This window comes from Ptychodera flava, chromosome 7 (assembly GCF_041260155.1).
Source record: "Ptychodera flava strain L36383 chromosome 7, AS_Pfla_20210202, whole genome shotgun sequence".
Lineage (NCBI taxonomy): Eukaryota > Metazoa > Hemichordata > Enteropneusta > Ptychoderidae > Ptychodera > Ptychodera flava.
Window position 1 is genome coordinate 45,294,069 of NC_091934.1, and position 65,044 is coordinate 45,359,112.

At 38.4% G+C, this 65,044-nt stretch overlaps 1 protein-coding gene across 1 annotated transcript; it reads left to right on the forward strand.

Moving 5' to 3' along the window:
* Positions 1-19,046: 19,046 nt before the first annotated feature.
* Positions 19,047-59,768, forward strand: LOC139137673 (vigilin-like). The gene is made up of 22 exons (XM_070705884.1): positions 19,047-19,073; positions 19,164-19,244; positions 37,640-37,928; positions 41,106-41,217; positions 41,903-42,225; positions 43,583-43,816; positions 44,420-44,626; positions 45,615-45,722; positions 46,265-46,448; positions 47,005-47,249; positions 47,830-48,030; positions 48,281-48,412; positions 48,869-49,087; positions 49,996-50,217; positions 50,604-50,822; positions 52,590-52,734; positions 53,473-53,615; positions 54,186-54,290; positions 54,813-54,947; positions 55,665-55,886; positions 56,619-56,837; positions 57,451-59,768. Exons 3-22 carry the CDS (start codon positions 37,674-37,676, stop codon positions 57,682-57,684), a joined length of 3,864 nt encoding a protein of 1,287 aa, XP_070561985.1. The 5' UTR covers positions 19,047-19,073; positions 19,164-19,244; positions 37,640-37,673; the 3' UTR covers positions 57,685-59,768.
* Positions 59,769-65,044: the final 5,276 nt, after the last annotated feature.

A 65,044-nucleotide genomic window follows, 5' to 3' on the forward strand; every position in this document is an offset into this window, starting at 1 on the left:
TATTTTTCAAAAGCTCCAATGGCAGGAGGGGGCACCCCCCTCCTGACCTCCCCCCCCCCCCCCCGCAACCGCTTATGCGGTCTCTTGTGGTGCTTTTGCACCACATCTTCCCCCTCTTGAAAAAAAAATCCTACAGAATAACTGCATGTCACCAGAGCACTGGATACAGACCTGTACATCAGCCCCTGCCACAGCAATTGGAACCTCCTTCCGACAAAGACCTATACCACAGGGTTTAATCAGGGTCTGTACATGGCCTGTCGCAGCAGCAATCCATTTTACTGTATAGATATTTAACTTTCCCAATTTTTTTGGGGGGAGGGGGTCACTCAAATTTTCTGTAGCAGAGAGGGGGGTTACTCAAACACGTCATGGTTGGCAGGGGGGTTACTCGAAATTTTGGAGTTTCGAAAGCAATTCCTCCGACCCCCCCCCCCAGGCCGTAAATAATGACGGCTCCCTTATAGGCGTCAGTGTACAGAGCTGTATGCGAGATAGGTTACTTCGATGGACTTTTGACAAAACAATGATCTTTCAAATCTCTCCTTTCGAGAACCTTGGTGTCAAGTGCAGCTCGGGCAAGATCACTCCTCAATATGAGTGATCTATGTCACAAGCAGTCCCCTATCACATCCTCAGATGAAATAGAACTTCACCCTAGAATGCCGAGGGAGGGCGGTATTCACAACAGGCGCAAGCCAGCAGCATCTGTAGAGCAAGAACAACATGAAGAGATATACCACATTTTACAAATCTGTATAACCCATACACCGAGTACGAGTCTGGCCTGTAACTTCAATTTCGGCTCCATTAGGGAGCCGTCATTATTATTTACAACCTAGGAAAAAATTTAAAGCTACAAGGAGGGTTGCTCACAATGTAAAGAGAAAGAAGACGGGTACTCACTTTTTGGTGCAAAATGAATTGAAACACCTCTCAGATTGCACCATTTCACACATCAATTTCTCACCTGGCTACTTGGAAATCTACGTATAATTCGATGTCACCATCTCAACTTTCATCAATATGCATAACGTTGTATTTATCATTCTGCCAATCAGACACAGATTCAGCCCTCATTACCATGGAAAATGCTGCACAGAATATCAAACACTTGATGACACAAAATAAATTACAGCTGAATGACTCTAAAACAGAAGTCCTACTCATACCCTCCAGATTTTCCCGACTGCCCTGTCCAATGGATAATATTCGTATCGGAACAAGCGATATCAAAATCTTTGAATCAGCTCGCAATATTGGTGTCATATTTGATTGTACTCTCAACTTCAAAAAACGCATTGCCACAACTTGCCGATCATTTTTTTTTCATCTACGTAAAATATCTCAGACCCGTCAGTACTTATCTATGGAATCATGCCAGAAAATCATCCATGCAAGTATCAGCAAAGCTCGACAATGGAAATGCACTTCTGTATGGCCTTCCAGCAAGCTACATCAGACCATTGCAGCAGGCCAAGAACACTGCGGCTAGAATAGTCAGTCGACGAAAGAGGATAGACCACATAACACCCATTCTGAAGGAACTTATGGGTTACCCATTCAATACAGAATTCAGTACAAAATATTTCTCACAACATAAAAAGCTCTTTATGATCTTGCTCCGAACTACCTAAGTGAGCTCATTCAAATCAAAGAATCACCACGCATACTCCGTTCATCCGATAAATTGTTCCTCCATGTCCCTAAGGGAGCGTTCAGTTTTTACGGCCGGGGGGGGGGGGGCCGGCAAAATCTTGTCGCCGGTGTTCAAAAAAATATAGACCCCCCCTGCATTTTTTGTGAAAAATGATGACCCCCCCCCCTTTGTCAGACGAAAAAAATTGATGACCCCCCCCCCCCGAAAAATACCAAAACCCATATGTCAAATTTACCCGCATGGTTTGGATTTGAACTCCGGTACGCGGCGCACTTTATTCGTGTAGCAGAGATGCCAGTGCACAAACTTCTCAGCCACATCCATTGAAACGTCTGTTAATTGGGACGACTGCAAGGCAATTTTTAACTTCATTTCCATAGACAACTCATGTCCATGGACATTGTATAAAGTAAACTTTATTGGAGTGGTTCGCCAAAGGCAGCCCTCCGGTTAAGAGGGTCATGGACCATTACGTAAAGTCAACTTTATTCTAGTGGGCCACCAAAGGTGGCACACCGGTAAAGAGGGTCGATCATGGCTATTGCATAAAGTAGACTTTACTGAACAGGGCCGCTGAAGGCGCGCGGCCATTACCATTGTTCAGTGCGTGATCCCAGGGGTACCTCAAAAATGTTTCTAATACAAGCCGCGGCTTCATTGGGAATTTTATGGTAAGATTGCCGTGGGTATTACATAAATTTATTGTAGCGGGCCGCCGCAGGCGGCCCGCCGGTAAAGAGGTCGATCATGGCCATTGCATGAAGTAAACCTAATTGGAGTGGGCTGCCAAAGGCGTCTGCCCGTTAAGAGGGTCATGGGTAATACATAATGTATATTTATTGTAGTGGGCCGCCGAAGGCGGCCCGCCGGTAAAGAGGGTTGATTATGGCCATGGCATAAAGTGAACTTTATTGTTGGTATTATGTTTTTGAAAATGTGGTGACCCCCCCTTTCCTACCAGTGAAAAAGCAATGACCCCCCCTTTGCGGATTCCAAAATTACGATGACCCCCCCCCCCCCCCGGATTTTGCCGCCCCCCCCGGCCGTAAAAACTGAACGGTACCTAACTGCAGACATCACACCCATGGAGAATGAGCTTTCTCACCAGCTGCTCCACTCCTTACTCCTGGAATAAATCACCATTTGAAATACAGACACTTCCTGTACGGTTCACATGCTGAAGAAACGTCTGAAACCCCATTTTTTCTCAAGAGCTTGCTGACATTGTCACATTTGTCTCACTTCATTGATATTTTACTCTTCGATAGATTGTTTTGTTTATTAACTTTTATTGTTTACTTTTTGATATTTTTATGCAACTTTCATTTTAAATTTAATTTCAACATGCTTTTTATTACGACTTTCTTGTGCTTACATTCCCCTTTTACAGATGCTTTTTAGTGCACAGCGCCGACAACTTTATTGGATACTGGCACTTTATAACTTTTCTTGATTGGTTGATTGATGATTGGTGGTTTGATTGATTGATTGATTAATTGATTGATTGACTATTTACGCCTGGAAGATGACGTCTATGGGCCGTTACAGTGAAATAAAAAAATCGCACGATTATTTTCACATTCATCTGAAGCTCGACCTCAGTATGTTTCACATGAATCAATCCATCGAACATCCATCCCAACCCGATTTTTCTCTTTCATAACAACTCTAGACTGGGACAGTTTTCAAATCCTCAACTCACTCTCTGATAACTTTGTCACCATCCAGTCGACCCGATTTTGTTAAAACGGAATCATTTTTCTGCTTCTAGCGACATTTATCAATATTCCTGTAACTAACGTTCTCAGTAAAAAAAAGTCTCTTTCACTTTAAATCCAGATTTTTCGTTCAGCTCGGTTTCCTACACATACATACATACATACATACATACATACATACATACATACATACATACATACATACATACATACATACATACATACATACACATACATATAGACAGACATCGCCACGACATTGGTCCACTTGTGTGAGCAAGTGAGCTAAAAATGTATTTCAATAAAACCCACGTTTCTCAGTGGCGATGGCGATTGTATGTACAACCTTACAGTGGATTTCACCTAGGCACCGCAACTCAGCGTATGAGACAGACACATTTCAAGTACGACACAAACGATAAGCTTGGGTATCACGACACATTTCAAAGCCACCGACACCTTGATTAATACTGCTGTAGACCAGCATGGACAGCTGCTCTGTCTAGACTTAGAGATACACTTGATCTACAATGTAACTGGTTTTACAGTTTCAGCTTAGAGTTTTCTCAATATAAACTAAATAAGGCCTCACATTTTGCTGCAATGCACCTCAAAATTACAGAAATTGCACAAAACACACACACCGTTGCATACTTCAAAACGTTTATTTTTTGAACATGAATAAAGTGACCATAATTCAACGGGCTACGTTTGCTTCTGCTCTCAACTCTGTGGAATGAAATGTTAATACGCAACTTTACAGTAACCTTGAAAGGAATGAAACACACTTGGCCTGAATGCGTCTACTTCGAACTGTTGGTCAACAGTTTTTCGCTAGCAAAATGGCGGTCTCCGAGTCGTCATGTCGGTTAAAGCTAGGAAAAGGGTGATATTTCAGTGAATTTTAAGCGGATTTCTGGTCGTGGTGAGTCCCTAATAACCAAGTTGTCGATGGGTGTTGGCATTTTGTAATTTGGATGGAAACTTTCGAAATATCGCCAAACAGAGTTGCGACAAGGGTGCTGTCGGGCGTAACGTGGACACTACTCTACGCAGTTTCCCATAGCTGTGGTGGCGGGGTTAAAATCGTAAAAGTCAAAACCAACCCGTAAAAGGCAGGAATCCCGTCTAAAAACACTACAGCTATGGACCCACAGCTAACTCCATATGTAACTCGTTCGAAAGTAAAGTTAAGCCATTTCTTATCAACAGCAATCCAGATAAATATCTCCTCAATGGTCGTGTCAGACAACATGGACAAGTGATTGTAAATGCAGACATAGGCCATTTTTCGTGCGTCTTATAATGGTAAAATTCCAGAAAACATCGAGACTATACGCAAAGTTTGGCCAGAGATAATCCAGGTAGCCGCAAGCAGACCGGAGAAAAAAACGACCGAAGCACATTAACAGTGTACAGAAATTACTTGAATCGCAAGGAATACTTTTTCAAGCAAGCAGACGTCAAAATCACCCGGTACACCAACATGTGCTGGCACAGATGTCATTACCGCTGCGAATGTAAACAAGGGTTGGTACAGAACGACGCAACTCCATTCAGTAGAGAGCGTGGTGAACGGTACTCCGAACTTTGCAATGTTTCACAACAGACCCGGCCGTACTATCAACCTAGCATGTACTATGAACAGAATGTATTGCCTTATCACAGTCTATGTTCGCACAAATGCATGGATTCCCTATGCGTACATGGCGAATTATGGGCGATACTATAGTATGGCTCTGAATCAACCTTTACACTCTTATCCATTTTTTCATCCGGCATGCAATGACATTCACACTCGCCTCCTTTGCCGACTGAACAACCATCGCGCCCGCCATACCATTTCAATAGTAATGGCGAGTAATTGTCCCATATGTTCATTCCGTAAGGCAATGCAATATTTTGCTGTTCTTGTTTTTCTTTTAACTTTTGAGGTGACTACAACAAATCAGAAATTTGAGAAAGAAAAATTTGCTTCGAAATATATTTCAACTGCTTTCTCGTTTTGCGACCTTACATCAGAGTTACCTTGTTCAATTATCCGTTGATTTCGTATTCTAAACTTATCCCGTGAAGTAGTGCACAGTAGATTTTCTCATGCGAAATACAGACAAAGTCGTCATCTGTAAGCGGCTTTGGTTTTTTCGTCAACTAAAGATATCTGTTGACTTTATTTCACCGATTCCAAAGCGGGAGTCGAAGTACATGTTACTCCATTTACTCATGGTCACCACTATATTCACTTTATTCGTGTTCATAAAATAAATATTAAAAAGTATGATAAGAGGTATGTATGTTGTTTATTCGTTTAGCAATGTGAGGTGTTTGTGCAGCAAAATATGTGGTATTTCGACTTGTCTTAGCAGCAACATATGCGATATTTCAATTCATTTTAGCTTGCAGCCGAAACCGTAAAAACAGTTACATTGTAGGTCAGATGTATCTCTCAGTCTAGACAGAGCGGCTGTCCCATGCTGGTTTAATGTAATTAATCAAGGTGTCGGTGGCTTTGAAATGTGTCGTGATACCCAAGCTTACCGTTTGTTTTGTATGTGAAATGTGTCCGTCTCATACGCTGAGTTGCGGTGCCTAGTTGAAATCCACTGTATTTCTAAGAGATGTGTACAAAATCAAGTCATCTTGAAAGTTGAAAAGATTATGATGTCTTACATGGATGAGATCTAAAATGTAGTTAGAAAACCAAGGTGGCTGTCTTAGACGTTTTACACAACATATCAATATTTGTTTATGTACATTACGAACTGTATTGGACACATTTAACATTGTTTAACCAGATTCTCAACGTGGCATTGACATATCTGTACTAGAACAATGAAACCAGGGAACAGAATTCTGGTCACTGTGTAAAATTATCTACATCGAAGGTTCTTGGTTCTCGACAATCACATAGATATTTGAACCCGGGGTAACAGTTTTGACATAACGATCTTTGGCACAGAAACAAATGAAATGTTACTCATGCAATTAACATAAACATCATGTAGAAGAGTGCCCGACACTGGTCGGGTCGAATATTGATAATCTGAGTGAAGTTTAGAGAATTCATACACTCGTACATATAGTTGCATTTTCTCCTAGGTATAAGAATGTTAATATCAAAGTCACCCAACACAATCATTTCCCAGCTTTCAAGATAAGCAGACTCAATGACAGACTCAAGCTCTTTATCAGCTAATAGCGTAGGACTTGGTGGTATGCATATCCCGATTGCTATAACTGTTTTCGTCTTAAGGACTTTGATGTTATTTGCAGTAACATCTCACCCGTAGATACATCCTAATTTTGCTTGACCGAAACTTTGTTTTGAGTGTTGTCTGAGTCAACTTTCGAAGTGCACAGCTCAACAGCTGATGTCTTCGCTACAGCCTTACGCCGCTACAGGTTGATTCCGAGCAAGAATTTACGGAATTTGTTTGTATGACGAAGGAAATTTATCGTTGTGAATGACTTTATGCTTGTGCCTGTATGTCGCTTTCCCAAAGATTATACTGTACTCATTTATTCAGTTGAACTTCCGTTGAGGCGAAGATTTCAGGTTTATCGCCAACCGGGATCGCCAGGTACGACGTCCACATTGAGCCTTACGAGGCGACTCGACTGGATCGGCGGTATCCCCATTCGATTCTCGGGAACAGCTATAGTTTTAGCGACTCGAAATTTCGCTGGACATGCCTTCTATGTTTCCATGTGTGGATTTATCGGGTACACTTTTTTGAAAAAGTGTCATGAGAGCATGGCATCGATCACGACAAATCGGTCTATGTTCACGTCGCGACCCGCATGTATGAACGGTACCATGCAAGAAAAAAGTTCCTGTTGATGACGTACAACAGGGGTAAGGGACTGGTCAGTTTCTTCGGCCTGGGGGGGCGGTGGATTATTTTTTGCCGACGTCAAAAAGTGGCTGACCCCCCCTATTTCAAATTTTGAAAACAGGGTGACCCCCCTATTCCAAATTTTGAAAACAGGGTGACCCCCCCGCACGCGACAACTGTAATATGTAATAATATAATACTGTAATATATATATATATATATATATATATATATATATATATATATATATATATAATATTTTACATACATTTATATTTTAAGTCATTCTGTGTTTTAATGAAATTGTTGGCATGTCAGTTGTAAGATGGGAATTTCAAAGTGTCAATCTTAAAGTTTGAATACAGTACATTTTGAATGAGCTGTGAATGTATTTCACACTTTCTATGCTTTAACTAGATGTCCTGAACTGTTGTACAGAAATGGATGTCAATCATTAATATCAAACAGGAAAAAGCAGTAAATCAAAACTTTGATGGGTGTTAAGACTTGCCAGCCATCCAATAAATCTACTGAGGAACCATAGAGAGGCATTTTAGCCAAATCTGATGTGTGCAGAGTCTGAGATGACCTTTCCTTGTAACATTGATATTTGTGCATGTTGCTTTCTCATACTGAATTCTCATAGAGAGAACAGAAAAGTATCAGGAATTTGTCATGCTTTTCATATGAAATGCAGATTTCATAATATTACACTTTCACTTAGCAAACATCAAGATATCTCTGGCATATATCTCTGATTTATTATAGTATGGCGCCTGAAGGGCCCTGAGAAAAATATGAAACATCCTGATATCTCTGATATATATGTCTTGTATATTAAAGTAATGCACAGGAAGGGTGTGCTGAAAAATGTCTGATATATTAAAGTAATGCGCTTGAAGAGCACGCTGAACAATATTGAACATACATATATCTCTGATATATGTATGCCTGATATGTTAAAGTTGGCGTGCTGAAAAATATGTCTAATTATTAAAGTCACGCGCCCGAAGGGCGCGCCGAAAAATGCAACTGGATGAAATTTTGGGCTGACACGATGCATTTTAGGCAATGATGAGCCTGTGTCGAAATTCAAAAACACACTGACCCCCCCTATTGGGCATTTCAAAACATGGTGACCCCCCCTATCACCAAAGTCAAACACAGGGTGACCCCCCCCCCCATGAATTCACCGCCCCCCCAGGCCGAAGAAACTGACCAGTCCCTAATTCGGATTTCTTATCCCTCATGTTCTACGTCACACAGGTGGGAATTCGGGCCAGTTCATGTGATAAAATGATATACATGTATTTTTGGGTGACATACTATATCAGCCAAATCTTTCAGCCTTAGTTGCGCAAAATATGGTGACTCTTCCGATGCTTGACCCTTCAAAACATGCCTGCGTGATAAATTTGCAACCCTCCCTCCCAAAACGCCATCCCTTAGCTGATACTGTTTTTAGTTATTCCTGGGGAGAATACTGCTGTGATTGGGGGAGGGTCGTTAGACACAAGGATAGGGGAGGGTCACATTTTACAGTATTACACAGATGATTGTGGTTCGATACACAGCCAAGGCTATCAGGATTCCTGCCAAACATGATTGGCCGATATTTCTCATGCGAACAGCTCCCTTCGCCGTGCATCGAACCAGACTTAAACGAAGCAATTATCCAGTGAACGTGTGCAAATTACACAGATCCCGATATGCTGTATGAAACACAGCACAATTTCCATATATGGAATGTCTCAGCTAACTTAATTAAAACTTGTTCATTATTGTAGGGAAAACGGCAATAATTACAACTGCATAGAACAATGTCTAATTTACCCTGTACTTTATACCAAACAACCCCTTCGATATAGAATGTCAAAGTTCATTGAACTTTAAACAAATACTTTATTCAGCACAATATTAATTTACATACAATCATAATTGCTTTAAAACTATTTGTACCGTTGTCAATAATCCAATTTATAGCTTTGTAAATTGTATTGTTATCATAGTGTAATGCATTTCTTCGAGGTCAAATAGTGTTGACAAGTTCTTCAGCAACCATAAAAACATTGCATGTCCAACAGTGTTTTTCGCTTTTTGCTATTTTGCTAAAAGCCTTCATGAGTTCAGCGTTTCAAGGAATGCCTTACATCTTGGTACAGATATTCGGACTCTCAAACTTCTACAATTCTCTTCCGATCTACAACATATGGGGCTCATTTTGAATTTCTTAGTGTAATAAAAATTTTCACCGACTTTAATAGTTTTTCGAAAATCAAAAATGTTACTTTTTCCATTGAGTTAATACATGGATGGCGGCCATTTTGAATTTCAAACATCGGTAAATTTTAGGTTAATTGTTTCTCAAGTGCTAAAATTTGAAAGGTAACCCATGATTTGTATTCTTTATTTGGATACTGAAAGGTTGAAAGTTTCACTGAGAGAAATTGGCGCAAAAGTTCAAGTATTTCACTTTCGAGGCGCATCTACCTTAACGATGCAATGAAAGCAATGTAAAATTGGAGACTCGTATATCCCAACTCCATATCCGAAGCTGCATTTAGACACCGCACCTAGTACCTGTCGCTTGGTGCACTGGTCGTATTTCAACATTTATTCAGAGGCATTTTTTATGATCTTTGCTCTTGGTTTCTTATTCTGGAGATAAATCTTCACTTTATCTGATCAAAAAACGTACATCAATAAACAAAAGATATTGTGACTAGAAACCGATGTCAATGTAGACTACTAGTCTTTGAAAGTTTGAAGGGACGTGCGTAAAAATTTAGTTCAATTACAACTACGGGGACCACTTTGAAGTCGGGGACCACTTTGAGGTCTTCAAAGATGTGGCCTGATTAGTCCGTGGGCTGGAGGGCCCACCGTGCACCCCCCCCCCCCCACATCCCTACTTCTTGGGTATTTTTGTTCTTTAGGACCTGCTGAACAAGAAAAAAGATGTTAACATTGGATATTTTGGGATGCACTACCTATCTGGGCTGGTTTTTGATTTGCATGTACCGCAAAAAAATGGCGAAAAATGAGTAGGGGTAGGGGGTACTATATCCTCCCCTACATTGAGTAAACTAGCATGAATAGCACAAACCATACATTTTTGGAAAGCTGAGATTCTGCTCTTCATGAGAAACACCAACTTTAGCAAAATTCATTTGTGTACATAGAATAGGACGACTTTAAAATGAATTTTTTTGACAAATTTGAAATTTTTTACCCAAAATACCATGTAACAATTGTGATTTACTTGTTATTAAGCAAAATTTTGACAGCTTTTTGTGTTTGAATTATTAATTCCCACATATTAAACAAGAAAAAAAGTGTTAACATTAGATATTTAACTATACACTACTTCTCTTGAGTCAATTTTGAATTGCGTGTATCTGTATGGGGTGTGCAAAAGCTAGGGGTAGGGGTACAACATTCTTTCCTTGATGAAGTAAACTGGCTTGAAATGCCATATACCTTATAGTTTTAGAGAGCTTAGATACTGGTCTTTCAAAAATGCATAAAGTTTCAGTGAAAAAATATGACGTCATAGAATTGGATAACTTTAAATCGATTTTTTCTGGTAATTCAGTATTTTTAACCGGAAGAAAATACGATAACTATTGTTTCCTCCTTATGAAGCAAATCAAACACATTTATGGATGTTATTTACTAATTGCAATGTGCTGAAGAAGAAAATAAATGTCAAAATTGGGTATTTACCATGCATTATTGTCTTTAGTCACTAAAATAGCAAGTTTTGCTACATTGGTATATCGTGAATGGGCATTTTATTGTTATGCAATGAACTAATGCACAGCCTTAAAAAGAAGACTCGAAAACGTGCACACATAGTCATATTGCCATTTTCTCCTTCAAGTAAATAGATTATTGACGACTGTCTATTGTTATAATTTAATTTATAAAAATTTTTCTATAAAATAATTTTGTTTAAGGCGTATTTGGAAAATTGTCTATGCCTCCTTGTCTTACTTTATATACAGCAAGCATTACTAACAATCTATTAGGCCGAGGCTATAGAGGGACGTCTACGTGCACCTCCCCCCCCTCACCCCAAAGGATAACAAACCTGTAATTTTCAGAAGCCTTGGGATCCCTAGAATAAGAAATGGGATTTTAACAGACAAAATATAGGGATTCAATAGCTGTTACGGTCATGTTTTGAAGTGTACCACAAAATCACGATTTTGTGACCCACGTGGATTTTTGTCAAACCTGTCTTCTTGTACATGATCTGCTGAGCTTACTGTTTTACATGACCTAGGTTATGGGGTATCATTAGAAAGGTGATTTATTCTTCTTGAAAATGGTATATAGCAATATGCAATATCTTCTATAGTTTTTATGATATAAGGCCATAATTTACCCCATACCCAAAGTTTTATGTCCACAAATTACTGTACGGATAGTTTTCAATCGGATTCGAACCCACAACATACGGCATCAGTCGCCTAGCTGAGAGGCCAGAGACAGAACCAGTCGCTAAATCTCCACTCCCAAAAAAGAGTGGTTCAATAGCCGGCTAAGTTGTTACATTTTTCTGACTGAGACCGCTCAACACGTTGTAGAGTTCGTGAAGCACCTCACGCACGCATGCTCACTATCATACATCGCACATACACACTACATCGAAGCGAAGAAACGAATTTCATCGCTGAACTGGGCGAACGATAACCTCGGGACAATTCTGTCCACCAGCAGTGTTACCAACCCAGGATAGAAATACGGATAGTTTTCAATCGGATTCGAACCCACAACATACGGCATCAGTCGCCTAGCTGAGAGGCCAGAGACAGAACCAGTCGGCTAAATCTCCACTCCCAAAAAGAGTGGTTCAATAGCCGGCTAAGTTGTTTACATTTTTCTGACTGAGACCGCTCAACACGTTGTAGAGTTCGTGAAGCACTCACGCACGCATGCTCACTATCATACATCGCACATACACACTACATCGAGCGAAGAAACGAATTTCATCGCTGAACTGGGCGAACGATAACCTCGGGGACAATTCTGTCCACCAGCAGTGTTACAACCCAGGATGAGAAATACGGATAGTTTTTCAATCGGATTCGAACCACAAAATACGGCATCAGTCGCCTAGCTGAGAGGCCAGAGACAGAACCAGTCGGCTAAATCTCCACTCCCAAAAAAGAGTGGTTCAATAGCCGGCTAAGTTGTTACATTTTTCTGACTGAGACCGCTCAACACGTTGCAGAGTTCGTGAAGCACTCAAAACTAATCTAAATTCCACCAATTATTTTACCTATACATAATACAAAGGGCAATACTGTGTATTAACTTTGTGTTATTTGCTACAGGTACATGTTAGAAACTTGGAATAAACTTTTAACAGAAAAAATATTGGGATCCTGTACTATAACAGTCATATTTTGAAGGGTACCGAAAAATCACAGTATAACTGACTCGCATTCGTTTTTGTTAAACCTGTCTTCTTGTAAGTCTTCTGTTGAGCTTATTTTGAACATAACGAGGCTAATGGGGTACCATTAGAAAGTTAATTTACTCTTCTTTAAAGTGATATGTTGCAATATGCAATATCTTCTATATTTTTCATGAAATAAGATCAAAACTTACCCCATACTCAAACGTTTTATGTCGCAAATTACCAGCAAAACTAATCTCAAATTCTATCAATTATTTTCCTAGACACATTACAAAAGGCAATTCTTTGTATAAAATATATTTTACTTGGTACAGGGACATGTCAAAAATATGAGTTAGACTTTAAAGAGACAAAATATTGGTATTGAATGACTGTTACTGGCACGGTTTGAAGGGTACCGTGAAGTCAGAGTATTACCGACTCGCATATTTTTTGTTAAATGTGTCGTCTTGTAAGTTTTCTGCTGAGCTTACTTTTTACCATAGTCTAGATTATGGGCTGCCATTAGAAAGACAATTCATTTGGCTTTAAAATGACATATTGTAATATGCTATATCTTCTATAGTTTTCATGAAATAGGACCAAACCTTACCCCATACCCCAAAGTTTTATGTCACAAATTACTGTCAAAACTAATCTTAAATTCTACCAATTATTTACCTAGACATTATACAAAGGGCAATGATTTGTATCAAATTTGTTTTATTTGATACAGGTAAATGTTATTAACTTGAAATAAACTTTTAACAGAAAAATATCCAGATGCTCTAGCTGTAACAGTCATATTTTGAATGGTACTGCAAAATCACAGTACTGCCAACTCGCATACATTTTTGTTAAACCTGTCTTCTTGTAAGTCTTCTACTGAGCTTACTTTTTAACATAATGTAGCAAGTTGGGCATCATTAGAAAGGTAATTTACTCTTCTTTAAAATAATATATTGCAATATGCAATATCTTTTATAGTTTTCATGAAATAGGACCACAACTTACCCCATACCCCAAAGTTTTATATTCCAAATTACCGTCAAAACTAATCTCAAATTCTGACAACTATTGACCGGGACATAATATAAAGGGCAATGATTTGTATTAAATTTAGTATATTTGCTTTAGGTTTATGTTAGAAACTTGAAACGAACTTTTAACAGAAAAAATATTGTGATGGTGTAGCTGTAACAGTCATATTTTGAAGGGTACCACAAACTCACAGTATTGCCAACTCGTATACGTTTGGTTAAACCTGTCTTATTATAAGTCATCTGCTGAGCCTATTTTTTAATATAACCCAGCTATTGAGGTATCGTTAGAAAGGTAAATTTTTCTTCTTTGATATGACATATTGAAATATATAATATCTTCTTAAGTATTCAGGAAATAAGACCAAAACTTACCCAACACCCCTAAGTTTATATTGCAAATTATTATCACTACTAATCTCAAATTCTACCAAACTTTTACCTAGACATACTACAAAAGGCAATGATTTGTATGAAATCTGTTTTATTTGCTACAGAGACATGTTACAAATATTAGATAGACTTTTAACAGACAAAATATTGGGAATGAATGGTTGTTGCTGTCATGTTTTGAAGGGTACTGTAAAGTCTCAGTCTTGCCCACTCGTATGTGTTTTTGTTAAATGTGTCATCTTGTAAGTCATCTGCTGAGCTTACTTTTTACTCTAACCTATCTTATAGGCTATCATTGGAAAGAAAATTTATTTTGCCTTAAAGTGACATATTGTAATATGAAATATCTTTAATAGTTTTCATGAAATAGGACCAGACTTACCCCATATCCCAAATTCGCAAACTGCAAAGTTTTCGAACAGATGTAGTTTGCACATAAAACTAAGGGCTGGGTAAGTTTTTTGCCATTTCATTACAACTTCAGATGATAATGCACTTTATCATATGCTAAAATAAAGAGTGATAAAAGCTTTGTAATGATACCCTATAATCTGCGTTACGGATAAAATAAAGGTTGGCAGATAAATTTCATGGAAACTTGTTTAATAAAATTTCACGGGTTTCAGCAACACATATCCTGCTATCCTTCAAACTATGATGCTAACAGCTATTAAATCACAATAATTATCCTGTTAATGGTATCTTTCATAGTTGGAAATGTCTCTGTAACAAATAAAATAGGTTTCATACAAAGTTTGTCTTTTTTATAGAATTTATCGAAATTAAATGCTAGTTTTGACAGTAATATACAACATAAAACTTTGGGGTATGGGGTAAGGTTTGGTCCTATTTCATGAAAACTATAGAAGATATAGCATATTACAATATGTCATTTTAAAGCCAAATAAATTGTCTTTCCAATGGCAGCCCATAATCTAGACTATGGTAAAAAGTAAGCTCAGCAGAAAACTTACAAGACGACACATTTAACAAAAACATATGCGAGTCGGTAATACTCTGACTTCACGGTACCCTTCAAACCATGCCAGTAACAGTCATTCAATACCAATATTTTGTCTCTTTAAAGTCTAACTCATATTTTTGACATGTCCCTGTACCAAATAAAATATATTTTATACAAAGAATTGCCTTTTGTAATGTGTCTAGGAAATAATTGGTAGAATTTGAGATTAGTTTTGATGGTAATTTGCGACATAAAACGTTGGAGTATGGGGTTTTGATCTTATTTTATGAAAACTATAGAAGATATTGCATATTGCAACATATCATTTTAAAGAAGAGTAAATTAACTTTCTAATGGTACCCCATTGGCCTCGTTATGTTCAAAATAAGCTCAACAGAAGACTTAGAAGAAGACAGGTTTAACAAAAACGAATGCGAGTCAGTAATACTGTGATTTTTCAGTACCCTTCAAAATATGACTGTTACAGCTACAGGATTCCAATATTTTTTCTGTTAAAAGTTTATTCCAAGTTTCTAACATGTACCTGTAGCAAATAACACAAAGTTAATACACAGTATTGCCCTTTGTATTATGTATAGGTAAATAATTGGTGGAATTTAGATTAGTTTTGACAGTAATTTGTGACATAAAACTTTGGGGTATGGGGTAAATTATGGCCCTATTTCATGAAAACTATAGAAGATATTGCATATTGCTATATACTATTTTCAAGAAGAATAAATCACCTTTCTAATGATACCCCATAACCTAGGTCATGTTAAACAGTAAGCTCAGCAGATCACGTACAAGAAGACAGGTTTGACAAAATCACGTGGGTCACAAAATCGTGATTTTGTGGTACCCTTCAAAACATGACCGTAACAGCTATTGAGTCCCTATATTTTGTCTGTTAAAATCCCATTTCTTCTTCTAGGATCCAAGGCTTCTGAAAATTACAGGTTTGTTATCCTGTGGGGTGAGGGGGGAGGTGCATGTAGACGCCCCTCTAGCCTCGGCCTAATAGATTGTTAGTAATGCTTGCTGTATATAAAGTAAGACAAGGAGGCAAAGACAATTTTCCAAATACGCCTTAACAAAATTATTTTATGACAAATTTTAAAAATTAAATTATAACAATAGACAGTCGTCAATAATCTATTTACTTGAAGGAGAAAATGGCAATATGACTATGTGTGCACGTTTTCGAGTCTTGTTTTTAAGGCTGTGCATTAGTTCATTGCATAACAATAAAATGCCCATTCACGATATACCAATGTAGCAAAACTTGCTATTTTAGTGACTAAAGACAATAATGCATGGTAAATACCCATTTTGACATTTAATTTCTTCTTCAGCACATTGCAATTAGTAAATAACATCCATAAATGTGTTTGATTGCTTCATAAAGAGGAAAGAATAGTTATCGTATTTTCTTCCGGTTAAAAATACTGAATTACCAGAAAAAATCGATTTAAAGTTATCCAATTCTATGACGTCATATTTTTTCACTGAAACTTTATGCATTTTAGAAAGACCAGTATCTAAGCTTTCTAAAACTATAAGGTATATGGCATTTCAAGCCAGTTTACTTCATCAAGGAAAGAATGTTGTACCCCTACCCCTAGCTTTTGCACACCCATACAGATACACGCATTCAAAATTGACTCAAGAGAAGTAGTGTATAGTTAAATATCTAATGTTAACACTTTTTTTCTTGTTTAATATGTGGGAATTAATAATTCAAACACAAAAAGCTGTCAAAATTTTGCTTAATAACAAGTAAATCACAATTGTTACATGGTATTTTGGGTAAAAAATTTCAAATTTGTCAAAAAAATTCATTTTAAAGTCGTCCTATTCTATGTACACAAATAAATTTTGCTAAAGTTGGTGTTTCTCATGAAGAGCAGAATCTCAGCTTTCCAAAAATGTATGGTTTGTGCTATTTCATGCTAGTTTACTCAATGTAGGGGAGGATATAGTACCCCCTACCCCTACCCATTTTTCGCCATTTTTTGCGGTACATGCAAATCAAAAACCAGCCCAGATAGGTAGTGCATCCCAAAATATCCAATGTTAACATCTTTTTTCTTGTTCAGCAGGTCCTAAAGAACAAAAAAATACCCAAGAAGTAGGGATGTGGGGGGGGGGTGCACGGTGGGCCCCTCAGCCCACGGACTAGATCGTAAGGGTGCAAAATGCTGGTAGCGAGCGTGGCATATACACTCCGGGGACATAAGCTTTCATTTCTTGTCCTTATTAATACTTGAATACCAAAGACTGTGCGTGAATCATAGTGGAGAGAAGAGAAAACACAACTCATCAGCATGCACATGTAGATTCTCGTATTGTATTGTCATAATTGTTTTGATGAATAAGTTGCTCAGTGGCACAGCACATCCTGTGTATATGAGTAATAAGGCAAAGGTGTAACTTCGTAATCGGCACGTACTGTATGTATCTGTGGGCTCCAGTGGTATAGTGAGATAGAATTCACAATTATTACAGCCATAGACCCTAGGCTAGAGAAAATAATGTATGTTACAGTGGGCGAGTTTGACATTTATCTTACTAGGCAACGCTAGTCGTAAAAAAGAAATCGACAGGACAGAGACAACACTTAAAAACTCAGTGCATGACTTATGAAACTTGACTCTTCATTTGGTTGCTGATGAGCTGGTTGCGAAACTAGAACCTTATACTCGAGTCGTAACTACTAGGCCTAATCACAGTCCCTCTATCCACGGACTGTGGCCTAATACTACAAAAACTCTTCTAATATACTGCCCACAGGCTTGGTGCATGGGGTGTCCCATTCGGTATTTCATGTTAGGGACTGGTCAGTTTCTTCGGCATGGGGGTGAATTATTTTTTGCCGACGTCAAAAAGTGGCTGACCCGCCATTAATACTTTAGAAAACAGGATGACACGCTGGACAAAGGTAAAACAAAAGGTGGAATATAAATTACATTATATATATATATATATATATATATATATATATATATATATATATATATATATATATATATATATATATATATATATATATACATATGGTGACCCCATCGCCGAAGTCAAAAACAGAGTTTTTTCCCCCCCCCCGGTTGAAGAAACTGACCAGTCCCTTCCTGCACAGTGCGCACTGAACACTCACAGCGCTTGTGTATCGATCGCCGTCTGTTTTGAAGCCCGGCATGATTGCCTCATATCCCACGTCTCGGGAGACTTTGAGTTTGATAGATTTCGATGTCTGGTATACACACAGGGTGTACACAGAACACACGATTTTTTTATGTAAGTCAGAAACAACAGGTGTATAAACGATAATACTGTTGGAAATTTATGTAAAATATCAAGCAGCACTAAAAGTTGAAATGAATGAAACTATTCAAGTAAATAGCTATGTGCACAGCCCCCGCCCGGTGCCCAGCGAAGCACAATTAGAAGTTATAGAACTTGCTGAAAATCCGAAAGGAAGCGTACTGAATAAGCATAAAACTTTGGGCGATTCTTTTCTGGACATAATACTTCACTCCGTGCATAAACTTGACCGTGGCCGTGTGCACTCACATTTAGAACGCAGTGTTCTTGTGACCCACAACGTCCGGGACAATACGTTGTAAATTGAGTGCGTGACACGTTTGCGTTTCAGCTGATACGGCCTCTTTATGACCCTTGAACCTAGAGTTGAGGAAGCCCTGAAAATCACTACGCATACCAAAGGAACCCAGAATAAATAAAGACCTATGACGATTTCGAGTGACTCACGATATGATTTTCCTTTTTATTTATAATTATGTTTTATTATTTATAGTAACTTGATACTAACGTAAGATTTTTCGTGCCCTACTAACCTTTGAAAATTCTGGACTATTTTTACCACTACCTGTAACAAAGTAGCGAGCTATTGGACCAAATATGGCAATATCATTTGTCTGTAACGATAATACCCAATCACTAAGGGCCTTTCAAATGAAAAAGTCAGTGTCGCGGAAGAATATATAAAGTGGAGAGGAAATTAAGTAGACTTCCATTATATCTCTTTGTCCGTGGTACGTGGCGAGCTACGTGTTATTTCCACCAGATTTTTACAATTTTATGTCTCTGACAGGTCGTCTAATTCCCTTTTTCGATTTTTTCAGACTGATTATCAGCCACTCTGGAGCTCTGAAGAACCTAGCTTCATTTCTGGGACTGACTTTACGGCTAACAGCACCATTCGTGTGAGTACTCTAGTTCTGATTAGAACCCCTCCCCAAGAAAGGGCACCTTCCAGACTTCTGTTCAAATTTGTTTTAAAATGCGGAGACAGCCAATTAGATACGCGTTGTGGATATGTTTATATACAAAACATTAACATCAAAGTTGAGAAGTCGTGTCGCTATTTGACTTGGTGGCGAGGATCTTCGTCATTCTGCGACCAGCTGTTAGATGTTACTTTATTGAAACGATCAAGATACGTCCAAAGTTCCAATTCTAATGACGAAAGCAGTAACTGAGATTATTTGCAATCTCCAGTAAAGTTGGCATACATCTACTTTTCGGTGCAGATTTATTGTAAATATCAGTTTTAAGTCAACCAAGCCATTTTGATAGGAATAACGAAAAGTTCCAATGTCACCGATGGGGCACATTGTTTCAGGCGTCCTCATTATATACCGGTTGGTCACAGTGGGAACGGCACACGTGTCACCTCTGGCTAACTGATTATGCATCAACGTCTGTTTCTGAATGTCGCGTAGGGTAATTCGTAAGAATCTACACGGTCTAAGTCTAGCAACTGAAATCCATGCTGTGGAGTTATTGGCTTCCTTACTGATGGTTCAACTAGAAAACAGAGCTAAAGAACGTACCGAACGTAACTTCCGTTCACCTAAGACCTTTTGAAAACTCACGGAATTACCCATAACACCTGAACGGATTGTTATGTAAACTACTTTTGCTCCAAACTACGTGGCCGATACCTTCTGAAATAACTGACAGCTGTCTTGTTGTAGTGATAATTTCACCCCCTGGGCCCTGAAAATTGCTGAAAAGTCCTCACATATGTTTTGATAGTTTTTTGGATTAATTGAAATCTAATAATTCTACTAATAAACTACTAGATAAAACGATCAAATTTTGGTGTTCAAACAGTCAATAGTATTTTAGAATTATTCCTTGTTGAAAAATTGAGGCTAGACAGCAAACATTACAGAAAATACAATATACCCCCTGTTAGGGGTTTTTGAAAACATGTACCAAGTCCCTAACCCTACATTTTCCATTCACTATATAGTTTTGAAGTGTTACACTTGCAGTGTGTGGAGCTATTGCCACCTACAATGTAGACTGTGAAGTCTTCTGTAGATAGGACATTGCCAGAAGAGCTTTTTGGCTGTTGTTTGTTTTTGATTTGTGATTTTAAAGTGAATATATTCCAGGATTTTAAATCGTGATTACAGTTGTTTGGTCGCTTGCTTTTTTTTTTTTGAAAGCAAACATGGAATTGAGTATTCAGGGGACATTTTGTCTAAATGCTATCTTGCATAGTAATATTAGTATGGCTAGGTGATAAGGACATCTGTTGTGCAAGAAGGAACAACCCCCCCAAACCCCCCCCCCCCCCGGGGTAGTTGTACGTCAAGTACTTTCACATAGTGTTCGGTTTGACCGCTCTCCACTGTCCAAAATTGACCAAGGGAATATTGACGTGGGTGCATCGTGTTATTGTGAGACTAAGACACTCTAAAGAAGCAAATTGAACGGTTATTCATATACAGCTGTAAACAACAGCATTTTATGTGGTGTATACATCAACACACACCATAAATAATTACCTATGTATTTCAGGTTGTGTTCAAATGACATGTGTTCAAAACACAGAGGTGTAAAATTATGGTAAAATGAAAAAGTACTCAGGTAGAACAAGATCTTATGATTGCATGGTTTACAATTACAGTCACTGCACTGACAAGGAAGGTTGTATAAATGGGTACCATACAATATCAGAAAATACATTGTACTTTTAATATAACTTGAAAAAAATATTTGAAGTGGAAATCATGCATCCACAACCTGTTCTATACTTGTTGCTCTATACATAAAAAACTTCAAAATACTCTTGAAAGTAAAAACCATTCTTGTATTAAGGTTTTTGAGTGCTGGTTGACTTGATGTATAGTTCTGTAAACATTTCGGTGCTCTGAAACATACTATCCATTGTAATCTTTTATAAACCTGACCTGTTTGGAGAGTCCCTCGCCAAAGTAGGTGCTGGTTTTCCCAAACTCAGAGGTAAAATAGTTTATACTGTAGCCAGGTTAGTTATTATTCTGTGGCCTGGTTTGTGGTAGACTGAAGATTCAGTCGCGTGCGGGCGCTCCGGCGCACTGCGACCTACGACCCTTTACACGACTGAAGCACACTGTACTTGGCCGCGGCAAACTCAAAGAAAAAAAGTACCACCCACAACTGTCTTCACAGACTTTTCAAATATGTAAATCGTGGTAGTGTAATTTGAATATTGCTCACGTGGGCTGTTTACGGGCATAATGAACACGCGGTAGTCAAGACAACAATATCAATCAACTGCATCGGCAGCGCCGACATTGCATAATCGCTCTCTCGGCAGATGAAAACAACGACACGTGTGTGTAAGCTTTATAGGCTAGCCGCTTGTCGGAGAAAAAAACTTACATGTAGATACAATTGTCTGTATGGCTCCATTGACGCCTATAAAGGCGGGACAAAAGCCAGGCGACAGTTTTGAATATGCTAATCACGATCACGCACTGAGTGAGCGATGTGGGCGGTCTTGTTACCCTACATACTGTCAATTACCTCCTTTCTGTAATACGATTGGTTCCAACAAAATTTTGTTGGAGAACAGGATTTCAACAGTGTGCCTTCAGTCGTGGTAAAGGGTCGTAGGTCGCAGTGCGCCGGAGCGCCCGCACGCGACTGAATCTTTCAGTCTAGGTTTGTGGACATTCTAGATGTAATTAAAAAGTTATTATTCAAGACAAGGGTCATATTTTATGATTATTTCAAAGCATAGGGTTATCATTCAATGCCCTGCAGAACTGCTGTCAGGGGGCAATCAATAAAAAGAACAGTTCGTAACGGTGTTGCCTGGTTGGCTAAATTTCAACATTGTTCTATCAAACCATCTAGTTACCGCACGTTGTGTTTTAGTTTGAGATCCGTACACTTCTGTGTGTTGTACTCAGAGTCTGTGCAATATTATGGAAAGATAGGGAGCAATTGATAACTTGAAGGAATTTTATGGAAAGGTAGGGAGCGATGGATGGGGAGCGATGGATAACTAGAAGGTTAGAGGTCAATGTCCTACATTTTAACATCATCAACTGTGAAACTTATGTACAAAGATGTTGTGTATGTGTCTTGTCTTGATAAGCTGTGCAGTTTGATGATGGCTGCCAAGCCTTGACATTCAGTGAGTGAAAATAATCTATCCTGGCAGAATACAACTGAAGTCAATGGTAATAGAACTGTTCACAAGTACAGGTTTGTTACTAAATATAGCTTGAAAAACAGGAAAATTGTCAGTGTAGCATGCGTGGCAGTTGTTGCAACTTGTAGTCTGAGCTGTTAGTGTGGTCTTTTCAGTATTCATTGTTATGCTAGCAGTCAACTACTACTATAGTGGTATGTTTGCTGTTCTTGCATGCATAATATCTGAAAGTATAATCTTAAAATGTGGTCATTATTTAGTCAAAGCATATTGAGCAATTTTAGAATCCAGCGTCGCTAGTTTTGCACTGCGACAAGTACCTTCATTTTGTACTATTACCACCATCACATACACTCGGTGACATTTTCAAAGGGAGGTTATACTGAACAGGGGCGTAATTTTTCAGACATAACTGGTTTTAGGATTTTTTCCTTGGCAATAAAACTGAGACAGCCTGTAAACTTGTATTTGGTACGTGTGGTATCTACTGTCATCCATCACATGTATATTTTAGATGAGTGTGAATTTGATGAGATAATAATTCTCTATATGTCTTTTGTAAGGTATCAATCCCTGCATAGGCTTCAGAAGTACGTAGTCACTATGTTGTGATCAACAGTTAAACAACAGTTAGTTAGTTAGTTTCAACAGTTAGCTGAAGACAATTGCAGTCACAGATCAAATGTCAAAGCTGTATCAGCATGATTTCTGCTGAACTGTAAACAATGCTTCCAGTTTCTGCACAAAAGATACAAATTAGGAGAGGTGCCAGGCAGTACAATGTCTTTACAGTAAAATTGCAATACGCCTCTCACTTGACTATCCTTGGTTTACAACTATTATTTACATGTAAAACCGCTACTGTAGATTGAAACTTGTGGTAGTTGCTGTGTACGTGTATCTTTATTAGTCCCCGCGGACGAAGTCCGGCGGGGACTTATAGATTGGGTCCCGTCCGTGTGTCCGTCCGTCCGTCCGTCCGTCCGTCCGTCCGTCCGTCCGTCATCAGCAGTTTCTCAGACACTGCTAAACTGATTTTGTTCAAACTTGGCACAAAGGCATAGCACTATGACCTACAGATGCACGTCGATTTATTTTGTGATACGATCCAATATGGGCGCGAGGCGGCAATTTTATTGCGATTTTTCATGTCTTTGGACCATAACTCAGACATCTTTGAGCACATTCTGCTCAAACTTGGCACAAAGGCAAAACATTATGGCTTTCATATCCATGTACAATTATTTTGCGATATGTTTCAATATGGGCGCGTGGCGGCCATTTTGTTGCGATTTTTCATGTCTTTGGACCATTACTCAGACATCCTTGAGCACATTCTGCTCAAACTTGGCACAAAGGCATAACACTATGGCTTTCATATTCATGTCAAATTATTTCGCGATATGTTCCAATATGGGCGCGTGGCGGCCATTTTGTTGCGATTTTTCATGTCTTTGGACCATAACTCAGACATCCTTGAACAGATTCAGTTCAAACTTGCCACAAAGGTATAACACTATGATCTACATATGCATGTCAAATTATTTTGTGATACAATCCAATATGGCCATGAGGTGGCCATTTTGTTTGCGATTTTTCGTGTCTTTGAACCATAACTTAAAGATCCTTGAACCGATTCTGTTCAAACTTGACACAAAGGCATAACACTATGTCCTACATATGCATGTCGAATTATATCGCGATACAATCCAATATGGGCGTGAGGCGGCCATTTTGTTGTGTTTTTCATGTCTTTGAACCATAACTCAGACACCCTTGAACCGATTCTGTTCAAATTTGGCACAAAAGCAAAATATTATGTCCTTCATATGAACACCAATTTACTTCGTGATGTGATCCAATATGGCTGACAGGCGGCCATATTTTTGCGATTTTTTCATGTCTTTGAACCATAACTCAAACATCCTTGAACAGATTTGGTTCAAACTTGGCACAAAGGCAAAGCACAATGGCATACATATGTATGTATCAATTAAGCTTGCGATAGGATCCAATATGGCTGCAGAACTGCCATTTTGTTGGAATTTTGCATGTCTTTTAATCGTAATTCATAGGTCATTACACCCATTTTGTCCAAACTTGGCACAAAGATCAAGCACTATGGTACACATATACATGTCAATTTACTTCGTGACATGTTCCAATATGGCTGCCAGATTGTCATTTTTTTCCAATATTGCTGTCAGATGGTCATTTTTGGATTTTTTCATGTCTTTGAGGCTTAATCATATGCAAATATTCTTTAACCAATGTTGTTGAGACTTGGTACAAAGATAAAGTACTATGGCATACATATGCATGTCTACTAATTTTGTGCTATGATCCATATGGTCAATAGACAGCCATTTGATTTCAATTTTGGTGTGATTTTTTTATGTCTTTGAAACATAAACATAGGTCACTGTCCCTCGATGGACTGATTTTGTTCAAACATGATACGAAGATAAAATACTATGGCTGCATTCTTGTGCACATTAATTTGTTTCATTATATGATCCGAAATGGCTGATTACAACAACATACCCGATCCCATACCATTTTGAAAATTCCACCAAACCATGTGTATAGTATGTGCCATCATGACACTGGAGGCAGTAGGGGCATCGTTATGTGTGATGTAATCAAAAGTTCCTTGAGTGGTCATTACCGGCAGAGATGAGTCATTTATTGAACGTTCCTCAGATTACTTTATTATGCAAGTCACAGGCCTGTAGTACCCGTTGCATCAATGTCATTCCACAGCTACCTAGACCACAGCTACCTAGACACCAAAGATTATAACAAAGTAAACAAGTGGGGACTGTGTCATCAACGATGACTTGTTATTACGGAAGTGATGATGATCACTGAAACACATCCCCTTCAATACTGTTAAATTCTAAATTTATGTGTTTCGTAATACGATCACTGTATTCAACAATATTACATGCACTGTGCAGTAAATACAAATGTGTTCAGCTTTTGAGAGTTGAGCATGACTTTAAAGTGTTTTGAGAAGTTTTTCCAAGGTTTCAATAGTTTTAACATTTTCTCTGTCAAATTTGGAATATAAACTGTTGTTTTCTATGCAAAAGTAATCTCTATTTGGGAAAGGGGTGTTAAAGCATTGAGGATTGGGAAAAGAAAGTAAGCTAGTAAAAGTGACTTTTGAAAGGCAAATTAATACAAGAACAGGGCTGTCTTGCCATGGCAAAGTCTCAAAAAAATGAAATTACATATACAGAATGAGTTGTAGGAAATTTACTGTTTGTAATTGATGTGATAAACTTGACAGCTGTGAAATCATCTTACATGAAAGGTTATTTCCAGATTTATACACTTAAACCATATTCAGGCAAAATACGGATTCTATGAATTTTTAGATGCATGCACTGCTGTAGCCTTGGAAAAACCGAAGCCTTTACATAGGGATGTAGTTACTTCAGAACAAGGAAGTATAAATTGTTCCGATTGGCATTTCTGGATATCTATTTCTAGTGATATAAAATTATGACTCACTATTATTTGAAGTGTTTTATATAATGGCTTCCTGGCATATCTACAGACTGCTAGTGTACCGATACTGTATATACAGTCCCCTTGTTTTCGAAATAATACTTCAAAAGTCTGAAATTTTCACATTATTAAGCCTTGAAAATATACTTTTAAGTTTATTCCTGTCAGCAAATTTCCTTTCCATAAATCAGCTATCCTTCGATAGTTTCACTTGACTTTTTTCTATACCAAGGCTTTTTATTTTATTTCGTATGTTTTTGTTAGCCACAGGACTGTGGTTTTTGTTAGCTGCAGTAAGTGTCATTAGACACATTTTGATATTTTGTTGTTTGATAAGAATGCACTCAGTTGTGAGTGGCCAAGTCAGAGCAAGAATTCATGAAATGCAATGAATGTGTAAATACTGCTGTGTAAAACCACATGTCTGTATCAAAGCAATCGACAAGACAACTTTCTCATTATGTGATATTTTGACTCTGGGCGCTGTCTCCCAGTAGGACTCTGCAGAAAACAACCCTTTGAGCACCAAAGTAAATCTTTGTTGCCTTTATAAAATATACCACAGTCAAGTTTTTGCAGATTTTTGCCGACATTTTGATGAAAAAACTATAGCCTATGAAATGTGATGTCTGCTTGGTTGAAAATAATAAAAAATATGATAGAAAAATTGATGAAAATTGGAAAAATGTTACACTAAAATTTTGGTGGGAAAAATTACAGCACTCAAATGCTTAAATTGAATACAAATGCTATATCCATTTCAGTAAATTTGTTGCACATATTCATTTGACCCTTTCAACCTCATAGTTTTACCCAGACTCTTTGTTTTCAGTTTTAAGGCTGGACCTGTGTACATGGAAATGGGGGGTTACAGGGTCAAGTTGAATGAGTCAAATCTGTGATCAGTTCAATTTATTTCTGTAAAATTAATAATCAGCCATTAAAGGTAAAAAAGCAAAGGGTAAATCGTAACCTGCTCATACCACTGCCTTAGAAATCGGTCCACAAACAATCTGACTGAGTCAAACCATGGTATTGAAAATGGTAATCTGACTTTTGTCCAAGATTTCACAAAGTTATCTGCTCTGTTATATAAATGTTCAAAGAGGAGTTTCCTTTGACTTCTTTCTGTGTTCATGCTATCTCATTTTAATAATGTGGAAAATTCAACTTAAGAACTATTGTACATAATAGCAATTATTTTGACATTTCCAAATTAAAACTCCATATCCAAGTCTGACAGTCTGTCCATATCCAAGTCTGACAGTCTGTTGATGAATATTGAACAGACTTTGATTTAGATGTGTCAAATCAAGAGAAACATGTTAAAGATACCTTGATTTATCATGTTCATTGAAAATCTTGCATGCCTTCAACTAAATTTAACTTTATACTTATGACCTTCAACCCCTAAAAGCCTTCACAATGCCTCTAATATTACAAAAGCAGTCAACCTTTAAAACCATACTACCTGATCAGATGAGATATGATGACGGACGTTACTCTCCCCAGTCCCCTGACCTTTTAGACATTGCAAATGTCTCTCACTCTGTCAGAAGAGCTCAGCTTGCGATGTTTTAGTCTGAAACCACCCTGAGTATCCTCTCAGACTGATTATATCAGTCATGTCTATCTTATTAGTTATAATGCATAATTGTATGCAAAGTCAACCAGACCTGACATAATCTTAAATAGTGCAGCTAGAGTATGTCGACTGTCACTTTATTTAGATTTTCTCATAAAATTTTAAATTTAGATGGTCAGTACATAATATTTCAATTAACCTGTAAATTCAGCTGGTAATGGTGAAGTACATGTACCAACCACTTATGAGATATAGATTGATACCCGCTATGTTCGATCATTTGTGTTCAGAAAACAGCAAAAAGTCATTACATTTACTAGCATGATGTATTCATACTGTATGTGTATGTTGTTCACTGCTTTCTGCAACTGAATGTCGAATACTGTAGCTTGACTTTGTATATCACGTTGGCAATTTTCACAGTTTTATATGAATTTGCTGTTGGTCAGATCTCTTCCCGTTTCCTGTTTTCTTTGAATCACCAGATGACAAACAGCGTTGCATATGTGAAGCATATTGCCAACTGAGTTCTGAAAATTTGAAGGAATTTAGTAATTACTTTTCTAGGAATTCATTTAGAGTACTGTAAAAGGATACATCATACATAAATTGTGGAAGTGTGCTTGATTCTTAAAAATAACTCTACTATATTTTACACTAAATCTGACTGTTTCCAACAGTCATCCTTGGAAACGCATCCTAGAAAACACGGAGTCTGAACCTCTGTGTAAATTCAATTAATTTCAAAATGCATTCCTAGGAATAATTTATTAAATGTACTGGTCTGAAAGGATAGATACATGTAGGTGGGGCTTGTCTGAAAACCTTCCTCTAAAAAAGAATGTAATGTGAATTACGATTTCCTTTTCTTTGTCATAACAATTTGTTTAGTGTAGAACTCTGGGTCAAAGAAGCAGACATTCCTATAAAAATGGCTGGCATTTATATTATGATTCCATACAGTCATGTACATATACAAAATATAATTTTGTATTTCAAAATCAAATGTGCACTTTACATGCGGGAACATATTCTTTACGAACACAATGTTTAATTAATACATAGACATAGATTGTAACATTTACAGGACTGTAACTGAGACATAGATCCGGAGAAACTGACCAATAATGTATTTATGGTTGAGTGGGGCCAGATAGCTTTGAACTAATCAGATATGAAAACAACTGTCAAATGGTACAAAATCATATGGTTATGTGCTTATGCAAAGGTTAGAGAACAGGCAAAGATATGGTGACGGAATGTGGGTGACATTTCTGCTTGCCTGTTCCAAAGCAGAGAGTAGTACTACTAGTGGATAACTCATATCATATTTTCCTGTCTACTGTCCGTACCCTCTGAAAAAAGGGACTATGGATCTTGGCAATACATAGTTTTACAATTGTTGCATTCCTTTATAATGTTGATGTTTAACCCTTTGAGTGCTGTAATTTTCTCTCGCCAAAATTTTAGTGCAAAATTTTACCAATTTTTTTGAATTTTTCTGTAATGTTTTGATAATTTTGAACCAAATGGACATCACGTTTCATTGGCTACATTTTTTTCTCGAAATGTTGGCAAAATCTGAGAAAAATTGACTGGGGTTTATTTTATAAGGGGACAAAAATAGACTTTGGCGCTCAAAGGGTTAAAAGTGTTGTGAAGACTGTACCATGCGTAGTATATAAGTATTTGCCCTTTGGGAAAGTTTTCCAAGAAATAGAGACAAATGTGTATGTTTACATGTCACAAACATAACACGCCCTTACAAATTTCTACATGTAATTCATCAGTACGGTGAGTGCAAAAAACCATGAACTAAAGTGAACTGTGAAAAGTGTACTGTTCTCTATGTTGTCCATGTGTAACTGGGCGGGAAATATACTTTCCTCAGAGTTACATGTAATATGGCTTTTATCGTAACCCTTTGAGTGCAAAAGTCAATATTTGCCTCAAAAATAATATATACCATTTGTTCAAGAAATATTTGCAGATTTTGCCAAAATTTTGAAAAAGAATTGAAGGCAATGAAATGTGATGTCCACTTAATCCAAATTATTTACAAATTACAAAAAGAAATCATAAAAATTGGTGAAATGTTGCACTAAACTTTTGGCGGGAAAAACTACAGCACTCAAAGGGTCAACTTTGAAAACATGCTTTTTTGAAGGAATAATGAATATTAAGTTGTAAGAAATTGGAAAATTTGGAAACATTTATCGGTAGGGCTGCTATTGGTGGTGTACCGCTTTGCCTGTTTTCAGACTTCAAAGGTCTAGATCATAGTGCCTTTACAATTGAACTGATTTCTCTTACCCCAAAAATAAAGATGAACTTATTTGATGCAGGAACTCAAAGATTGAAATGAAAACTTCTCAAGGAATAGGACAGTTTACCATGTGACTAGCACTGTGAAAAAGGCAGTTTTGTTTCCATACAGTCATGTACTAAGCAGAATAATTATTGTTTTTACAGTTCTACTTTTTTGACATCATAGAGAAATATAAAATGATATGAAAAGTTCTGGTACAGTGTAACTTATCAAATCATTGCATGCAATTACATCTTGGCAGCGAGAACTGTGAAGGAAAATTTATATGGTGACGTACATTTGCATAAACCTTTTCTGGAACACGATGACATGAATACTAGAGTGTTCACAAGATACAACAGATACTCTGTCTTCTGTCCTTGTCAAATTATAGATGATATCATTTTCTACTCAATGCATATCTGTGTTAGCTTTACAATCACTGGGTAGAGAACAACTTGATTTGTATCTTTTGTTCCGGTGTAGAGACAAGTGCTATCAAAAAACATTTAAACTCACCAGGGTAGAATGTGCCTCATAGACATATTGGGCTCTAAATTTTTTTCAGTACTTTTCAAGTATACCATTTGTAGGTGCTCATTTTAAGCTCTTAATATAAGAAAAATTTTCACCATTTCAGTTTTTCGAAAATCAAAAGTTTTATTTTTCCCCCTGGAGTTCACAGAGCAATGGCAGCCATATTGAAATCAAATGTCGGTAAATGTTTTGTAATTTGTTTCGTTTGCACGGTGATCCCTGATCTTGATTTGGTAAGAGAATAGTTGAAAATTTCAAGGCTTAAAGTCTTGTGCTTTCAAAGCACATACTACGAGAAGTGAAGAAACTTACCCTTTCAAACAAAAGCAATTATAGAATGAAATTGCAAGACTTGTCTTGAAAAAAACAGATATTCTTGATAATGAATGTTAAACCTGAATTTCCTGCCGAGCGCCCTTGTCCGTTATTCTCCCAAGTCAGTAGAAAACCGCCCCATAATATGTGCCTGCAAAAGATTGGCTCTCCTGCATGTTATCCTGCCAGGCATTTTGGCAGAAATCGCCCATTTTCAGGGTAGTTTTAGCCGTACTTATACGTGTTAGACTTCGATAATTTCTACATGCCCGTAGACAGGGGAAGGAGCTCAAGGGTTGCTGCAGAAAAAATTGAGGTCACCGGCTTTGTTTGCCCCCTGGGAGTGCGTCATTTTATTGCCGTTTCATGTTTATTTTTTCGGAAATAAACTCCTTCAGTATTACGTACGTCTGCTAGGCACAAACATCACCTCACTCGTCTGTTAGTCAGAGACCCTGAGGGTCGTGCTAGGGGTGCAGCAGCACCGTCAAACCTGTCCTGTTTCCCCAGGGTAGGGTCAATTGAATACGTACCTCCAACGACTTGGCAGTGTAGCACAAAAACTACGTTTTTTGCCGTTGTATTAACGACATGGCTGAGCCATTGAAGCACAGCTTTACGTAGTTTTGCCAGCTCAGTTGGGAGTTGGCTTACGAGTGTTACCGTTCATTACTGACTTAATCGAGTGGTCCTCAGTCAGGTACGGGTTTGTACCGACATGGCTTGGGCTGCAGCTAACCAGTGATAACCAGTCACTACCCCCAAGTCTTCAGTTCACTTTTGCGATGCACGGGTGCAACGCAATATGCTTCCATTGTTCTAGCCATCGACGTGTCCACATGCTGGCAGCCATATTGTACTGCTAGCTGGTTTGCATAACAAAAGCAGTCCCTGCTAAATGCAGACGGTATCCCCGTACATGTAGCATATTGACCTCATGTGCCCTTTTGAATTCTCTGTACGCAAACAGCGTACGTAGTTACCAATGCATCGGCAAGAGGATACGTTTGCCTGCAAACCAGAGCCAGTACTTCGGACGGTGGAATAAATAAAAAATCCAAAGCTACGTCCATTGAATGGCACGGCCAAGGCAGTGAAGGACGTTGCCTGGCTTGAACTTGCAGAGCTGAAGCCCAGCTTAGTACGTCGGACACCAGTTTGTAATGGTATTTCCGAGTCGTTCATATCCGTTCCATGAGAGGAACAAGTCGAGCCGTCCCGTCAAAAATACGTTCTCATTTTCAGTCACGCACAACTGAATAAGTGACTTTCGTCTCGCACCATCGGCATATCTGCCAAGTCGTTTGCAAGAGGTAGCCTTCTAGATTAGCATTGCCGAGTTGGTCAAGTTCGGCAGCAATCTGTATAGTGCCAGGCAGCCAGTACGTCCAACTCCGCCAGAAAACGTCACCATGCTATCCTGCCAAGTCCGCTAAAAAGCGGTAAAAAAAAACCCAGCCCCCCTCGGTGTGGGGACTGGCGGACAGGTTTCTGCACCTTTCCCTGTCCTTGGACTCCCTGTGAACCCATTTCGAGAGCAAACGCCGTTCCTCGCCCAAACCTGTCCTCGAACGACCCCTAGCGTGAGCAAGGGTTTGCTACACGTAGTTCCGTCGACTAGGCAGGAAAGGGGGTACCAAAATGGAGCCCGATTTCCACCGCCTTAGGAGGATAACGGCCGTGGCTGCTCAGCTTCTAGCTACACCGAATTTCAAGCGGATTTTCACCGACTTGGCAGGATAATGAATGTTAAAGTTGAATATGTTGCCGTAAACAATCTCCGGAGAGTTTTAAAATTTTACAGAAAAATACGGCATGCTTTTTCTACCATATCTTTTCGGTTTATAATTTGTTTTTTATGAAAATAATAACTTCCCATGTGGACAAATTTTGTGTCGCTTGTGACATTTATTTCTGGCCCTCATTTCATTAAAACACAAAAGACGTAACTCTTCAAATGTTAAATGGTGACTTCCTACTGTATAGCGTCAGAGGTAAAACACCAAAAGGTAACGCAATAGTGTTGTGGTCCTCCCTCCTGTCAACAGTTGTGGTGTATTCAAAGGGTGAAATTTTCAAACTAACTGAATTATGCAAGACAAAAAATGCAAACATACATTGTATAATAAAGTCTTTTAAGGATACTTTAATATTAATTTTGAAACATAGCAAAACTTTCTTTTTCTTCAAATTCTGTGTACATGTATTTTTATGCGGATGAATTTTTTTAACCTTAATTCTTTGTTTTACCACTGTTTTCAATTTTCCAAGAAGACAGTCAGATACAAATGCTAGCAGGTGATGCATGAAAAAAGAAATTTTGCATAACCTTTTGAGACTTGGGCTTTGACATAATTTCCATTTCAAAATATGGTATTTAAGCGTTGCCAAGGGAACACAAGAAGATTAGATTCTATTTTTTCTACAGGACGGTGCAATTATAGTTGGTGGGTGTACTCCAGTTTGAATGTGTATTACCGATAATGGTTCATACATTCACTGTAAAAAATTAGAAATATTACCATGGATGTAAGATCCAGGAAGCCAGGTTTCAATGGCCTTGCAATGTAAGGGGTAACTTTTTCAATATGCAAAAGTGATGTATTCTGGCAGCAGCCGAGTTGAAAGATTGTATCAAAGAGTGAGATATCATGATAGCATGTCTTTCAGATCTTTCCAGAGTGAGATTAATGCCTTCAGGGTAAATTGCCAGGAAAAATGAAAGCCCACAAAATCATGCTTCATTTCAACAGGCCATACTGAAATTGCAAGAAATACATGTATGTGCGCCATCCTCACTTAGAAGAAATTTTGTTTTCCCTTTAATTAAGAGAACCAACCAGTCTCTGCACCAAACGATCGTACATTCCAGACAAATTATGTGTGCTTTTGCTCTTTTCAAGAACTTTATATCGACAGCGATGTAGTCTGTCCTCTTATGTTTATTCTGGGCAATGTTTCTTTGTTTACAAAATAAAGTGGATGACATATACATGCAGTTTAGTCACATGTTATGACAGTAATTGTTCTGTAGCTGCTTAATCTCCTTGCATATGATTTGCTTGATACATGTGCATCTTCAGTTTCTGTAAGGAATTTTTAGACCATTCCCCTTTTGAAATGGAGACTAAGAGAGTCAGGGGTGTGCGGGTTTGCGCAAAATTCATACTGGAGAAACAAATTACCCAATGTTTACTGTGTACTGACACGTGAAATTCAAAATGGGGCAATCCATGGTTAACTTTTTGGAAAAAAATACAATTTTCAATAAAAAAATAAGCTGGTGAAAATTCTTTGTACTTCTTGAGCTTCAAAATGATCCCAATAAAGGTGGGAGGCCACAAAAGTATTGTAAAAGAATGAGATTTTGATATCTGTCCAAAAGGCACATTCTTCGCCTCAAGTCTGATATCATTGAGTTGTTAGAGAAGTGACTGAAATCTTGACTTTTCAAATAAGTTTTGATAAATGTGCTGAAAGCAACAGTGATTGAGAAGAAAGATGCTGAGAAAGCAGATGGTTTTTGGTTTAGGATGGGATTTCAGAAAATTTTAAAGAGATTTAGGATTCTCTTGTTGTGTCACATTAGTTCCCTCCAGTACAATATCATATCAATCATGACCAGGTAACAGATACATTTAGTTACAGTGTTATGGTGTTCCCAGTGTGAATTGTGTGAAAGTGCTGGTTTTGGTAAGGTTTATGGCCATTTAAACCATTTTCCTGCCACATAGTATCACTACCTTATCTGCTAAGTCAGTAAAAAGTAGTAGTGAGCCAAAACCATACGTATTTTCACCCACTTGGCTTGGTCTATTATAGCAGCTTTACTTTAGTCTCTGGAAATTGCATTTATAGTATGAATGTTTTCAGCGGCCTTCAAATGTTCAATATTTTATTAAAATGCACCATATTGGACATATTGTGTTTCAATAGTGTTAACCATCTTGACCTGATGGTGAAATACAACATTTTCTGTGTCAGAGTTAATCAGATATAGCAAGTTCTAGAATGCCACTATCGTTGAATTCATATCCCTGCATTAACATACACCATCACAGCAACACACCAGTCGTTCCCAAGCCGTCTGATCTTCCCAGATCATGATCTGATTGTCGGGAAGAGTTCACAAGTTTTTTCTTCTTCCACATCAACTGTGCATACACGTGTACACTGTATGTACACTGTATGTACACTGTATGTACACTTTATTCTTCATTTCGCTGTTGAAGACAATAGCAGATCAAAGTTCATTCATGCGATTCAAAAATATTTCTACTTTGTGATTCAGTGATAAGATGAGTAACTTGACAGTAATATATCCTACAGTGTATGTGAAATGTTTATTCAGATGCGGGCAGCTTATGTAGCATGATTTGAAATCTGTCTTCTTAGAATAAAAAACAATGAATTGGTCTTGCAGTTTCAGGTATTTTATGTTTACTAGATTTAACGTACTCGTCCGAGTATAAGCCCCTGCTCGTGTATAAGCCCCCCTACTGATTTCAGAGGATTTTAGAAAATGCATTACATCCGTGTATAAGCCCCTACCCTAGTGTAACTCAAATACAGAAAGGTTAGGAGAGGATATTTGGTCATTTAACTTGGTAAAATTACTTTTAGATAATAAAGAAACAATTAAAGATGTTAAAACAATGGGAAACTGGAGTTCCCTTGACAGCATCGTAAGGAAAATGACACGTTTTTCCAGTACTATCTTGATTCTTTGACTCTGCTCACCCCCGTCGCCTAAATAGAAGTGTCTCACTCACGTCGGCCATTGTTTATTTTCATTCATGGCCACGATGTTTTCATGCTTGAAACATGCAGTTTCTTTTGTTGAAACCATTATCCTATCATTTGTGAAGACTTTTCCTGGTGACTATTACAATTTTCACTGCTATGTTGTTGTTTTCACAAGATTAGACAGTTTGATACTGGAATATTGAGTGGCCTTTCCGTGTAGGCAATGCATGCCTGTTCACATTACTGTTTGATCAGCAGCAGCATATGACGTCTTTGTTTCAAGTTTGGGTTTTTTTTCGAAGCTGAAATTTCACCAAAATATCACTTCTGTATTCAGAGATTGTACAATCAATTTCTTTGGATGTGTAAGTCGATTTTGAAAGCGATAGAAAGATCGAGTGGTGTTGACAAAAATCGTGCATAAAATTAGCATAAATTAAGCGTCCATGCCAGATAACATGGGGTTGCTCGAGTATAAGCCCCTCCCCTAGTTTTACCGCTGTTTAGTGTTGCTGAACCGGGGCTTATACTCGGACGAGTACGGTAGTATTTAACCAACACATTGACACTCTTACCTGCAAAATCACTCTGTTTATGGTTTTAACCACAAATATGTATTTCATTTTGGAAGTGGCTATGAGCATTGCTGTCTGTGGCACATGGCAAAGAAAACATTGACTATAGAGTAGTTAGTGGTGGTATCTTTTTCTTTTTTAGTGTGTATTCAGTAGATGTGTGCTTCCTTGAGTGCCAATTTAGGAAGCAAATGGAAAGATAAGCAGATTGATATTAATTTATTGGAAGATATAAGGGTCATCAAATATTATCAGTGAACATTTGACTAAGTAATGGTGGCGATCTTTGACCCCATATGGCCAATGAGTCTGCACAGTCCTGGCAGTCTGTCTAACAAATGTCCTTTACTTTGCTGTGAAGTTTTCACCAGAATTCTGAAAAACATCTAATGTAATATTTATATCTTTCGTAATGTACAACCACCGTCCTGGGCTATTTCCCCTATATAGAGTGTCAATGTGGAGACCTTCCCTTGGTTGTTTATAGTGAAGAAAACCAAGTGAAGGTTTTGCAATTTGCATACAATGGTGGAATTGGCTTGCCGCTGTCCACAGCAGTATACTTAAATAAAGTAGTTCCGGCTACCATTCATATGAGACTTAACACATGACACCATTCATATATATATATATATATATATATATATATATATATATATATATATATATATATATATATATATATATATATATAGTGCTTGATGCTGAGGAGAGCGTTATAAAATAAATCACTTCAAGTGTGTGTGTGTGTGTGTGTGTGTGTACACACAGTGTGTGTGTGTGTGTGTGCGCGCACACACACACACACACACACACACAGTGTATGTATGTATAGCCACAATTGTGCATAAACCTTATGTACATGGCTTTATAGCTGTGGTAATATCCTGGATAGCACTTACCCTTACATAGATAAAATGGTAAGATGCAATTGCATATCAATAAATGGAGATTTGCAATATTTTACTGTCCTTGCAATTGAGTCAACATACTGTGATCACGTCATGTTTTGGAAGTTCATGTTTTGGAAGTAATTCTTTTAGACAACCTCCTGAAAAGTCCTTGAAAATAAAATAGAGTCCTAGAATATCATTGAGAATTGATATCCTACTCGTGAGTTTTTAAAGACGACAAGATAATATGTTATAATATCCTAAAAATTACATGATACACGGTATTGGAAAATGGTGTTTTGGACCTAAAAGGGTCCTTGAAAATTGCTGAAAAGTACTTGAATTTTATGTATGTCCATGTGCGTATGGACCCTTTGTAGAATACATGCGTAATTCTATAGTCTCATAAAATGTTACATCTTTGATTGTTCACCAATGTGGTTTTGTATAGAGAAAAAAAAGAGAAAAAAATGACTTCAGTTCTGTACTTTCAGTAGACATGTGGTTATTTTATATCCCATAATGCAATGCTGGATTTGTGTACCATTTGTCGTGTTTGGTATATGTATCTGTATCTTTTCAATTTGACATTTTGTGAAAGAATTAATGGTATTATGAGTTTCCAAGCATTTATTTGAATCATTGTGGATTGTTTATGTATTTCCCGTTTCCATCTTTCTCAAGCAGTGGTACTGTCAGACTTTGAAACCGGAAACCGACTATGGATTCGGATATTGTAAACAGCACTGGGAGTGCAGACCATGTTGAGATGGATGCCACAGAGACCGTCGATGACCAGGCCTATCAACCAACCTATGCTGAAGCTTTTCCTCCATTGCCCACTGCCGTGACGTCACAAAGTGGATCCGTATCTCCAACCTCCACGATGACCGCCGCCGAGATCGTTGCCAGCAGAGGTTCCAGAAGTCAAGGATACCCAACCAAGATGGCTGTCAAGTCTTCCACTGTTACTCAGGTAAGTCATAACAGCCACATGTTCAGATTTCACACATTCCCATCTACCACCGGTATTTCTGTCTTCTGTGCCAGCCACAGCATTGTCATCATTGTGATTTCACTAGGTTTACTGTTCTAAAGGTTGAAGTCCCTGGCAATGTTATTCTGAAAAATGCCATTGGAAAATACTGGCAGAGATACAGGTTAAAGCCTAAAAGTTACTCCATGATAGACAATGTAATGCTCAGAGCATGAATTCTTGTGTGTGAGGGGTTGACTGCAGTGCTCAGAGCATGAATTCTTGTGTGTGAGGGGTTGACTGCAGTGCTCAGAGCATGAATTCTTGTGTGTGAGGGGTTGACTGCAGTGCTCAGAGCATGAATTCTTGTGTGTGAGGGGTTGACTGCAATGCTCAGAGCATGAATTCTTGTATGTGAGGGGTTGACTGCAATGCTCAGAGCATGAATTCTTGTGTGTGAGGGGTAGACTGCAGTGCTCAGAGCATGAATTCTTGTGTGTGAGGGTTGACTGCAGTGCTCAGAGCATGAATGCTAGTGTGTGAGGGGTTGACTGCAGTGCTCAGAGCATGAATTCTTGTGTGTGAGGGGTCGACTGCAATGCTCAGAGCATGAATTCTTGTATGTGAGGGGTTGACTGCAATGCTCAGAGCATGAATGCTAGTGTGTGAGGGTAGACTGCAATGCTCAGAGCATGAATTCTTGTGTGTGAGGGGTAGACTGCAGTGCTCAGAGCATGAATTCTTGTGTGTGAGGGGTTGACTGCAATGCTCAGAGCATGAATTCTTGTGTGTGAGGGGTTGACTGCAATGCTCAGAGCATGAATTCTTGTGTGTGAGGGGTTGACTGCAATGCTCAGAGCATGAATTCTTGTATGTGAGGGGTTGACTGCATTGCTCAGAGCATGAATGCTGGTCTATTGTCACCCATATGTTTCGATATGAAGTGGAAGTTGTGATTTTATCTCCATGAACGTAATTCCAGCAAAAATTCCGATTTTGATAGGGTGTGAAAATTAAGAAAATTAGAGTCAGATATTCTCCTTATGTCAGTAAATTCCTTAACCCTTTTCCTGCCGAGCGCCCTTGTCCGTTATTCTCCCAAGTCAGTAGAAAACCGCCCCATAATATGTGCCTGCAAAAGATTGGCTCTCCTGCATGTTATCCTGCCAGCCATTTTGGCAGAAATCGCCCATTTTCAGGGTAGTTTTAGCCGTACTTATACGTGTTAGACTTCGATAATTTCTACATGCCCGTAGACAGGGGAAGGAGCTCAAGGGTTGCTGCAGAAAAAAATTGAGGTCACCGGCTTTGTTTGCCCCTGGGAGTGCGTCATTTTATTGCCGTTTCATGTTTATTTTTTCGGAAATAAACTCCTTCAGTATTACGTACGTCCGCTAGGCACAAACATCACCTCACTCGTCTGTTAGTCAGAGACCCTGAGGGTCGTGCTAGGGGTGCAGAAGCACCGTCAAACCTGTCCTGTTTCCCCAGGGTAGGGTCAATTGAATACGTACCTCCAACGACTTGGCAGTGTAGCACAAAAACTACGTTTTTGCCGTTGTATTAACGACATGGCTGAGCCATTGAAGCACAGCTTTACGTAGTTTTGCCAGCTCAGTTGGGAGTTGGCTTACGAGTGTTACCGTTCATTACTGACTTAATCGAGTGGTTCTCAGTCAGGTACGGGTTTGTACCGACATGGCTTGGGCTGCAGCTAACCAGTGATAACCAGTCACTACCCCCAAGTCTTCAGTTCACTTTTGCGATGCACGGGTGCAACGCAATATGCTTCCATTGTTCTAGCCATCGACGTGTCCACATGCTGGCAGCCATATTGTACTGCTAGCTGGTTTGCATAACAAAAGCAGTCCCTGCAAAATGCAGGCGGTATCCCCGTACATGTAGCATATTGACCTCATGTCACCTTTTGAATTCTCTGTACGCAAACAGCGTACGTAGTTACCAATGCGTCGGCAAGAGGATACGTTTGCCTGCAAACCAGAGCCAATACTTCGGAAGATGGAATAAATAAAAATCCAAAGCTACGTCCATTGAATGGCATGGCCAAGGCGGTGAAGGACGTTGCCTGGCTTGAACTTGCAGAGCTGAAGCCCAGCTTAGTACGTCGGACACCAGTTTGTAATGGTATTTCCGAGTCGTTCATATCCGTTCCATGGGAGGAACAAGTCGAGCCGTCCCGTCAAAAATACGTTCTCATTTTCAGTCACGCACAACTGAATAAGTGACTTTCGTCTCGCACCATCGGCATATCTGCCAAGTCGTTTGCAAGAGGTAGCCTTCTAGATTAGCATTGCCGAGTTGGTCAAGTTCGGCAGCAATCTCTATAGTGCCAGGCAGCCAAGTACGTCCAACTCCGCCAGAAAACGTCACCATGCTATCCTGCCAAGTCCGCTAAAAAGCGGTAAAAAAAACCAGCCCCCCTCGGGTGTGGGGGACTGGCGGACAGGTTTCTGCACCTTTCCCTGTCTATCGACTCCCTGCGAACCCATTTCGAGGGGAAAAGGCGTTCCTTGTCAGAAAACCTGTCCTCGGATGACCCCTAAACGCACAGGGGATAGCAAAACGTAGTTCCGTCGACTAGGCAGGAAAGGGGGTACCAAAAAGTAGCCCGATTTCCACCGCCTTAGGAGGATAACGGCCGTGGCTGCTCAGCTTCTAGCTACACCGAATTTCAAGCGGATTTTCACCGACTTGGCAGGAAAAGGGTTAAAGAGCCATGAAATTGAAACACAATTTTTTTCCTCCAACTTCCTTCAGTGATAGTTTACACAGTTGTCTTTCTAAACCAAGAATAAAAATTGGGGTCACTGTGCAAAATTTGGTATCAGAGATAAATTACTCAACATTTACTAACATATGAAATTCAAAATGGCCGCTATCCCGGTTTACTCAATGGGGAAAAATATATTTTCAATTTTCACAAAAATGAGCCTGTGAAAGCTTTAATTACTCCATGAACATCAAAATGAACCCCCACGAGTAGTTGACCAAAAAAGAATTGTAAAGGTTTGAGAGTATGAATATCTGTCCCTGAAGTGCAACAAGTAGACTACGTAGTGTTTCAAATATTGGCATAGATGCTTGTAAAGATTGTTTTGTGGTGGAAAACTTTGTTTAATGTTGTTGCTAACTATTTGGACTTTTATGTTATCACAGGTGTTTCATGTACCGTTGGAAGAGAGGCGATACCGTGACTTCACAAATGAACAACGATTTGGAGAGGCAGAACAGTCTAACAAGATTTGCTATGAAATCATGCAGAAAACCGGTGAGTAGGATGCATTTACTGGTCTTATAGATTGTATAAGATCTGAAAGACGCTGTCCTTGTCTTATAAATTGCGTAAATCAAATCTGTAATGCTGCATTTGACCGGACATGTCCAATGTTCCTAATCTCCCAGGGAAGGCAACAACTTAGAAATGTGCAGATTCCTTCATTACCCAGTAATCTTTATGAAAGTCAACAAAAGCTGTCTGCAATACACTCTATCAACACTGCCCACATTACCAGCACACCTTTGAAGTGTCCAAAGACAACATTGCTTGCAATGTACCTTAGAGCAAACAGGATTTCTTTGCTTTTAGGTGATTTGGAAATTACTTTCATGTCAGCCCTTGTACCAATTATTTTTGTATGCCAAAACTATGTGACAGTATTTTATCTACACCAAACAATTCATCTCTCTACAGAGAATTCTCTATTTTTCTGTATCACTTGCCATGAAGAGCACCTTTGAACAAAGTTTTTAGTCAGTTATGCCTTTACATTTGTCGATATCAAGTAAACTTTTCAAACATCACCAGTTTTTGTGATTCAAGTTGTTGGTTCTTCACATGATGAAGGAATCCTCACAGCTACGCAACTCGATGACTGAAATTTTTTCTGTCCTTTTTCTGAGCAACAAATGAGATGGATTTATGTCTTTTTATCTTGCATTTATTTTATGCATAGGAACCCACATTGAAATGAGTATGTCTAAAGACCAGAGTCTGACTATCATGGTAACCGGCAAGGCAGATGCAGTGATGCAGTCAAGACGTGAACTCATCTCAAAACTCCAAACACAGGCCAACGTATCTCTGCCAATCCCTAAGGAACACCATCGCTTCTTGCTTGGAAAAGGAGGGTCAAAACTGAAAGAATTGGAATTGAATACTTCAACGAAAATCAACGTACCTCGCACCGAAGACAACTCTGATCAAATTAAGATTATGGGCACAAAGGAAGGAATTGAGAAAGCTAAACATGAAATACAACTCATTTCTGAGGAACAGGTATGTTCAAAGAACATCTTTTCAACTTTCAGGTAGTATGTGCCTAGAAAGTAAAAGACTTAAACTTTCGCTCAAATTTCCCTCAAGGAATCTGTCAACCATTCACTTTCAAAATCAAAAAATAAGTCGGGGGTCACTGGCAAATTTTGGAACTAGAGAAACAATTTACCCAAGATTTACGGATATTTGAAATTCAAAATGGCTGCCATCCCTGTGTTAACTCTATCGAGAAAAGTAAAATTTTTGATTTTCAAAAAATTAAGATGGTGAAAAGTTTTCATATCCTTTTGTGTCATAGCCTTTTGTTTTCCATTAAAATTGTAATCTAGTAAGTAAATTTCCTGGCAAGGCAATCTGACACCTAGCCTAGAATCTATTCGTCCGCTTGCCTCCGTACCTTCGACCCACTCGCGTCTAGTCTCGTGAGCAGTATTTCAAGCTTGAGTCGTAAAAACTGCTCATTTGAATATCAATAGTCGCCAACTCAGACCGTGACGTCACTAGCGTCCCTTGCAAAGTCAAGGTATTTGTATTGGGCTTACTTTGATGTAAAAAATAAAATATGTTTGACCTGACATCTGTGACGTCGATTATTGAACCATTCTTTTCAAGGGTGGTGTCTTCACTAGGTGCTGTATGATGTTAGTTCAAATCCAATCAACAGAGTATAGAATCACAAACCGTTTGGAGAGAGAGAATAAGAAAAGAATTCAACATAAGATTTGAGAAGATAGATACATGATTTGGCAACCCTGGTACCATTTCTGGTGGCCCCTAATATAATGGCATTTATATCCCATTGGGAACCCCAGTAAAATTTAAATACTAGTAGGGTACTCCCCTGAAACAGGAACTACAACTATAAAAGCCGGATTATGGTAAATCTATGCAAATATACGAAAAGCCACACTACTGATCAGACGTGCTACGCTTGGTCCCAGTATCCCTTAGCTTTGCCATGTTTCAGGTGTTAATTGTCATTGAATCATGCTGTTGATGTCTTTGAATATGTAGCAACCAAACTTGAGTAAAAAATAAACTGAAAAAATGTTCTTTGTTTTGTCGGAGAACACTTATGTTTCAAAATGTGTTTCCTGTACGACCATTTGACCCCTATTTGCATATGTCACGAAAGTGCCCATTACGATTATTCCAATTTATCATACGGTCAAAGTAATGTTACTGGAGAATTCAAAACTCCCACCCAGTGTATGCCAATGGCTGCATCATCAGTAATTCCCCATTGTGCGCCCACAGTCCTGTAACTTCCCGTTTGACAAAAACACTCAATAACTGTACGTAGCAGCTACATTTAGTTACTGTGATTCATGGTTGTCTCCTGTTGATTTTCTTTCAGTCCAAACTGGCATTTGAACGTCTCAAAGTGGAGAAGGCATTCCATCCATTCATCTCGGGACCTACTGGCAAAAACGGACCTCCTGGCAAATACGTCCAAGACTTGATGGATCAAACCGGAGCTAAGATCCATGTACCGCCTCCCAGTGTTCATAAAGATGAAATTGTTGTGTCTGGCGAGAAGGAAGGTGTCATGAAAGCCATACAGTCTATCCTGGCAACTTATGAAGAAAAGGTTTGTTTCATCGTGAAACTTGCACTTTATGTAAATATGCATCTCAAAACCTGAAAAATTTAACCCTTTCAACGCAGTGGTTTGAACCAATACCATTGTTTTTCATGGTAAAGTTGGACCTCTACACAGGGAAATGGGGTGAAAGACTTAAGCCTTTCACCACAGTGGATTCAACCAATCCCATTGTTTTCTATGGTAAAACTGGACCTCCAGACAGGGAAATGGGGTGAAAGGCTTAACCCTTTTACCACCAAGGTTTCATGCTGAACAAGAGTTAGACATAAAAACAACACATCTTTTCATGTACATGTATTATTGCTCATTGTTTTTTTCAACTGCCTGTGAACTCAGAGCTTTCAAATGACAAAGGGCACATGTCATACAGGTTTAGAAATATTTTAAACAAGGATAAATATTTATGTGGTATACTCATTAATAAATATTCATAAGCTCAGCTAGACGATGAACTTTCTTGCTTTCGTACATAATCATGATTAAAAACAAACTCCAGTCTCGGAGGTAAATCAGTGTGAAGTAAGGGTAAGGTTTCTTACAAAACCTAAGAGTGCTAATTTTCAAAATTCAATTCAATTCAATTCACAGAAAAGGAAGACAACAACAGTTTCATTAGAAGTACGGAAATCACAACACAAGTATGTAATTGGTCCCCGTGGAAACAACATCCAGGAAATATTGGCAACAACAGGTGTATCTGTGGAATTACCTCCATCTGACAGTCCATCAGAAACCATCACACTGAGAGGAGAGCAGGACAAACTGGGACCAGCTATAACTCAAGTCTATGCCAAGGTCAGTTTCATATAATATTAAAGGGAGGCAGTCATCTGAACTGCACGTGTGCGACTTTCTTGTTTACAAACAATGTCTTTCATGCATGATATTGATGCATCATTTCAACATAGCTGCAACATTTAAATGTTACGATATTTGTTGTTAATAAACATGTTATAACTTTCATCAATTGCCAACCTATCCCAGATACATTGTTTTACGTCAGTCGTAGGGGTCCCTGGAAACCTTTGAGCAGAGTTCCAACGACTGCCTCCCTTTAAAAGGTCCATCAGCTCTAACTTTTGACAAGCTTTTAACTATTTTCATGTCAATATCCACCAAAGTTTCTTGTTCTACTCCCGAAAGTACATTGAGATACACAGTATTCAGCTTGTCAACTGAACCTGTACATGTGTTGTTATTGTTGACAAGTGACTTCTTGTCAGGACTAGAATTCAAATATAAACAATAATGATGCATTTTACACATAGAAACTGTATTGACAAGCTTAATCATAGGTGTTTCAACTTGCAATTGGCATACGAAACAAAAACAGGGAAAAAAAATCATCATCAAAAATCATCAAAAGTTACAGCTACTGGCCCTTAAATATGCCCCCATGGTATGTTTCTAATCTCCATAAACATCTCTGAGATTATTATACTATGTATAACATGTCAGACTTTTGCTGTTGTCGTAAAACACTAAGGAATGGTTTGGCCACTTGGATATAATATTTTTACTGTTTTCTAATATGACTATACCAAAGATCACTCTATAAAATCAATGGGGAACCCTTTCTTCCTATATTTAACAATCCACAGAGAATTTCTATTTTTCTATCACCTGAATTCCACACAAATTGACAAGTTCTCTTTTTCTTTATATGAGTGACTTTAATTAAGCAATTATGGATCAAATTATTGTTTAAATTCTCTTCAAGGTTATCAAATCAATGAAATTTGATGCCGTGGAAATGAATGTTTGTGTGAATTCCTCATTCCAGGCAAATAGTATCGTGATCTCAGAAGTCAAAGCACCGGCATGGCTGCACAAATTCATCATTGGAAGACAAGGACAGAATATAAAAAGCATAACACAGGAACTGCCAAGAGTAAGTATGGTTTTACACTGTTATGGTCAAGTTTACAGTTTGGGTTACCCTTCCAAATTGCCAATAGTAAGTATGGTTTCATCCTGTTATGGTCAGTGTTACAGTTTGGGTTCAGAACACCCTTCCAAATAGTACAAATCAAAAGCATGAGAGTTGTAGTAAGTGTAAACTTGATATTTTTGTGAATCCGACAAGAGTGGTGAAACCACTGATATGAATGGAATAAAATTGCCACACATATTAAAACGGTGAATTTTGAAGGCTGCGATTTGAAGACAGTTCCATCAGTAATTTTGGTGAACAGACTTTTTACCCACAAAGTGACAACTTAAAAGCCATGAATGAATGAAAGAAAGAAGATTATTATTGCAAGACTTGTGCTGTTATATGCCACCATCATACCAAGGTCACAGAACACTGACCTGTTCTCCCCAATCATAGTGAACAGGCCCATTCTTAACACTGGTAGCAATGGGTTTTGGCTGAACCATCATTGCCAAAGGGTGGACAGCTTAACTGATTTATCCATTGGTGTGTTACAGGTGCACATTGAATTTGAGGATGGTAAAGATACCATTTCAGTTGAAGGACCACCAGAGGAGGTGGACCAGGCCAGGAAAGCCCTTCATGACATCGCAAAAGACCTGCAGGAAAGATTTGTGTTTGCTGAAATCCAAGTAGATCCTAAGTACCACAGGCACATCATCGGAAAGAGTGGAGCTAATGGTAAATTCAAACTTTAACCTGCTCACCCCCAATTGCCTGTAAACAGGTCCTAAAATCAAAATTGGTAACAATAGGTTTGGGTCAAACCATAGAAGTAAATAGGTTAAACTAGTTCATTATGAGCAAGACAGGTGCTAAGTGGCAGTACACTAGACGGTAGTTACAAGCCAGGACAGATTTGCAAGTGATATTAATTCAGTTACTGTTAAACAGGAACTTCCCCTATAGAAGCTGAATTATCGTAAATATATGCAAATTTAAAAAAGCAATGCTAATGATCGGTGCCCATTATGATTATTCAAATTTATCATATGATCAAAGCGATGCTATGAGAATTCAAAAACTCCCACCCAGTGTATGCAAATGGCTACATCATCAGTAATCCCCCTAGTGTGAACCCATGGTCCTGTAACTTCCCCTTTAAGAGCAAGTAACAATCAATAAATAACTTTGGAGGTATCAGTCTGTTGCAGTAGATACCTTACAAATATAGTTATTCTACTGAAATGAAGAATGTGGTGTGCAGTGTGTAATGAGAATGTAATCTTTGTTTCAGTGACTAGAATCAAGGGAGAGACTGGAGTGTCCATCCACATCCCTGGAGAAGAGGAAATCAGCCGTACCATCAGGATAGAGGGTAGTCCGAAGGGTGTGGAACAGGCAAAGAATGAACTCTTGGAATTGGTGCACAAAATGGAAAATGAAAAGTCAAGAGATATCCTGATTGAACAACGCTTCCACAGAACCATTATTGGTGCCAAGGGTGAAAACATCAGAGACATCAGAGATAAGTTCAATCAGGTTTGTAACATTCTCTGTAATAGGACCATTCCTTTTAAATTGCTTCAGTTGTTTGCTAGTTAGCCAATCAGACATATTGACATAAAACCATCATTGGTGCCAAGGGTGAAAATATCAGAGACATCAGAGATAAGTTCAATCAGGTTTGCAACACTCAGTATAATAGGACTATTCTTTTGAAGTCGCTTCAACTGTTTTGAAGTCAGCCAGTCAAACGCACTGACATAGTTATAAAGCAAGAGCATAAAATTGGTTTTAAACTGTTTTTGGACTTCATGCCTGATATTGTGAAAAGTTCTTGTCAGTTAGCCAATCAGAGATAGCCTTTCATGGACATACAGTACTTTAATTAGATCTTTGACAGTCACCATGTGACTTGAGGACAAGCCCAAAGTTGCTTTGATTTTAGAATGGCCATTCATCAACAATATTGTTGAGGGATGCATTGTCTGTTGCCAAGGGATGCATTGTCTGTTGCCAAGGGATGCATTGTCTATTGTCACAGAGTAGAAGTAGGCTACTTCAACAGTGTACATGTTGTGAAATAAATTCCATAATTTGTACTATTCCTTGTCCATAGGTCAACATTACATTCCCAGACCCCGGTAAGAAGAGTGACGTTGTGACTCTGCGTGGACCCAAGCAAGATGTGGACAAGTGCTACCGTTTCTTACAACAACTGAACACGGAACTGGTCGCCAACAACTACAAGATTGAAATTCCAATCTTCAAGAAATTCCACAAGAACATCATTGGAAAGGGTGGTGCAACTATCAGCAAGGTGAGCAAGTTGTTGCCATTGGTTTTGACCTTTGACTTGTGACATCTTGGTCAAACAATGTCCCTTTTTCAAAAAAGACAGACATCTATATATTGATTTCTTTAGCTAGGTGCAATCTTTGATGCATCCCACAGTGAAGTGGACTCTTTGAAAACTTTATGTAAACGGAAAACCTCCAAAGAATGGACATACAGTATAAACTTCCTATAAGTTTATAGTTATCAATATTCATCACTTATTTTCATTTCAGATTAAGGAAGAAACTGATACAAGAATTGAAATACCAAGTGAAGATAGTGATAGTGACATGATTGTCATCATTGGAAAGAAAGATCGCGTTGAATCAGCAAGAGATAAGATTCAGGCTATTCAAAAAGAACTGGTAAGTACTGTAAGAGCTGTGTTCAGTGTTTGTATATTGAGAAAATGTTGCCAGTATTTTGTCCCTTGGTGTTGAAATCAGAAAACGAAAGCCATCTCCATTCATGTAGATTAATGACAGGATTTGTGCTCATGATGGCTTGAACCTGTTCACCCCCGAATCCCTGTAAACAGGTCTGCACTCACCATTGATTACAATGGGTTTGGGACAAACCATGGTGGTGAAAGGGGTTAAGCTCATCTCTGTTATGAAGGACTTGGACATGACAAGCTGTGTACAAGATATAGAGCCCCTCTATGTGAAAAATATGGTTCCCTAAACAAATATGAAGTAGGGGAAGCCTAATATTGAGATAAAATGATTTCTTTGTCACAAAGGGATGATGATGGATATTTCTTTACTATAAAAACACACCAAGGAGCAACAATTAAAGATATTTTTATGGTTGATTGACAGGCCAATGTGACCCAGGTTGAAGTTAGTATCGCAGCCAAGTATCACCAATCACTGATTGGTGCCAAAGGTCGTCTTGTGAGGTCAATCATGGATGACTGTGGTGGGGTAATGATCCACTTTCCTAATGAATCATCAGGCAGTGATAAAGTAACTATCAGAGGACCTAAAGATGATGTGGATAAAGCAAAGAAATCATTGATGGAGCTGGCAAATGAACGGGTAAGACAGAGTTTTAGTAGGAAATGTATTTAACCCTTTGAGCGCCAAAGTCAATTTTTGTCGCCCGTATAAAAATATAGCTCAGTCAATTTTTGTCAGATTTTTGCCAAAATTTTGATAAAAAAGTGTGGCCAATGAAATGTTGTGCTCATTTGGTCCAAAATTATCTAAAAAATTACAGAAAAGTTCATAAAAATTGGTAAAATATTTCACTAAAATTTTGGTGGGAAAAAATACAGCACTCAAAGGGTTAAGCAATAAAGCACACCCAGCGATGATATACCTTAAGATTTTGACCACACGACATATATGCACGAGCGATAGCAAGTGCATATGTGAAGTGAAGTGGTCAAAATCGAGTGGTATACTGTCGCTGGGTGTGATTTATTGCTATTGTATCATAACAGTATATTGAAATTCTGGCGTGGAACGTCATAAATGGATATTTGCTCAAGCTGAGAGCTCGCGCGTATGCCAGTTGTGGTATATCGCCAATATACCACGGTTCTTTTCACGTCTCGACCTATCAAATCGCTGGATTTGCACCATCAATATACCGGTATGATATAATTAGTATTTGACCATTAGCTGCTCATAGTTGCCAGCCACTGAGAACCTGTTAGTTGAAGGAAAAGGGTCATCTCATCTGTGACTGTGTGTATGAGACCAATACAATGGGCCTGTTGTTGTGCACAACATATCCAAACATCCCTTGTGCGTATCCAAAATTATAATGGTGGCTGTACAGAAAATGTTGACCATGGCTAAAGCAACTTTCAGAAACTTAGTTCAGTCAATGAAGTCGTGCAAGACGCCATTCCTTCCACAAATGCTCCAATGTCAACACACTTCCCATATAACAGTGTATCACTATCAAATGTTCACATTTTTTGTCTGGAAATTTCCAGGCGCTGTCAAGCTTCTCAGCAGAAATCCATGCCAAGCCCGAATACCACAAATTCCTGATTGGTCGGGGCGGTGCCAACATCAGGAAAGTGCGGGATAAGACTGGAGCTCGTATTGTCTTCCCAACCGCCCATGATGAGGACCAAGAACTCATCACAATCATCGGTAAAAAGGAATGTGTGGATGATGCTAAAGGAGAGCTTGAGAAATTAATCAAGAACTTGGTAAGTTGTGGCACTTGAAACTTAGTTATTGGTCAGCTCTTCAGTATATGTCTCTTGGTTCACTGAAATTTGTCAAGAATTGTCTGTTTGATCATTCTTGACTTGAAGAAACAGTTTAAGATCATTATACTTGCTTCCTATTGTATGGTATCTGATGGATGTCTGTTGATGTCTTGGAATTTGCACTACAGCAAGCATGCTATGAATATATTGCAGCGCCCTCTAGAGGCAAACAATTTACTCAGAGCAGATACTTTCTGAACATCTATGAAGTCTTGAAACCACTGCATTAATGAGTGGTTTAATCTGAAAAATCTTATTTCCAGTGTTCTGTTCTTTCACATTTTGTCAAGTTTAACCCGGCCATCATTTTACCCGCTGTGTAGGATAACATTGCTGAGAGTGAGATTACTGTGGACCCCAAGTACCATCGTCACTTCGTAGCAAGACGTGGTCAAGTTCTGAGAGAGATCGGCGACGACTTTGGTGGAGTCACTGTCAGCTTTCCACGCAGTGGCACAAAGAGTGACAAAGTCACATTGAAAGGTGCGAAAGACTGTGTTGAGGGAGCCAAGAAACGAATCACTGAAATCGTCAATGAACTGGTAAGTTTTGTTTCTCGCTTTCTTATGTCTGCTAAGTCATAACCCTTTTACTGTCTCCTTGTTGTGTTAAGTTTACATGTCATATCAACCCTATCATCACCATGGTTTAACCCAACACCATTGTTCTTTATGGCAAAGTAGGACCTCTACACACGGAAATGGGGTGCAAGGGTTGAAAGAGTAGCATACATACACAACAAACGGAATTCACGGACATTGTATCACTCAAAGAGCATGACACCGAAATAGAATATTAATCAAATCAAAAGTGATCAGAGTAGTATAACATCAACACGGAAAAAGATATTCTAACTCTTCCACACCCATATCACTGTAGGGAGTTCTGATTTTACTACACAAAACAATATAATGAGTAAAACCATTGTGGTAGTAGAGGGAGGTATTACTATCTGATTGGTTAAATTACTCCTGAGGGTGAAAGTAACACTCAACTATGAGCCACCTTTTAAAATCATATCTCACTCACAATGCTGAGAAGGCATAGATATTCATGAAATCAGATCAAATGAGAAATTCACCCAGCTTTCACAAGTCTGCTTCTTGTGAACTATTCCCTCAAGCCAGATTTTCTCACGTATAGTCCAAACCTGTGTACAGGGAAAAGTTGGGAACAAAGAGAGACTTCTGTCTTATTACTAACACTGTATCAGCCTCTGTTCAAAGGCATGCAAGTAGCAAACTTCTACTTGTATGTAATAAGAGGAGGTAGATTAAGAGATCTAAGTTAATCAGTTGTGTTGGTTTTCAAACATGGCAGATTATCTACCAGATCATATAACATTAATTCTAATCTTAAGTCAGTGGCTATTGCATCGATTTTCATGGTCCCAGAAGCTGGAACTGGGGGGGGCATTATCATGTCACGTGGCAAGTCAATGAAAATCAGTACTGTCCATATACAACTACCAACCAGATCAAGTGACAGGCACTATGTGTAGTTTGATTATTAGGGTGCTAAAGATGTCAGACTTTGTACAAGTATGTGTTCATGTACATGAGACATACCAAGTCAGTGAAAATAAGTCCAGGCTCAGTACTGAGTTTCCTTGCCTTTGCTGGATGGTGGATGGTGGGCCTTCCTGGCAGGATAAGGTTAAAGGTACACGGTCACCGTAAATTTGCATATTCCATATATGGCAAAGGGGGTGGGGCTTAGCATACTACCCTGTAACATCTGTAGATGTTGGTCCTCCATATTTGATACGTCAAAGAACATGCAGACGATGCTGCTAAGTATACCATGGCTGATTGTGTGGGGGCGCCCTTTTTAAAAAGCGGCCACTAGTGTAAAATCTGTGATTGGCTGATAAAAAAAACAGGTGACTGAATACCTTTAAACACCCTGTCATCATATGCAGGGAGCCTTTTCATCCCTGTAGTGAAAGCCCTATAAAGGTTCAATCTTGTTAGTGAAAACTAACAGCTGGTACTACAACTTTATAGTGAAAGGTGTAAGACTTCCTATGTAGGGGAGATACAATGTACAGCATGTGTACAAGTTATACTTTAACCTATATGCATCCAATATCATATCAATTCTAGTTGGTCAGAACATGTTGTATGCTGTGCACATGCAATATTTGCAACTTTTCGCAGTTGATTTTATTACAGTCATAATATCATCAAAAATCATTTTATTTTATAGACCAGCATTATATACTAGCACCAACCTAGGTGAGACAAATTGATATCTTTGATGACCCCATCTTATGCATTGTGTTTTATATATAATTTTTATTTTGACAGGAGTCACAGGTGACCATTGAGTGTATTATACCTCAGATTCATCACAGAACTGTAATGGGAGCCAAAGGCGCTAAGGTACAAGCTGTGACAGCAGACTGTGAGGTTGGAATCAAGTTTCCAGACCGCAATCCAAACATCGAACAAAGTGAGTACATGTGGACGGAATATGTAGTAAACTTGTTGGCAAGCTGTCTTGCTTCTTTGGAATTGAAGGACTTAAACTTTTACCCAAACTTTCCGTATGAGAACTTGAGATAATTCTCTTTTGAAGTCAAGAATAAAAATTTGGGTTACTGTGCAAAATTTGGCCTGACATTTTAAGTTGAAGATGGCCTGCATCACTGTGTTAACTGTGTGGAGAAAAACTGAATTGTTTGATTTTCATGAAAATAAGCTGATGGAAAGTTTATATCCTCTGTGAGGTTCCAAATGAGACAGTTCACAAGAAGCATGTGCAACACAAACCACATTCAAATCAGTGAGAAGAGAGACACAGAGATCCAAATACTTTATACTGAAAAGTGATGGCAGACTCAACAGTTTTGAGATATTTAATCCTTATCCTGGCAGGCTTGTCGCTTCCAAATCTTCAAAGTCAGTCAAAAACTGTATTCAGCTGAAACATTCACATTTCCACTTGCTTAATATGGTACTTGTAGTAGGTTTAATCAGTAAAAGTTATTATACATCTATATTTTCAGGATCTTCAAATGTTCAAGTCTTTGTTTAAATACAACATATGGAACACGTTATGCCTCAGTTGCTTTTAACCAATTTGACTTGATTATAGCTCTGTATATGTGTTGCCAGACAGCAGTCTTTATGAACACTCATATAAGGAAATTATCACTGAAAATGTTGTATGTTGATTATTCATCTACAGCCAATGGCAATGCAGAATCAGACCCTGTTGTCAATGGTGACGGAAACAGTGAAAACAGTGAAGAGGACAGACCTAAGAAAAGTGACATCATATTGATCACTGGAAAGAAAGAGAATTGTGAAAAGGCCAAAGCTGCACTCATGGTGAGTCTGATGTACTCGATCAGAATGAAGAAAAAAATATTGCAAATCATACTGAAATCTAAATTTATCAAATTGATGTCAATAATGACATGTCAGCAGTAAATACTTCACAGTGTATTAGGTGTCATCACTCAAGTGGATACATTGTACTTGAAATGTGTCAATATCTACATTATCAACATGTTACATGTGCTAACACACTAACTGTAGAAAAATAATTGCTACATTATATGTAGCCATTTTTAAATCAGAGAAAGACTGTGACATTGTATCACAGTGTTTTTGCTGCTACAGATGTTGCTACTTGTATGAAACTAATTATTTCTGCTGATAGAATGTTGAAACATTTCTATAGATTTTGTCAGAGATCACTAAAATGAGATAACACTTTGTGATGGTTAATAAAAATAATTCTAATGAAATTCTAATAAAACCATCAGTATGACTTGTACTTTAGCCCATTTTTGTAAATATAATTTCTGTTTTACTTACATCATTTCAAAAATGCTTATGCAGTATCTTGTATGATATTTGATAGTTACAAAGATATTTTACAATTCTGATGAACAGGCGCTGGTTCCAGTGACGGAGGAAATTGACGTGCCATATGATCTTCATCGCTTTATCATTGGACAGAAAGGTGTTGGTGTTAGAAAGATGATGGATGAACATGATGTAAGTGAGATCGAAATCAGACCACTGGAGTGCATTTTGAGCATTCAAACTCAAAACCCTCTTACCTAATCCCCCCCCAAAAAAACAACAAACAAAACAAATAAAACAAAAACAGAAGAAAAGACGTAAATGATGAACAAATAGAATCGGACATTTGCTGTCAGAACAACCAACAGTCTGTTTCCTGTCACTGTTTGATTTTAATGAGTTACATTTTTGTTTTGCTGTTTTGTAGTACGTCTTCCCTAACATCAACATCTATAGTAGCTACGGTGCCAGTGGTGTATAAATGTATGAAGTGTGTATATCTGGACTCAAGCATCATACATGGCAACCCAACAATGGGGCTTCTTCAACCTTTCACCCACATTTACCAGTATAAATGTCTTCACTGACCATTTAAAAAAAAAAGATTTGGCCCAAACTATTGATCTGTTAAGGGTTATATGTCATTAAGATGTTAGCTGAGTACTGGAGATGAAAACTTTGCATTCCTAATAAGGTTAATCTTGAACTTGACAGGTAAACATCGCTATTCCAGCACCGGAGAAGAAATCCAACGCCATCAAAGTTACAGGACCACCAGCCAATGTAAGTAAGGCCAAGATTGCTCTGCAACATCGTGTTGAAGAATTGGAAAAGGAAAAAGAAGACAGGGTGAGTTGCTGTCTCCTGTAGAGACACTGTTGTTTCTTCTTAATATCTTGAGGGGTCTTTAACCATGAATGTACCCTTAAGGATAATTAGATGTTATGGTCTGTCACCATGAATGTACCCTCTAGCATAATGAAAGATTACTGTATGGCTGAGTTTGATCCAACTTTTACCATCTGTTGTAGTTATCTTACTCTTTCTCTTCAGTCGTGGGAGTCCAGTTTTACGATATTTTATGAAACAAGGTCAATATGTTAGTGGTTTCCTAGATTGAAAGAGTCTTTCATTACTTTGATTTTCAGTGTAAAGGTGGTCTTAGAAGGTTCAAGTGTGTTAAAAGCAGTTCCTATTTGTTTTTTTATTATTAATTTGTTTTCTACTCTTAAAACATCTTGGTAATGTTTACATTTACTTCCTGGTGGCTTACATGGTCAAAATGGAAAATACTCAATTCCTGTAACATGCCACTTGGAAACAGGGTTGACAGGGGTAAAACTCTGTTAATATTTTTTCTTCTCTAAACCCAGGAAAATATAAGTTCTTTGGTACAGTTTAATACAGGTGTCATTTTTGAAAATGCAAAATAGTTGTTAATATCAAATTTACTGAAAGATAATCCAATTTTCTACAATTTAAAAAAATTCATCAAAATGAATTTAATTGGATTGTAGCAGTTCTTTTTCCCCAAAATTTACCCAAAACTTGTAATTTCCTCTGTAGGTTTTACGAAGCTTTCAGATGACTGTTCAGGTACAGCCAATACATCACCCAAAGATCATTGGACGTAGAGGTCAAGTGATCACAAAAATCCGTCAAGAGCATGATGTGAATATTCAGTTCCCGGAGAAGAACAGTGAAAATGATGATATAATTACGATTACTGGATATGAACACAATGCAAATGGTGCTAAGGATGCAATATTGAAAATAGTCCAAGAACTGGTGAGTCATAAAACCTTGAGTTTTGTGCCTTGTTGTACAATGTTATTGACTTCTTCATAGTCACCAGGGTAGCACTGTCTGGCTCAAAGATTTGATGTGAATTTGTCTACAAACTAGCTGATTCACATCAAATTTTGAGCAGATATGCTCCAAACATGGTCATTGTCCGATTGGTGCTGTTCTGGGGAGTCAATAAAGAAGGAAGGCACTTGTGACTACACAGCTATGCATTTTCAAAAGCATCTGAACTCCCTAACTCAGTTTGCAAATGTACCAGTGACAGTCATTTGATCTTCAGCACTCACAAATTTAAGGGGTCATCAAATTACCAACTTTGCTGATGATGTAATAATCCTTTTGTAATAACAAATTTATAACAACTGAACCCCCTCAGTTTGCAAGTGTACCAGTGTCAGTCATGTTTATCGATTTTGCACATCCCAAAAATCTTTGCAAGATGATATATCTGTAATTCAGTCGTCATTGCAGGGTGATTTACCCACAATCAGTATTGAAATACATGTATCACGTTTACAATGCTTTACAAAAAGTCAATGACTCTTGAAGTTGTTTTTTCCTTGTGACACATGAAAGACACTCAAAAGCCATTTGTTCTTTAACCTGCTCACCCACAATTCCCTTTACACTGGTCCACAACCACCATTGATAACAATGGACATGGACTAAGCTATTGTGTTGAAAGGGTTAAACAATGAAATTTATCTTCTACAGGAGGATATGACAACTCTGCCAGTACACATTGATCGCCGCGTACATCCGCGTCTGATTGGTAACAGAGGGCGTGCCATTCACAAGGTGATGGACGACTATAAGGTTGACATTCGTTTCCCTAGATCCAGCGATCCAGACCCTGATTTGGTGACCATCACAGGACCTGAGGATAACGCATATGATGCTAAGGATCATCTACAAAACTTGGAAGAGGAATATGTAAGTGCTTATCAATTATCTGCTTCTAGTCTGTTCACCCCTAAATTTCCTGTAAACAGGTCCACAATCACCATTGATAACATTAGGGTTTGGTACGAACCATGGTGGTTAAAGGGTGGTCTTAAACCTGTTCACCCCCAAATTCCCTGTAAAACAGGTCCACACTCACCATTGATAACAATGAGGTTGGTATGAACCATCGCTCTGAAAAGGGTTATGGAAGACATCAAAATCTACTTCAAAATTTCAGCCGTTTATTTCATTTTTCGCTCCTGTGTGATGTAGACATAAATATATACCTTTGGCTCTTGCATGTACGCACAGATAGAAACTGAGGTACAATTTTGAACAGGCCTACCCCATCATCATATCTGTGTGTGAATCTGTCCACTGCAGAGATTCTTATTAACGAAAAAGTTAAAGTTCTTTTACTTATTGTTGCCTGGTGACCAGGACTGTTTTATTCAAGAGTCGCTGAATTTTCATGCCTTGTATTTGTCTTGGTTTGAGAAAGGGTATACAGGCTTGGTTCCATTTCTCAATGTAAAGCTTATGTTGTTTGCTTATATCAGGACATATTATATAACAATGATTCTTATTGGCTGTTTTCCAGATGCAAGATATCAAGGAGAATGAACTGCTAAAGCAATACATGAGACCACAAACTCGGAATGATGCACCACTCCATGGGGGCAACCGTCTTGGATTTGTTGTGCGCGACGCACCCTGGGATCAACCTCCAGACACAGCCAGTACTCAGGAATATCCCAGTCTGGTGCCAACGCCCTCACAGGCTGGCGCTCCATCTGGACCAGTGGCATGGGGTCCATCCAAACGGTTCCCCTGAAGAGGGGGCTGTTTCACCTTGTTGCCCTTTCACTTTTGAGTCTACATACCTGCAACAACTTGACAAATGATATCCCCTCTCCAACTGGGTATCTTTGTACATGGATCTCTATTCCAGTTGATGTTCATCCAATCAGAATAGGCAGAGAAAAGGATGAGATGAGCTTTCAATTATGTAACCATCAATACCAATCCCTTGTGACAGAAACACTGTGTCAGTGGCGGAATGTTCTAAACATAAGTAAACTTTTTCTTCTCTCATACAAGCAAGGTCACAGAAAGAAAATGATGTCTGCTTGAAAGTAAACCAAAAGCTGAAGTGAAACAGTTTTCAATCACAAGGGTTTGGTACGTAGCTACTACTCCTCAAAGACATTGAATCATGATAATCACAGCTGGAAGCTCATCTAACACAACCTTGAGAAGTTCACTTGGCTGACTGTATTTTCCTACAAAGCTAGGGTGCCTTTCTTTTAGAAGAGCAGCTTGCATCTGAGTGTTGGTAATGCTTTCATGCTGTGGTATTTTTTTAAGATCCCTAGTTTTGTAAATTTAAAGGAGGAATCCCTAGTTTGATTTTAAGAGAATATATATATGATGGATTCTAATTGTTGACTCTGCACAGGTGTACAAAGAGATAAAAGTTTAGTGCTTGAAGGGCAAACTTGTGGCGCCTAGGAGGGCTGTGGCAAGGAAAAATTGTTGGCCAAGTGAATTGCTGCAGGATCTTTAAATTACATATTAATTGATGTAGCTGATTACTTCACTCTAACCGACTATCTTCAGATCTTGACATCAATCAAAACTTCTTTCAAGATACTCTCAGAGTGTGAAATGAATATTTCTGTTTGTGTGCTAGGCAAGTGTAATGGTATTCAAAGTCTGTGTTGGCTGTTACGTCCCATAGTCTTAGACACAAACAGTATTCTTACGCAATGTTACACATAGCAGGCTCAATATGCATAGATTTCATGATATAAAGTGTACGCTGCCAATGAATGTTTTTAACATTCTCAGAGCCACCCAAAAGTGAGAAATCGTACCAAAAAAAGTAGGAAAACTAGAACTGTACTGAACCTCATTTCTGATGTGTGGAATATGGTGTATACAATATATGACTATATTGCCTGTGTATTACCCAATGGCAGTATTGTCCATGTTCTCTTACAACTGTTCATGTTTTGGACATCCTTCCCCCTTTCTAGGCTTTCAGTACTTCACAAAAAAACACTGACCTTCAATTTTGGAGAATCCGAAGTGCAAAATTACAGATGATTTTATGCAGGACTTGTGAGTAAACTGTCAAAGAAAGTAAAGTGCAATGAAAAGAAATAGAATTCCAGAATACAAAGCAGATGATATGTCATTCGGTGCCACAGGGTTTGATAATAGCCCACAGTAGTAAGGACCTGCAAAATTCTAGTCTTTTCTTTGGTTTTTTAGCCTTTCAAGGCCCATTACTGAGAACAATGTTCCTAATCTTTTTTTTCCTTTCAGTTTCCTTTTTGGTGTTCTCTGCAAATTATGTCACAAATGCATCAACTGTGGTAAATGTTGGTCAAGTTCTATCATGGCGCATCAATAATTATCGATAATTTTATAATCATATTTAAAAAATATCATTGGAGTTGTCGGGAAATCTCTCCTTCTGCTTTTACTGTTATTTTCTTTTGTTAGGAATGTGTACTGTTGTCGGACAAATTATGAAAAAGATATGTACCGTGATATAAACTGTTTAAACTCTTACGATAAAATGTGTTATGGTTCAGATTTATTTTTGTTTTAGAAATTTTTATTCAACTCTGATTGGCTAAGTGCCATTCATGAAACCACAACTTCCATTATTTTTTTTTCATCGGAACACAATCAATTTGAAAATCTGCTGATGCAAAGATGGTACGCACAGCGGTCAAGGATATTTGTGAATTTTATTTGAAAAAGTTAGAACTGATATATTATTGGACTGACCCTTAAAGACGACAAAATATTGATATGTTAAAATGACGTAGCACCTTGGACAACTGTTATGTACCAGACATGTGGATCCACTCTTAATTGTGACTATTAAAATTTTTAGTCTCATTATTTTTAGTCTAGTTTCTTTTTTTTTGAAAATGTGTGGCAAATAAGTACTGTGAAACCTGTCTAATTGGGAAGTTTTAAAAGATAAAATATATGGCATGATTCAGCAAAGGTATCCAAGGTAGGTAGGTCTGTAAAATTGTATTCAACCTGGTGCAAATTTTGTGCGGTAAAGACCTGTTCTCAGTTGAGGATTTCCATAAGTGCAGGTTTCACCATATTTGCTGTGCAATGTTCATCACATCCAACCATAAATGAAGCCAAAGGTCATAGGGTCTAAAGAGTGGGAAATGCTTTGCCTTGTGACATTTTGATTCTAAAGACAATATTTTTCTTTCCATTTCACTCAGTTTTGGTTTTTAGCTCCCATTTGCTATACATATACAGCAACTGGGATGTAAATGGTGGAAAAAAGTCTGTAATATGTGTGTGTGTATGTCTGTATGTATGGATGTCAGAGTCCATATCAGAAACTCCCAAACCACTTCACGTGTTAAGCTGATTTTTGGTAAAGTAATGCCATATTTCGTGTAAATGTGCCATTGTTAAAATGAATCTGTCAGTCTCATAAATATGCAAATGAGGTAGAAAAAGGCGACAATGCACAGAAAGTGAGGCTACCCACAATTCCCCTTGATTTGTTCACTTGGATATTTTTTGCCTGAAGGCTTTTTCAATTTTATCAGTTTCTCAAAAATTTTTAACTTACAATTGAAGTTCAGGATTATTTGTTAAAACTATGTTCCAAAATTATGTTTAAAATTCAAGAGTAAATTAAATGAGAAGTCTATGATTGGAGGTGCTAAAAAATTGCACACTTGTCAAGGTAAAGTTATCAGCAACTACGATGGTTTCATCATACTATCTGTCAGACATGCAAATTTTCTTTGTTACGAACAATAAAAAAAATCTATACCCTTTCTTTTGCCAACACAGATGCAACCCTTAGTTTCCTTGAAAATATTGTATGGCTGTCAAAAATCTACATAGACAAAATTACAAAATTGCTATTGTTGATCATTTCATTATTCAAAGTGAGAAATCAGAAAAGTATGATTATCAGAACTATGTTGCCAGAATTTTGAAATGTGGACCGAGTTGTTCTGTGTACAGAAGAAATTTGCTTCAGTTCAGTGAGTGATCTCCTTGTGTACAGATCATGGAGAATTGTGGGTAGCCTCACTTACTTTGCAATGGTTAAAGCGCAGTGGTTGTCGCGCTGCGCGTGCGCGATTTGTTTGTTGATAAACATAAATGTCTGTAAACATAAGTCTTCTCAACTTCAATCGGAGTGAGATGGGAGCAGTCCCCCACTTTGTTAAGGCCTTTGTAAGACTCAACATCATGCAATAGTAAAATATTAAGATTGGAAACGAACTTCAGTGGTGTGTTTCTATGTATAAACTCATGTAAGGCAACGAACATTGAGACACTCTGCACATTATGTCGCTGAGTTTACTGCATGCAGACACTGTGAACAAATGGGTTTGATCGCGCGCGGCCACGCTGGTTGTACACAATGCTATGTACAGTACAGTAAAAACACATCACTAAAATGATCAACATTGTATATATATGTAGACCAGCAACAAGCACAATGCCTAACTCAAAAATTACACTCAAGACCATGATCGGCAAGCCAGAGCAGGACACGGGAGATGCTGTTGCTTCGAAAGGGAGAAGGTCACCGCGTTGACCTACACGGATATAAGAGAATCCGGTCCCAAAACCAGCTGCACAACGTACCGGCCCCGCGACGACTTGGCCCACGACCCACTGTTGATCACCATTTCTTACTTCTTCTAGTAATACGAGGAAAGAAATAGTCAAATGACAGGACACAATAGACAAAACAAGCGGGTTTTCGCGGTATTTGGCAGGAAAATTGCACGGCTACACATAGGGACGTATTGAGAGATCCTGTGCACAGTCATGGCAGTGATCCAATGGCTAGCTAGTGTTGGCCTACCCGTGCTACACAAACTTCGTTGTTGTACCTCCTGATTGCCGGGTAGGTCTGAATCCTCTTTCAAATGAGATAACCACCACATAACAAGAAGACCTATGAAAGGTCCTTCGCTTGACTTGATACCTGTACTTGGAATTCTCGTTTGCACCCCCAACGGGGTAAACTTCCTAGTGGAGTTGGATTCTCCACAGCCAAGTGTAGCGTGCCATATATCTGGTTCTCTTGACACGGACGTTCATGCAGACCACGGAACAGATGTTTCTTGCTGCAGCAGGCATTGCCCTGCGACCTGTAGATTTCTGTAGCTTGCATTTTTGTCAATTGTACTTCTGTTGGGACTCTTGAAATGAAAGCTCTCGTTCTTGCTAGCGATGTCGTAAACCAGAGCCCGGTCATTGATAGTCTGTTGGCATATACACGCGTACGGGTATTAAAGTGTTTAGGTCCATGGCTCGAGCTAGCCACATTCAACTGATTCAAGAAAATCATGATCAAATGAGATCTCAATCCAGCGTGTAATTACTGTTCAATATTCAGCAGATATTTAACTTAGATTAATTGACCATTTATTGCGTGTTAGTATTGGTAAGTTGGTATGCTTGTGACAAATCAGCCGCCATATCAGTGGCAATATCGCAAACATAATCAACCCGTAACCTCATGCGTCATTCTCGGATGTGTTGTCAACAAGGGGGACCCCCTCAGGAGCATGCGCAGCGCGACGACCACTGCGCTTTAAAATCAAGAACTCTGGAAGTAGCTCAGGCCACACACTCTAAGCTCTATTGATTTGATGCCAATATGTTGGCTGTATTCTATTTTTAATGGTTTTTCTCCATTTTTTTGCCTTTAGTCAAAAATTAACAAAAACCAATGGTCCTATTGCTTTGAAATTTGGTTTACAGGATCCTAAAGATGACCCAATTTTAAAATAGGACCCATTGAAACCATGGTGAAATTTGTATTTTTGGGCATTTTTGCAATTTTTTGGTCAAAAAACTTCTTTGAAACTATCCCAAACACAATTGGAACTAATTTGGGATAATTTGATGTTCAAATTTTTGAAATTTTTCAAAAGTGTTAGGTACCCTATAGCAGAATGTTGCAATATTTAAAGGTAATAACACTACAGTAAGCGAGGGTATTTGGTTGCGGATATAAGACCTCTGGGGTAGAAATTAGCATATTTGGTGGGAAATAATCACTGAGCAAAGCAAGGTCATTTTTTCAGCTAAATATGCTAATTTTCACCCCAGAGGTCTTACATCCACAACAAAAAACCCAAGCGCACTATTTATAACCTCATTATAACATGCTTAAGTGAAATACAAGTGGACAATGTTGTTCAGGAAGTGCCTTGGTTACCTACGAAGAAAGTCTGTAAGGAAAGCGGTACCTGAGTTTGAGTGAGTTTCAAACTTGCAACGTTGCTTGCTTAACTTAAGTTTAAGATGTAATAGATACCTAAGAAAATAACGTAAGCTCCCAATATGGTTTTCAATGTGGGTGGAAACTTTGAGTTTCCTGTAAAACATGTCTTTTTTAGCTGGCATCACTTTTAGCGAATGGAGCTCAATTTGTAAATTCTGACACTAATTTAAGATGACTCTAATTTAAAATTTTCCCTATTTTTGCTATGATTATAGGATGTCTGTTTTAGCCCTGGTGGTTGCAAAGAAAGGTCGAAAACACTAAAATAGCATGTAGCTTATTTAAAGTGTTTTACACTAGTTCACTGCCATGCACTCTGATTTGGTTACAGAAAGTCGTACCTGAGTTGAGATTAGTTCACTGTCATGTTGAATGCTTTGGTTTGGTTTGAGTTTTTCGACATGCAGACATTCTTGTTTAACTTGAGATTAAGATGTGAAAGTTACGTAATAAAAATAATTTTATAGTCCTAAGGATATGTAAATCGGGAACGGAGTTACGTCTGAAAATGTTGTCCCTGTTCAAGTGAGCTGGGACGAGCACTTGGCCGTGTGAGGGCGTTGTTGGGCACCCCTCCAAAAAATCTGCCGGAGCGGACAAACTTCCGAATTTGCCGAATATTCCCGTTCTAGACGCCTGTCAGCTCAACTTTGGGGAGAAAAGCCTTGATACTTAAGTAAACTTTAATCCAATTTTAAACACCAAGAGTGTTACATTCTTTCTTGAAAACATTTAGCTAAGAAACAATCGACCATCGGCTTATCGTGACCAAATACAGCAAAGCATGGCCTCCGTAAACGCTTTTACTCAGGAGAACTTCCAAGGTAATGGCCCGGATCACTCCATGTCCATCCAAAGTGCAGAAAATTATTTGTTTTGTTTTTGTGTCCTGTCTGAACCCTTTCAAATATCGGTGAAACCTTTATTGAGATAAGCTCACTGTCATAGGGAGTGCTTTGGTACCTATGCAGAAAATCCGCAAAGAAAGTCGTACCTGAGTTTTAGTTTCTCACCTGAGTAATGCTAGATTAACTTGAGTTTCAGATGTGAAAGATTGGTGAGAAGTGGGTTTTATTTTTCAATGTGTTTTTCAATGTCGGTGGAAACTTTGTTGAAATTAGTTAACTGTCACGTTGAGTGCTTTGGTTACCCGCGAAGCCAGTCGGTAAGGAAGATACTGAGGTTTTACTTTTCTGACATGCAGACACCGATACGTATATATATAAAAACAGTTATTTTCACTCCTAGGGCTGTGTTAATTCAGGTGATGAGATAGCTTCAGAAAATGCTGTCCCTGAAAGAAGCAGAGTCGAGTACTCGGCCATGCGGAGGCGTTTTTCGGCACCCTGGCAAAAAAAGGTCCGTCGGAGTGGTCAATGTCGCCAAAATCGGCTGAATTCCAAATTTTTCTCTTGAAATTGAAATAGACTCGCTTTGAAAGTCGAGATGTTATTCAAGCATGCCATAGACCTTTCTCATCATACAGCCGCAACGCAGGTCAATTATTGGGTAAAAAAAACCCAGAGGTAGGTAAACTTTAAGGTAGTATGCGCCTCAATGATAGACTTAAACTTTCGCTCAAGCTTTCCTCAAGGAATATTTCAACACTATCTGTCAAGATCAAGAATAAAAATTGGGGGTCACCATACAATTTTTTTCACCAGAGAAATCACAAATTACGGAAGATTTACCGATATTTTCATTGTCCGCCAACTCTGTATTCACTCTATGGAGAAAAAATAAAACTTTTGATTTTCGAAAAACAAAGACTGTGACAAGTTTTTATACACCAACAGCTTTAAAATGAACCCCCACAAGTGGTAGATCAGAAAAACATTGAAAAGATTTGAGAGTCAACGCAATCTACCTTGATACAATC

Coding starts and splice junctions, on each gene's coding strand:
- LOC139137673 (XM_070705884.1), top strand. CDS start 37,674: ATGGATTCGGATATTGTAAACAGCACTGGGAGTGCAGACCATGTTGAG. Junction 45,723..46,264: donor TAACACAGGAACTGCCAAGA/GTAAGTATGGTT, acceptor GGTGTGTTACAG/GTGCACATTGAATTTGAGGA. Junction 48,031..48,280: donor GTGGTGCAACTATCAGCAAG/GTGAGCAAGTTG, acceptor TTTTCATTTCAG/ATTAAGGAAGAAACTGATAC.